Consider the following 72,089-nt stretch of genomic DNA (forward strand, 5'->3'; position numbering starts at 1 on the left):
TAGGCTGTGCTGATGGGTGCTGTGGAGGGTTCTCTCTCTTTCTCTCTCTCTCTCTCTCTCTCTCTCTCTCTCTCGTGGCTAGCTATACCAGGCTGTGGTGCTGTGGAGGGTTATAAAGTTTTGTGCGGGGGGCCCTTGGGGAGGTCCTGGACTCGAACCTTGCCAAGTTCTGATGAGGGCAGTAGCAATAGTAGCATGACATAGTACAACACTGTTCTTGGGCAAAGCTCGGTGTTGGCCTTGGAATCTTCGATCTCAGTGTTGAGCCATCAGGCTAACAATCGTGGTGGGTAGATGAGTGCCCAACAAAAACGGAGGTTTAGTGTAATCCATCCTACGCTCAATAATTTGAAGGTGGGAAAAACCTAGAACTTTTGGAAGCTTTTACTGTATTTGACGATGAGAGCGGCACAACCCCTGCCGTCGTGTGGGTCTCAGCCCCTGCCTCTGGCGTCACAACCCCCTCCGCCTATGCTGCAGCTTTATCCGCCCTCCTCGACCTCCTACCCGCCACCTTTTACATTCCTAAGGTCACCTTTGACACCTGCTCTGCCCAAGTGCCAGCGTCTCGACATCAGATGTTCATTTTAGCTTTTAATTTACTTCCGTTTATTTTTTAACCAGACATTGTGTATTCTCATCGGCCATTTTTGCCTTTTGAAGACGGTTAAGAATATCCACCAAGTTCGTATGTATTTGCTCTCATCAGTAATTTTGGCCTTTTGAAGACGTTAATATAACATTTCATTTCATTTCTCTCTCTATCTCTCTCTCTCTCTCTCTCTCTCTCTCACACACACACACACACACACACACAAAGACACACAAGTCCCTTTGTTTTTTTCGGTGACATTTGAATAGAGAGAGAGAGAGAGAGAGAGAGAGAGAGCAGCGTCCGATGCAGGTATCCTCGGTCATTGATGTTCATTTTAGCTTTTATTTTGCTTCATTTTATTATGTACTGAGACATTGTATTAGATCCACTAAGATTGTACCAGTTTGCTCTCACTGACCATTTTGGCCTTTTGAAGACAATTAAGATCCACCAAGCAAATTTGTATCAGTTTGCTCTCATCGATCATTTTGGCCTTTTGAAGACGTTTAATATAACATATCATTTCATCTCTCTCTCTCTCTCTCTCTCTCTCTCTCTCTCTCTCTCTTACACGCACACACACACACACACCCGCACACACATGTCTTGTGCAAAAGTGTGATGTCTTGGAAGTTGAAGCATTTCTTGATATGGATCTTTATAAGGCACATGTCATTTGGTTCTTGAAAGGTTGGATAGTATTTTCAATAGCATTGCCGTATGTCAACATTAAAAATCTTCAATGGGTGCTTCGTAACAATTAATCATCATGTGTATTGTTTGCGTGCATGCATGCATTCATATGTGTGTGTGGGTGTGTGTGTGTGTGAGAGAGAGAGAGAGTTCACGTGTAATTCTTAGGTCAAAGATCTTGTTTTGATTCTTAATGATATGTAAACTTACTAGGAAAATGCTTCGGTTTGCTTCTCTGAGTGAAGTCCATGACTTGGAGAACTTTGATTGTAAAATGTGCATGTCATCGCTATCGAAAGAAGCTAATGGGCTCACTCTCCCTCTCTCCCACAATCTTTCTCTCTCAAGTTGTAGCTCAAACTAGGCCTATGTTTTGCTCTATTTTTTCTTGTTTGATGTGGGGTCCACCTTGATATGGTGTTGCACCTCTTTGAATATAGCTCCTCATGGGTACGCCGCGAGATTTTATCACTTGTTTTGTTTTCTGTATAACTCACAGACGTGAGTGGAATTATATTAAAATGTCCAAAAATTACAGTCAAACTCCCTGCTCAACATGAACCAGGGCATCAAGCTACCAATCCCACAACAAACCCAAGATCACCATATCTAAATACAAAAAGTTCTTGCCAAAATAGGGGATGCCAACCTCGCTAAACATCAACCACAAGGATCACAAAGCAATCACAGGGGATGCCACCATGATGTACCTCTGTCACCGATAAAAAGCATGTCCTGAGCGACCACGAAGCAAATCCGCACGAGTCCATAATAACAAAAAGAAGCAAGCCACATCGAACAGAACAGAGGAGAGCCACCGGGGGGCCACCATGCACGATGGCCTACCACACCAAGACGCAAGCCCTCCGAACAAGTACCTTTGTCAAATAGCGAGATAGTAGCTTTGCATAAGGGGGAAGCCCATCTACTTCATCACCTTGAAGAGAGTCTTGCCACAAACATCCCGCATCAGCACCACAGAACTTGAGCCGTCGGACCATACCAATTGCATCAGGCTCTAAGGGAAAGCCCACCCTGCAATGAAATAACCGCCAATGCCACCATGACGAGCAGCCCTACCACTGCTACTTAGCTTGTCGGAGACCGCAGATCCATCACCCGCCAATAGCAGGTCGTCGCCTAATGAGAGACCGTCCATCGATTTCCTTTCCAGAGAGAGGAGGGAGGGGAGGACTCCACCCTTGTCCAAAAATATAACGTCGAGCATGGCCGCTTTGGGGAGAGAAGGGGAAGCGGCCAGGAGTCCCTCTCCGGGACAAACCCCCGCCTCCGAGTCCCCGTTATAGTTGCAGCTCCCAAGCCGACTGAGTGCCCACAACACTCGCATCGGAGCCTCCCTACTCAAGCGAGATACATACCTGCTCAACCCTCACAAGGGAGCTCTCGATACTACTCCAAAAAACTTGGTCTAATTCTTGAAAAACACCCAAGTGTAATGTTTTCAACGTTCTCATTGCCAGCACAAAGACATCTTGTGGCTAATGCAAGGTAATATTTGAGTATGGAGCTATAGAAACAGAAGCATGTAATGGTTCAACATTTCAAAACATACTAGTTTCATCCCTTGCCAAAGGATGAGTGCACTTTGAATTCTTGAATTTAAGAAATTTTAGGAACTAATTGGAGTTGCACCATACTTTGATAGCAGTGCTACGAAAAAACCAAAAATTTTGTGATTTACGTTTAAATTTTGAACTTGAAGCACAAAAAACCTACAGAAATGTCACGGTTTGACATATCTTTATGCTCAACCTGTTAGACATTGCTTTCTTCCTCCTCTTTTTCCAAAGCAAGAGGGCGTGGATCCTCAAAGGTTGTAGCCTCTACCACGTTCTAAATACTCCCTTACTCCGTTGGTATCCTTAAAACCTAGAGGTTGCTCGATATCCTTATAACCTAGAGGTTGTTCGATATCTAGAGGTTTTGACCATTGTTGTACTGACAATCCCAACCATAGGGCTGGCATGGCTGGGAAAATATGCAAGTGGATTCAAAGGACATGGCAAATTAAGTTCTTCAAGATTGATCTATTCTTTGGTAGTAACAGGTTGGGAAGTCCTGCTCTTCTTGTTTGCACTCAAATAATCAGGTACTACTTCTTTCACCATATTTGGCAAGCAAGGAACCGTCGCGTGTTTGAGGGGGACTTATGTTAGGATTTGGATCGTGCTAGCTATGGTGGATGAAAGAGAAACATGGTGCAAGTATGTGAGTGTGTGTAAGCAAAGTTATCACTCAAGTGAATTAGGTTCCAAGATAGATTAGCTTGGACTCATAAACACAATCTTGAGTATTGACTTAGCTTAGCACAAGCTCACCATAGACAAGCATGTAGTGCAAAATGAGTTGTTGTTTATTGATTCATGAAATGAGCTTTAAGTAGCTCTACAGCCTTGCTCCACAGCATGTGGGATAAATCCACTCTCCTCTCCTTGACTCACACCTTAGGACAAATCTCACACTTTACAATCCTCCCCTTGAGTTTTGGACTAAGACAAGATACTGAAGATGCATGATCCACACAGGCTAACAAAATCCACATAGGATGGTGATATCCACACAGGAAAATAAAGTCCACAAAGGATGGTGATATCCACACAGGATGGTAAAATCCACACAAGAAAGATCCACAAAGGATGGTGATGTCCACACAGGATGATAAGCTGGTATCCACACAAGAAAAAGTCCTCCCCTACAAGTAGAGAGTCTGCATCTTCAAAATGGGTCTTCCCAAACGCTACCTTCGTCTTCATCCTTCTTGTCTTCTACTATGTGAGCTGATCCTCTGTCAGGTCTCTTGCCTTCGTTGCTTCTGATGTTGCTTTCAACTGCTTCATGGATCCTCCCCTCGAACGAGTGCTTCTGTCTCCCTTTTTTCTGTGGTACAATTAGGCTTTATTCCATGCGTCATAATGACATGCAACAATATGCGAAAATATCCTATGAAAAGGTTTATGCAAAAATTAATGCTCTCTTCCATCTTGGTTATACTCCGAGAGCCCAAGCATGCGGTGTTTCTCATACAATTTGTCACAAAGTTTTCACACATGGAGGGATTTTATCAATTTGGAGACTCTCCAATGCCAATGTCTATCCCATTACAAAAGCACATAATGTCATCCATGTAGACAAATACAATTACATACATTGCAAGAAGTTGTTGTGCTTGGCTGCAAGATTCAAGTTTTAATGTCTTCTTAATAAAATGTGAAGTACCTCTTCACTTGAGGTGAAGTCACCCTTCACAGCCTTGAGTTCTTCTTTGATGATTGGAATCAACCCTTGGAATGGAGATCTCGTATTGCTTCAAGTTTTGAGATAGCCAAATAAAAGCTTTTTGAAGTTCTTCGGACAAGAATTGTTGAGATCAAATCCTTTGGTTGCTTTCGGAAGATGGTCTTGAGTGGTTGCTTGGTGATCTCTTGAGGTTGTGGGAATGGTTGCTTTTGTGGGGCACCAATTAATTCGAGGCTTGGGAGACCTGGCCACACAGTGGGAACAATGCCTTGTAACAAGCTTGGGGCTTTGAGCCTTTGGGAATTGCTGCTCCGTGGGACCACGGGCTTAAAAGGCCTTGAAAATTTACTTGCCTTGGAGCTTTGAGGCCGGGAGCAGCGCGGGAAGCAGGGCTAGTGCCAATGGGCAAGGCGGGCACGTCGGGCACCTACCGGGCACCTACCGGGCAAGTGCGGGCAGGTGTGGGCAGGTGGGCAGGAGAGCGGGCAGGCGGGGGCACTAGGGCAGCCAGTTCGGGCAGGCGGATGGGGGGGAGTCTTTACAAAAGTTTGATTTGAATGCCGTTTTCGGGTCCGCCCGTCTTGCCCAACTTGGATATGCCAATTTGAACCCCGGACCCCACAAGCCAAGAATGGCTTTACTAATTTGAGCTAGCCACCAAGCCCACAAGCTTGGTTGTGGAAAGGCTCCGGAAAATAAATTCTTAACCTCAATTCGGCAGGCACACACTCACACACACAAACCTATTTTTAGGAAATTTTGTGGATAGCTTTAATGGAGTTCTCGGGCTCTGTTTGCAGAGCTTGAAGGCTCCACTGAGAGCTTGCGTCGAGTACTTCGAGATGAGGTTAATGTTGTTAGGCAATTGCGAAAATGGAGAGATTAATTGGAGGTGCAAATCACTAAAAAATTGACACAAAAGTGACTTAAAAATTCAAAAAATTGGATTCTAATCTTCTCCCTAATCAAACCTATCTAACCATGGAAGGTAGTGGCCTCTTGGGTGTGCCAAGGACATGCCCACGTACAACTAGATTAAGGCCTAATTAGTGAGATGCAACTAGTCATGAAGAATGTTAATGGGCCGTGATAATGAAATGCTAATCCATCTAATGGAGATGCTAATGATTAACACACACTAATGCATAATGAAAATCCTAGCTAGCACACCATGGCTCTGATACCAAATGTTAGGATTTGGATAGTGCTAGCTATGGTGGATGAAAGAGAACATGGTGCAAGTGTGTGAGTGTGTGTAAACAAGGTTATCACTCAAGTGAATTAGGTTCCAAGATAGATTAACTTGGACTCATAAACACAATCTTGAGTATTGACTTAGCTTAGCACAAGCTCACCATAGACAAACATGTAGTGCAAAATGAGTTGTTGTTTATTGATTCATGAAATGAGCTTTAAGTAGCTCTACAGCCTTGCTCCACATCATGTGGGATAAATTCACTCTCCTCTCCTTGACTCACACCTTAGGACAAAGCTCACACTTTACAACCTGGCTGTGGTAAGCTTTTGTGAAATCATACAAGAGAGCATAGTGACGATCCACATGATCGGAGGCAAACAAGTCTTCGAGGACTCGTCTAGAACAATACATGTTATGATGACATCTTGTAATAAGTTAAGCCTAGGAGTAGTTGTGGTTTCTTTGTCAAGGAGAAACTTGTAATCCTTTGACTCTCAAGGTTAGGTTTGAGCTTGAGGTTGGTGTTTATTTTTTATGTTCTTAATACTATCCACTCACAATTGCGGGTTTTGAAAAAAAAAAAAGGTTTTCTCTTAGGCTAAGTGAAGCTGTGAGTGACCTTGAAAGGTTAAAAGTTGAAAGGTTTAGAGATTTCAACATTTCAAACTTCACAAAAGAAACGAGAGATTTTATAGGGTTTTGTCTTAAGTTAATTGAAGCAAAGAGTGACACATGGAGGGTCTCTCTTCCTTTGAAAATTTAAGATGCTTCATATATAGTATAGAAGTATAGATGTGTGTCTTGGAGCAAGTAGTCCAAAATCTTGTCGTCAAAGATGGATTATGAGACACATCGTTGTTTGCGTACGTCTTGTCTTGGATCCCTAAATTGTCCCCAAATAAAGAGATTATGCGCGCTTGTTCTATGTCAACCACTTTCAAAAGTCTCTCACTTTGGTTGCATGACCATGTTTAGTCTATAGCTGCCAAGTTGGGCCAGGTGCTCTTTATGTCGAGATGTGTGATAGATGATATTAGGTCTAGATTTTAAGGTGTGCATCCTGTGGAACATGGACAAACCCGTTCCGAAGTTTGTGAATTTGGATATGGGGTTCTTTGGAGCCTTTTCTCAAGAATTGGCATTTGTTTCGTTCCCCATGACATGCTACAAGGGTTGCAGAATTTGACACCTTGTTAGGAACTATTGCCTGGCATCCCATGAAAAGGTGAGTTAGGTCTTCACTAGCTATTCTGTACCCCGAGCAACAATCGGACCCGATTCCTCTTTCTTGTATCTTTACACCCGTCGACAGAGCACCCCACATCACTTTCCACAAAAATATCTCATATACTAAGGCCACCTTGGCTTCGAGATGTTCTCCATGACTCCCTCCCACCATTTTTTCGTTCAGTGCCTCGTCTATAATTTGTTGAGGAGGCTACACCAATTAGCCTCGTGCATTAATGCATGATAAATTCCTTTACAATGTGTTTCTAAAAGAGGCTACTCTCGGGCCATCTCCAAGCATCCCATTCAAAGTTGGATTCACAAATTGGCATCACCACCTTATCAAGCTCTTTCATGACTCTCTAGACTAATAAGATCTCAAAGCCATTCAATTGAAAACCTTATAAAATCTCTCATTTCTTTGAAGTTTGAAATGTTGGAATGTGTAAAACCTTTTCAACCTTTCAACTTTCAAAGTTTCAAGTAGTAAAAAAAAGGTTTGACTCTACTTTTTCAAACTTTCCTTTTTCTTTTGAAAGAAAAAGCCACTCTGTCATAAAATCTAATCTAACCAACCCAAATGATTTTCTCATATTATACACTATCGCAACAAAGAACTTATATGCCTTGACTGCTGCAAGACCTTATACGCCTTGACTGCTGCAAGACCTTATACGCTATCACTTGTAATCGAGGCCAGGCTTTATACACCTGGTGGCTCAACATTTTATGCATTGATCATGGCTCTGCATTGACCACCTACGCATGCCGGCCCTACACTTCATACGCCTCGTGGAAATCCTTATATGCGTTTACGGCAAGGAGCACCGACCTTGTAGGAGAACTCCTATAGCTGACCACACAATCACACATTGTTGAGTATTGAGATTCACATTGATGACACTAGACCAAAGACATTGAGTGCCTACAAGAAGGCCTAGTGAGTTAATTATTGATGAAATCAATAGCCTTATCTAGTTCTAGACTTGGTCTCGACTTCTAGATCCCTCAATCCAGATCTAATGGCATTCATAAGTGGACACTCTTGCAAGCCTCTGAGCAGAGTCAAATCAAAGTACACGATAGAAATTTGGCAATTAGACCACCACTTAGACTCAACCCAGGCACTGAATTTGACTGCTTAAGTTGACCTAGAGCTACACGAGTGCATGTGAGATTTTCATCATCGAAAAGCTGAAAATTGGAATCGGATTCGGTTTTAGGTCTTCTAATTGATTAGTAAGGGCTGCTAATTCTAGCAGATTGAAATTATAGATTGGGAAAACCACTGGTCACCCGCGGGACGGTGTAAAATCAAACCGGGGCCTAGTGTAAAATTGTAAGTTCATTGACAAAATTTGGTAGCAGTACGACCATACACAAGAACCCATGATTTTGCAACAACAGTCGCAAGTTTTGGAGAACTTTAAAACAAGGTTTTAGCTAGCAATTCAATGTAATTAGTGCACAAATTCTTGTGTGCTAGCTTGAGTCTAGTTCAGTTAAAAGTAAACTTGAGAGTCATCTCCGAGCTCAAGGCACAAGTGTGGCTGTCAACAGTCAATCAAAAACTGGGTAATCATTGTGAAAACGGTTGTCTGGCTAATAGATTTTTTGCAGATTGGGTGCTAAAGAAACAGAGGTTAGTACAACCCAAGAATCGCTACGAAGGGTCCAGTCGTTGCAGTATAGTGGTAAGTAGCATAACTTATCACAGTGCTCCAGAAAAATCAAGGCCTGCTACAAAACTCTAGGCAAGGTAAGCAGCCAGACAAGTTAGTTTCGGCTTTGGCAGGCAATTAAGCAAGGAAATTCAAGAGTATAGGCAAAGACCAATCCAAAAAGCTCAAGAATTAAAGTCATCCACAAAAACAGAGGAGATCGAGAGAAAAATACTGACACAGAGACACCAGCTCAACAAGGAGTCAAGATGGACGCAATGGAATCTAAGAGGAGTCAGCCTAGCAAAGATGAAGCTCCAAGTACAGCCGTAGAAGTTACCAGAGAGCAAATTTGGATCTATTTAATTGGTCATTACAGAGGATTGCCATGCTATGAGGATGTAAATCGGAATTTGTACATCAAGACAAAGAAAGATACGGAAGAAACTCAGACAAGTCAATATGCGGAGGTGGGAATGGCCAAAAATACACTGCACCCACATCTAGATTTGATGGAAGACTGTCTGGGATCAATATACATGAGGCACAGAAAAGACATCGACAATGAAATAGACATGTTGTACAAATATCAACTTACAGATTACTACACATATCCTCCAAGCGTTCTTCTATACAAAGCACAAGATGGGAAACGGAAAATTGGTACCCTCTATGTAGATGAGGATGGTCGCTACTACAGAGCTGTCACAAATCATGAAGTTCCTGCAGAGAATAACCAATACTTTGCAGCTAAAATATTTGGACCAAGAGGAGAAGACTACAAATCCAAAGGTGGTAATGTTTATCATCTAGTTATGGCTCTACCTCTTGCTACGAACAGGGAAGGGATAACACCTACAAATGTCATTGAACAAACAAGTAGCACACCACAAGGCATAACATGGCAAAGCACAACATAGGTCTTGTGCAATGCACTAGCACAGGACATAACACAAACACATCAAATTGCACAAACAGTAAATACATCGGAAGTATCAGCTATAGAGATAGCACAACTTCGGAAAGACCTAGCTCGGTCTGAAGAGCTACTTAACAGAGCACAAGAATTCATATAATCAGGCATTAAACAGATGCCACCATCAGGTATGGAACCCTCTTGGATGGGGGGAGTTCAAATTCAACAGAGAGACTATAGCTCTTTGAAAGTGGGATTAAGAAGTACAACTTTGCAAGAAATCGCGTCCTATTCAAAAGTCCCATTGAACTTTCAAGAAGCATTGAAGGATGCTGAGCCTGAAGAAGGCCCACCAGAAATTCACAATGCCCAATGGGAAAGGTCGAGCAAGCTATGCATGGTTGAATTGGATCAACAGGATGTGGGCTTATACAAGTTTCTTGATCTTGGGAAAGAAGTCACATACTACATATGCTTAGATCCCAGACCTGGAGAGTTAAGAAAAGAGAAAAGGTTATATTGGTTTATATCTGTGAACCCAACAAATCAAGACGTCATTGTGGTTGATAAATACGGTAGGTACTATGAAATAGCTGATGTGAAAAATATGAGTGAGTTTACCATCATGGGGTGCAGTGTAAGTCACATACTTGGACACCGTCCAAAAACACCATCCAAGGAAATGGAAAAGAAAGATTCGGGTCAATCTTCGCCCTCATTGCAAACCTTGACGAAATCAACTCGTCAACATAGCCCTAAGGCTATGCCAAAGCCCCAACTCAAAGACCATATGCTGATGGGAGAATTAGCATTACAACTGCTAGAAGGCACGGATAGTGAGTTGATCCTGTATGCAAGAAACAATGGAAGCTATTTTCAGCTTCTCAAGGACAAGACAATGGAGGATAAAGAGAAGAAACCAGGGGATACACCTAAATGAGTGGTAATCTACAGGTACATGCATGTAAAAGAGATGTCTTATCTATATCTAGAGACAATAGGAAACCATTATCAACAATATTATGGAGAGCTTCCTCGTCCAAATAATGCAACTGTTGAGCTAGAGGTATATTGCAACCAGTGTGCCATTGGTCATTTAGTGAAGGACTTCCCCGCAAAGCTCGACCTAGAAAAGAAGAAGCAGCAAGCTCAAAGCAAAGTGCATACAGTGATAACAGAAAAACAAAAGCAAGAGTCTCCACCGAGGTCTCCAGAAAAGAATCAGATCTTGTCGAAAAGCACAAAAGACAGGCTCAAGACACAATTGCTTGAAGTCAAGGGCATCAACAACATTATCATATAGAATCAAGCTCTCAAGAAATATCAACTGAATCAACAAATCCAAGATAGCTTAAAGAACCTCAATGAGAACACGTCAAAGCCACCAAAAGGTGATGAAGAAGAAGCTCGCAGTTCAGAGTTCATGAAGGAAAAAAGCCAAGATTCGGAAAATGGTAAGCCAACTCTAGAAGAGGTGATAGAGGTGACAACAAATCCTAGTGCCATGTCACAACTGGAAGATAAGCAGATAGAGTCGAAGTGTGAAGCTGAAATTCTACAAGAAAATTCCTCTACAAAGAACTCTTCAGTGGTGGTAGGAGAAATCAAGGAGAAAGATAAGCTACAAGAAAATGTGGATGAAGCCTTAGAACCTACAGAAGAAAGGGAAAATACCATCTCGAAGATTGACAACCAAGGACAAGCGATGCAGGATATGAGTGAATATTTTCTAGAAGAGAATCTACAACAACCCATGGAACAATGTGAACCAAAGGCCATGGCGACCATTGCATCCAAAGAAGAGAGTCAACCTCAACATCTTGCTACACAAGCTTCAGAAGATTTACATGAGGAATAGTCACCATTGAATGAACTACAAGAGCTAGAAAAGCGAGAAAAGGTAACTAGTGACAGAGAGCTTTCAAAATCAAGAATCGAGACGTCAAAGTCAACAACTAGCAATGAAGAACAACAAGAAGCTCGAGATATGGGCCTTATACAAGGCTCTAGAGAAGAAGCTAGAAAGCACTTGGAACAGACCTCAACTAGTCAAACGACAAAGAAGTTCGACGTACAACAGAATGACAAAGCTTCGAAGGCACACAGATCAAAGACTAATACAGGAAGCAAAGAGGACATCAGTTACCTGGGAGCCACCAACAAGAAGATTAATTTCTCATTGGAGACACATGAAAAACTAAAGTTCAAATTCACAGCAGAGATAGATTACATTGACACGATGAATGTCATGTCTTATGAGCTGTGGTTACTTCTAGATAAGTCGGAACTGTATGAAATTCAGGTACAGGTTTCCATATCACATGGAATTGAGGTCATAAGTTTAGGTATTGCAGAAGCTACCCTTAAACTATGGTCAAGGGTAATGAAAGACAAATTCCTAGTGGTGGATTCTTCAAAAATGAGTACACATTTAATTTTGTCCAAGCAATGGGCGAAAACATTGGCAGACGAACTTGAATCTTCAATTATGGTCATCACGACTAGCAATCACGAAAGCCATCTAATGACCGCTCGGAAATTATTGGCTCTGCTGACAAAGGAAAAGCTAAAGTCAGCATAGAAGTGTCCTACCAAAAGAAGTCTTCTCTTCAATTCAAGTCTTTAGTCCAACCCATTAAGATTCAAGATAAAGCTTCTACATCAACTACCGATACGTTTCCACATCCAAAGCCGACTCCGAAGAAGGTCTTTCAACCAAAATACCCTACACTGCGAGATCACCATCGACAAAAGTCTTCAAAGATCTACGTTAAAGCTGAAGAAATCAAAGTAAAGGACCCCATATGGATAGAGGATCCTAGACAACAGATGAAAGGTACACACATGGGATGGATAGCCTCCCAATACAGCTTGGCAGAGCAAGGCTATTATGAAGGTCAAAAGAAAATTTGGTTACCAAAACCAAAGATCTCAGCTTATGCAGAGGATATTGGATTCAAAAAGCAACCGCAAAGGCAACAAAGCTCATATTCATCTCGCCAAAGGAGACCAACCACCAAGTCCCGACAAAAGTACACAGGAAATTTCAAATCTAGTTGGCCTTCAAAACAACATAGGACTTCATCAACAAACAATCCCACTAATGGCACTCTTGTACATCTTAAAACGACAGCGCAAACAAGATGGGAAGTGCCATCTATAGTTCTTCAAGCACAAGGCTACTATAACGGAAATTGTAGAATCTGGTTACCAAAGATACCAATTCTAGATTCTTCAATCAAACTAATTTATCATGATGACAATTGCAATCGCAAGGAAGGCACACTCAAGGACAATGTTCAGTCAAGCCAAAGGATATCTGCAAAGATATGATAATTACAAGTTGCAGATACAAATGGGTGCCAAAAGAGCAACACATCCCGAAGAAGATTGCAGTCATCTCCAACTCTCAGGAAATATCAAGCCATGCTACACACAGTGTTACACAGAATGAAGCAAGCCAATCTTCTCAGCCAAAGGATCAACAAAAACAACAAAAGGAAATTTTGACAACTAAGGTCAACCAAATATGGCAATAGCAACCAATATTGCCAGTCTGGTCCTTTACAAATCCTCTCTTTGAGGATGGGAGTTTGGAATTTCAAGACCAATACTTGGTTGAAAGCTCCCAAGAGTAAGTCAAGTCGCCATAAAAAGCATGGCATAAGAGTCAAGAGTCGGGCACCTGCGCCACTAAATGAGCAAAGCATCAGACCCAAGCTTCATGTCCTAATATTTCTGTGGTATATGAGTCTAGATATTTAGACTATAGCTCAAGATGGAAGAGTTGAGCATATTCTAAGATAAAGTCTCTCATGCTGGATAGGTGAGCATAAGAGTCGAATTCTATTATTTTAATTGGTGTAGTGGCGGAGTAGTCCAAATAAAACACTCACGCACATATACATAGTAAGTAGAGTGAAAAAACCTCGAGCATCAAAAGCCCTTCTTGTGAGTAATCGCAGATCTTGAAGTCAAATTTAATTTTGCTTCTCTAGCTACATTCACTCTTGGAAGTACCCATTCAAACTCTTCTCGCACAACATATTGTTTACCATGCATATATATGTGCAAGCATATAGAATGTCCCATCATTGGACGTTTGCATTCGGCACGTTTTTTGCATTCCACCCATGCACTCACCTTACAGGTACCAGCAAGGACAACAACTTGCATCAACTGTGCGACAACAAAGACTCAACACTTGATGAAGTCTACTATTAATATTCACACACATTTCATTCAGTAGACTATATTATTAATGCACCTTACTTCACAGAAATGAAGCCACCCCGGGCCTAAGAACATTACTAATTTCTATTGCACGTATACCATTGGGAACTTTTTCCCACGTGGTTTTTCCCCATTGGAATTCAGGTATAAAGACCCTAATCTTGTGTAAATACATCCCTTATTTTACATTTACTTTCCTCTTACACTCAGCCAAAATTCAATTCACAGTTAAATCTCTAATTCCAAACACCATAAACCACATCCCACCTACCCACCCTTGAACCCAACAGAATAAACACTCACCTCCGACAACAACCGTCCCACTGTGCAGCCAACCAAGAGAGCACAGGGACGTGTGCTAAAATCGGATGGGGGGAGTGTTAACCTACGATGATTAACGGCACTTTACCATAAAGATCTATGCCATATTTACTGCTTTTAGTATGTGACGGTGATGCCAGGATGTGGATGTGATGCTAAAGATACAGATGAAGTAAAGATCATTGGAAGATGCGGAGAAGAGAAGGATCGGATACAACAGAAGGAGTTACGGTCATCAACAACGGCCACTTTTGTGTTATGTCATTTCCCGTCAAAAATCCGCAAGAGCAGATTGTAATTATGTATTGGGATCTGCGGGAGTTCCAACTGGTAATATTGGTGCTAATCATAGAAGCCTAGGCAATGTAGACATCAGATAAGTGAGTCTGGCCATTTGGGCGCCCGACCATTTCTAAAAATCCTAGGAAGTATATATGTCAAATGCACCAATGTGAAGGGGACTTTTTTAAAAAGTCACAACTAAGAGATCTACTTTGAAGAGAGAAAGCGCTTGGCTATGGAGTTGTGAAGAAGGAGATGGCTATGGAGTCAAGTTCTCTACACGCATGCCTTGGCGTATTCGGCGTCGGCAGTAGCTAGACTCTAACCCCTTCTCTCTCACCTACGCATTGATGTAATCCGTGCTTAATTATTACATGATTCATGGCTGATTTCGTGTGTTAATTACTCTCTTTTAATCAAGTTCCCTCTCTTGTTAAGCATGCTCATGCGTGTGTAGATCGGTGTAGTCCGTGTGTGTCCGTGTGCGGCTTGGCTATGCTTGTTTATGCGCATGTATGTGCTTGATTAGTGAAAGGTTAGTGATTGATTAGTGAGCTATGAGCATGATTAAGCTCTTGTGTGTGCGAGATTAGACTGAATGGTAGAGAAGTAGTGTGCTAGCTCGTAGTTCTCCTTGTCATTAGCTCTCTTATTAGTTGGATTTCTCATCCTAATCCTCTACGTGGCACGCACAAGCGTCTGTTGTGTGTTTCCATGCCCTAGCTGGGTCATACTCTTCTCGGTTTGACAAATTATGTTGGTGCAATCCACTATACTATGGCACACCCTAACATGACTTTAAAGATCAAATGTCCAAATTCAGGTTTATAAATTCCATCTTTACCTAATGCTTGCAATAATTTTGATATATTGTGTTAATTTTGACATATTATATGCCACTCACAAAAATATTGAAGAGAAGATGAGGGGAATAAACTGACACTTTGCACTCATGATGAAATCTAAGAGAAAATGCACTAGATAAAATACAAGAAATTTTCACAAACATGACAAACCTAATTAAATAGAGCAAGAAAAGAAACCCTTATATACATTGCAAGAAAGAGAGTAGAGGAAGGATGGAAGTAATGCACATGCAAAGTAATGGAGGGCCCCAATTTCAAGGGAAAAAATCAAACAAAATACATGATAGAATAGTTTAGAAGTTCCTTGCAATGAGAGAGAGAGAGAGAGAGAGAGAGAGAGAGAGAGAGAGAGAGAGAGAGAGAGACAAAAGGGCAGAGATAGAGATAGAGAGAGGCCATTGATACCCTTGATAAGTCCTACTACTTGGGTCTACATCTCTTTGCCTATGTCTATGCCAGCCAAATATGTAATGGAATATGGCTATAACATTGATTGTAGCAGAATCAAAGTAACAATAGTGAACATTTTTGAGAGAGAGATAGATAGAGAGAGAGAGAGAGATAAAAGGGTAGAGATAGAGATAGAGAGTGGCCATTGATACCCTTGATAAATCCTACTACTTGGGTCTACATCTCTTCACCTATGTCTATGCCAACTAAATATGTAATGGAATATGGCTATAACATTGATTGTAGCGGAATTAAAGTAGCAATAGTGAACATTTCGTTAAGATAATTCTTAAAGAGGATAAGGAGAGTACTTGATTAAAGGTAGCAAAATGAGCATTATACTTAGTTAGCTTGGCATGGAGCCAGTCCCCTCACTAAAAGGCTTTGGTATTATAGATTCTCCCATGAAGAGAGAATGAGAAAAAATGAGCCTCCCTCATCGCCTTGGTTCATCCCTCTCACTTCCTACACAAGTTTGCACCTCATTGGCCCTTGCCAAGCTTAGCCAATCATAAGCTTAGGTCATAAATACCAATAGAGGTATAATTTGGACAAGTTTCCTTCTTTTCCCGTTGAGAGAGAGGGCTTGAATAAATATTAAATTATTCTAAATTCTCATTGAACCTCTCTAAAGGTCATAATAATTACCAAGATCACTAACCAACTTAGTAGAAATATAACATTTTTCTAGCTTTGATAGCTCTATAGTTTTATCCTTTTTGGTGGTTACACGAAGTAAAACTAGAGTGGGTAGAAAAATCAATTAAGTTCGTGTCCTTAGAATGTCAAAGCCAAACCTGTTTCTCTCTGAAAGAAAACCTTACCCATTTTGTTACATCTATCATTATATCTTTAACCATGTTAAAAGTCACCTTCCATTATGATGCGGACATAAAGCTTTGCCAAAGAGGAACTACTATTGGATCCATAGTATAAAACGTCTATAGAAACCACAGTACAATCCATGGGATTAGGCTTCATTTTTGGTTGTTGAACTAGAGGAGATGATGATCTTTGTGTATTGTTAATGAAATCGTACATCCCCCTTGGTCTTGCCCTACTCCTTGCATCACGTCTCTCTTTGTGTATTGCTAATGAGGTCGTACATCCCCCTTGGTCTTGCCCTACTCTTTGCATCACCTCTCTCTTTCCCTTCCAAACCTTGCGGTTCCCCTTTTGCTCCTCCCTCCTCCCCTCCAGGGAGAGGGAAGGAAATTAAATTGCAACTCGCCTTATGTAATGGATTCACCATGATGTCCCTACTAGCCATATGCAGCCAAGAGATTTCTTTCTTCATGCTCCTGCTCCATCGCTAATCATGCCAAATCGCTTGATTCAGATCATCAATACTTCTACTCCTACCAGTTGTGGAATGTGTGCTCATCTGCATGTCACTACAATAGCAAGATCTACAACAATAGGGCATGGTTGGACGCAGAGGAGTGGACGGGGATTGCATGAGAGACACAAGATAATCCTGATAGATTTCAGTAGTAGAGAGATGCAGCCAGAGCATGTTTGGAGTCTGTTGGAGCATCACATCTTGGGAGTGGAGGCTACGATACGCTTCGACATGAGTTTGTAAGTATTATACATATGATTTAAATTATTGATATATATATATATTTATTTATTTATTTATTTAAATTTTTTTTTAATTTGAAGTTTTATCTAATGATTAAACCATAATTTTGCAGGAAGTTGCCATGAAGCGCCTTCCGATACGCCAAGAGGAGAAGTATGGGTACAAGCATGGACTTGTGGCCCTTTTGACCCAGTTGCAGGAGGAGGGAGAGGACGTTGATTGGGAGGCATTACCATGAGGGTCTTCTCACTTAGTGATTGTTTGCATATGTACAGTTTTGTAGTGCTTATGTTTATGGTTTACGGTTATGTTTATGGTATGGCACAGATGTTATGGTTAAGGTTTAACAGTCAACTTACGATTATGGTTTTGCTATGGTGATATGAAAATCATCTGATGGTTATGGTTATGGTTATGGTTGTGCAATGATGGTATGGCAATCAGGTGATGGTTATGGTTTTGCTATGATGGTATAGCAATCATGTGATGGTTATGGTTATCGTTATGGTTACGGTTGTGCAATGATGGTATGGATGTTATGGTTATGGTTATGGTATGACAAGCAAGGACGCATTGAGGTAAAAATTTCAAGAGTTTCCAAAAACTCATATTATTTACTTTTTTTTAATATTTTAGGCCAAATTAAGTTTTGACTTGACTCAGAGGCTTAACATAGCTCATGAAAAGGCTGCCCAGGGGAAACGTTAAAAAAAGTGTTCATTTTAGGCTTAAAGTAAATAATCATGATTATTTACTTTCGGCTCAAAAGTGACCAAGGTTGATACCAAAGACTCTATGTATGTGTGCAAACAACTTTTATAAAGGCCTACAAAATTTGGATCACCAAACTGACCAAAAACTGGATAAAATTTGAATTCTGTACTGACTTTTGTAAATTGGAAAAATTTTGTTCAAAACAAGTGAAACTTGACTTATAGTCTTATATTGATGTGATAAACATGTGTACATGCTCACAGTTGACCAAAATGATGCAAAAATTTTCCAGAAGTAAATAATCATGACTATTTAGTTTTGTCCCATTTTTCAACTTTTTTAACCAAACCAGCATACCGCTAGTTTTAGCATGGTATGAAGCCCACAAATCAAATTTGGTAAGGTTTGGATCATTGGATTGAAAATTGTGGCCAAATTTGCATATTTAGTCCACAGACACAAAAATGTTGACCATTTGAATAAAAATTATCCAAACTTGATGAAACTTGCTAGGTAGCTTAAGTTAAGCTTCTTAACATATTTGTGTCAAGATTGCGTCAAAAACGTGCAAAAAAATAGCAAAAGTAAATAATTGCGATTATTTACATCTGCTACTAAATTGGATATATTTTCACATTTGAGTATACGACAAGGTCAGCATATCAAGTAGACCACACAAATCAATTTTGATGAAATTTGGATCACAAAATTGAGACTTAAGCCAGATTCTTGAAAACTGAGTCTGTAGACACGAAACAATTTTGATAACTTGAACAAATTTTGTTCAAACTTAGTGAAACTTGTCCAGAGACCTTAACAAGTTGCATACTTGGCAAATCAAGACAAAAAGTGCAAAAAGCTGAGAAAAGTAAATATTTGCGATTATTTACTACTGATACACAAAGACAGAATTTTTGACTTTTGAACTTGTGTAGTGTTAGACCAACATAATACAAGACCACCGGGCAATTTTGGGTTCAATCGGATCCAAATTGGTACATGTTCACTCAGTTTCCAGGTTGCAGATTAGCCCTTTGGCTTTTTGAAAATGTAGAATCTAAAAGTCTCCAATACTGCACTTAACTCGATTTGAAGTAATATACATAGACCAGTCACAACAGTTAACAAGAAATTTTACAGTCTTTGTGAAAGAATAGCTAACTTGATTAAAACTAATATAGGAATCAGGTTGCAGACAAGGAAGTGACAGCCTGACCAAAGTTGCAATCAAGTCAAGTGGAAAAAGTTGACAACAAGTCAAGCCAACGGTAAGTACTCTATCGAGGGAATAAGATACCATTGGATGATCTTACCGCCTCTCAATACCTTGTCTTCATGTCGGAGAATGGGTTTCTGTGTTGTGACACCCCCTATCCCCCAATCAATAGTGCATTTGGTCGCTATCATCCACGTGTGTCCTAGGTTTATATTACCCTCCATAGTTCCAACACGCATGACCAAAAAGTCTTGAGCTACAACCCCATTGTCATAATTGATAGAAGTGTGCCAGATTCCAAAAACCGAAACTTAATGTGGGAGAATGAACGGGAACAAGTGTTAAGATATAGATATGTGCTTATAGATCTATCTTGACACGGGGCCAATGGTAAAGGGACCAAATGAGAGATGTTCTATCAAAGATCAAGGCTAACCAATGGAGCATAAGACCTTAGGGTTAGCTTCATTAAAGACCTCCAATAATGTGTGTAAAAGTCTTTTGACCTTAGGTAAGCTAGGGCTGAGCTTGAGGCGGGAACCCGGCCCAAGCTCGAGGTGCTTGTCCTGCTTGAGGTTCTTGTCGTGCTTGAGGTGCTTGATTAAGGTGCTTGAGGTACTTGATCTGCTACATGCTTGATTAAGGTGCTTGAGGTGCTTGATCTGCTACATGCTTTAGATGCTTAACTTGCTACATGATTAAGGTACTTAAGGTGCTTTGACAAGCTTGCGTGAGATGCTTGTGGGAACACCCCCTAGTCCAAGTGCTTAGTCATGCTTGATGACTAAGGTGCTTGAGCACCAAAAGTCAAAAGGATCTCTACACAGAGGGGGTCGAGCACTTTTCCTAGGGGCTAGAGAGAGAACACACACTCACACACACAAGGAAGGCCCAAGCTTGAAGAGGCAGCAGGGACACATGTCAGGCCCCTACCCATGTTACCTTCATGAGATGCTCGAATCCTATTGGCTAGGATTCAAAGGGGTCCAATGATAAATTACTTGAATTATCTAATTGTTTTTGCATTTATCAAGTCCTCTCTCTCAAAGGGGAAAGGGGGGCACTTGTCCCAAGACTACACCTATTGCTAGAAATGACCCAAGCTTGTGATTGGCTAGGCTTGGCATGAGCCAATGAGCTTCAATGATGAGCTAGAAGAGGGGGTCGACCTAGCAAGGAGGGGGGTTTCTTAGGGGGTATACTCATCCACACACACTCACAAACACTCTCATGGTGTGCAATGCAAAGTGCAAGAGCTCCCTCTCCTTCTCCAAGCAAGTAGAGGTTGAGAGCCTACACCAACACTCTTGGATATGGAGTGCAAATCCAACCAAGAGCCATGCTTCAATGCTTAAGCTTGCCATCTCCTTCTTCTTCATTACTATGTTATTATGTATGCTAGCAACAAGAGTTATGATAAGTGAGGAACTAATTCTTTCTCCTACGAAATGTTTCTTCTTCCTCTTCCCTACCCTCATTCCCTGCTAGCTCTCTCTACCTTCGAAGGTGTTTGAGGTCTTGGGACTGAGGCTTGGGATAGTTAAAGCTTTCTTCAAGTTTATGTTATGTTTGTGATGCATGAAGATTTCCATCTTCATTGCATCACCTAGGTCACAAGGAACACAAAGACTATATTGTAACAAGTCTCTCTTAATGGGAGAAATCATAATACAAATGTCTATTGGAGGGGGGACCGGCTCCACATAAATCCGGTCCTCAACTGTTGTCATGTTCTGTGAATTCTCTCTCTTGCAAAAGTATTGTTCATGCCAAGTTAACTAAATGTTATGATTATGTTGCTACCTTCAATTATGTTCACCCGCTATGCTCACAAAGTCATTTCTCAAAAGTACTCTCTTTAATTTCCGCTACTCTCAAATTAAATAGGCCAATTCCATTACATTGGTATCAGAGCATTTGGTTTCTCTTTTCTTGCTTAAGAAGAGAGGTCCTTAAGTAGCCTATAAATGGTTGATGTTGTGAATTATATTAGGGTAAGTGGAACTGGGATCTAATATCGGTTTTGTTGAGCCCACTATGTGGGGGATGGTGCACACCTCGGGATCTTTAGACTTAATAATGGTGTCTTTTTAGACTTGCCTACGGCTTTACCATTATTGAGCCATAAGAAGTCCAAAAGGAGCTAGCCCTTGACAACTTTGCTATGTTAGACCTACTCTACTCTCTATAATTAACCACTTCGAGGCGTGGGTGTAGATACTTAAGAGCTGATTTTCAAAGGCTAAGAGGAGTGGCAACTAAGGTTTTGAATTGCCAAAGCATACACTAAGTACATACATAAATTTTGTTAACATGGCTGACAATAATCAAGAGAGTAGAATGAACATTGATAGCTTTGATTTTGCACATGAAGGTGCTAATGATGATGCTCCCATGTTTGTGAATTATCTCGTCACTAGGTTACAACAAGCTATGGGCAACCCTGCTTTGCAATCCGAAGTTACTCAACAACTTCGTGCTTATGAAATTTCCCTTCCTCTCCAAGAGGAGAGAGAGCTTAGGAGGCCTCTTGAAGAGACCCCCAAAAGAAGACTCTCTCCCATTCGAGGGGAGTAATCCAATGAGAAAGAAAGCAATGAAAGTTTAAGTTCCTCTGGAGATGTGCCTCCACGAAGACGGAGGTCTAGACGATCGCCCACTCCTCCCAAGAGGAAAAGATCAACACATAGTCCTTCTCCTCATGATTCTGAAAGGCAAGAGAGGAAACAAAGGAAGAAAAGGGCTAGGAAGAGGTCACCCTCTTCTCCTTCTTCTTCACCTTCCTCCTCTTCTGAAGAAAGTTATGGTTGTTCTCCTAGAGAATACAAGAGGTGAGGACATCGCAAATCATTTCCTGCATGGCGAAGGTCACAAAAGCTAAAGAAGTTCAAAGAGGGAGAAAAGAGTATCTCTTTTGTCACCTATGATGGCACCTTCGGTGCCACCGACAAAGTGTTGGCCTTCATTCAACAATTTGATGCGGCCTTTGGAGATGAGGGCTTCACAGAGTCCTCCAAGCTATGCACTTCCAAAAATCAGCTCGTCAATGGTGGGCTAGCCTTCGTGGAAATGGTGAAGCCCCAAAGACATGGAAAACTCTACGAGTTTCCATCATGAAGCAGTTCCTTGCAAGTGATGCAAAGGACAAAGTTCTTACCGAATGGCGCAACTTGAAGCTTCTCTCTCATTCTATCCACAAGTATGTAGACAAGTTTTGGGATTTACATCTCAAAGCTACTATCTTTCAAAAGATAGACTTTGTTGAGAAAAGGCAGTAATTCTATGCGGGATTACCTGAAGAGATGGCTGAATACATCAACTCTCAGCGGCTTGGTACTATTAGCGAAGTAATCCATCACACCATGGTTGCTTCACGCATCAATTTCCATCAAGGGGCTAGACGTAATGTCAAGTCCATGGAAAACAAAGATAAAAATGATGCAAAGGGAAAATCCAATGCTCAAAATAATTCCCAAGGCACTTCCAACAACAACAATCGGTCCAAGGAGAAGGGAGTTTACAAAGGTAAAAACAAACTCTCTCCTGAAGAGCTTGAAGCTTTTCGCAAGGACCATAAGTGTTTCAAGTGTGGGGAGCAAGGACATGGCTATCGTTCTTGCCCCAAGAAGAATACTTGCAATGAGACTCCTAGGGCTTCCACCATCGAATCTCCAAAAGAGGATCATCACTTTCCTATGCTTGGGGAAGGGTAAGAGAGTATGATTCCTTCATCTTGTTTGACCCTGGCTCTACTCTCAACTTCATATCAATGGAGTTGGCCACCAAGTTGGGCATTCAAGCTTTTGAGATGGGAGATATAGTAGTGGCTGATGCAGCTTTCAAGGGACAACAAGCCTCCGTTACTCCTGTAAGGTCTCTGACCCGATCACAAGAGCACCCTTGTACCACGAAATGAATACAATGGAATAAGTTACTATTTTTAGCAGTTTTCCAGATTCTGTCAGTGCCATGATGTTTAGAATGTTATAAAGCTTCAAAATGTGAATTAAAATAATTTTTGTGAAAAATTTCCAAAAATAGTAAGTTTTTGGTCACCCTACCCGTCCAGTCTCGACCGGCTCGAAAATCTGCACCCGTACCCCGAATTTGAAAAAAATGCATTTTCGGACCCCGGGGGCTGCTAAATATGGCAGGTACTCAGGCCAGTACGCCTTATTTAGAGCTTTGTATGGCAATTTACGGCGTCAAAATCCGATTCGTATGACCCGTTTTAGCCTAAAACCAATTTTTCATAAAATTGTCCGGGAGGTACCGGGGGCCCGGGACTGTGTGGGAACAGGTCCCAGGCCACTCCAGATCAGCTTTAGCAGCTAGGGGGCGCCCTCTTGCTTTGTGGGAGTCTTGGGAAAGCTGCCAAGCCTGCAACTCAGTCTGAGAACCAGTTAACCAAGCCAACCTGACACTTGGTGGGCAGAGAACTGGACTTGCCATGCTTAACTGGAGAAGCTCCCAGATGCATTTAGCAACCCATATCGATTTTCAGCCTGTAGGAGCCTATTTAAAGACCTGCATACACACACACACACACACACTTATGATCACACATACACACAGTGCATACACACACACCCACACACATTGGGGAGGTGCTGCCGAATCACACACCTATTGAAGAGGAAGCTAGGAGGGAGGTGCTGCCGAATTTTCATCTCAAGAACCTCGATTAGATCAGAAAATCGAGAAGATTACCAGCTCTTAATCACGGTAATAACAGTTTAATTAATGCCATCTGTGAATCTTTTTCTCTACCATCTAAATTCCTTGTCTATTATGCCTATTCCTAGTCGAAAATCTCTATGACTACTCTCTAAATTCTCCTTATTCGTACTTTATTATGTAATCATCATTCCATAGCTGAATTATCAGCCATTCTTCATTCTCGATTAATGATTAGAGCATAATTATCAGAATCTTCTCTCTCTAGATAGTATAGTAATTAATCGTTAAGCTAGTATTTGTGCAGATTGAAGAGAATCACTATTGTAATCACTCATTAACATTGCAGCTTAATTGAATTCATTTTTCTTATGCATTAAGACGTAATTAAGGAGAAATTAATCCGTCATTAAGTCCCTAAGAATTGGTTTTTCCTCACACATATGCATAGGGTAAATCTGCATCATCTAATTGCTAGGAAATAGTTTAATCATACTTAATCCAATTCTCTGGTAATTCTGAAATCTTAATTATTCTTGATCATGCAAGCCGAATAATTATCTTAGAGCCGGTTCCCATAGGATTATGTGCCATCCTTAATGATTGCTTATGAAAGAAATCTAGACTCTCATATAGGAGGGATTAATTAATGTCACTAATCTACCCATTGGACTGTTCTGATGCTTGTGAACCTAGATCTTTCTCCAAGCTAATCATTTAAAGTAGTGAGAAATGGCCCCGGTTAAGAGGACGCGCTTCGGTGGTGCCCATGATCGCGAAGCAGGAACGAGCAATGTCAACGGAAAGGGAAAGGCTCCCATGGACGAGCAAATACCGGCCATCTCACGGGCCATCGATGAAGAAGTGGAAGAGGTAGATCATATTTTTATTCAAGTTGTTTAAATTAACATTGCATACGCTAGTTAGGAATGCTCATATCCCCAAACATGTTGGAGAAATCCGACGGAAACCTCGGCATTGAAATCATTGTACATTAAGTTCTAAAGTAGGAAGGTAATGTCTGATGGGTATGCTGTTTGCAAGAGGAAAGAATGTTTGCTAGGGAAAATTTAGTTCGACATGTTCATTTTATTTCCAATGTTGAATCAGTCCTGACCCCCCTACTGATCACAGGGGGCAGAGTTCCTCGTTAGGACTCTTGAATCCACGACATGCTTTCTATGCAGTGGATACCCACGACTTGCTTTCTATGCGGTGGGAACCCACGTCTTGCTTTCTATGCGGTGGGAGTGTCCATGACGTGCTTTCTATGCGGTGGACATACCTAGTTGTATGGGCAGCTAGGCGACAACGGGAGGAGTGAACTCTCGCTGGAAGGGGGATGTTGTACCTCCAGAACATTGGAATTTTTATGAATAAGTTTGAGTAAAATTTTTACTAGAATTCTGTCTTGGTGTTGTTTGCAATACTGGTTGAAGGGCTGTTTTAACGAACCATGTGATTCGGAATTAAACAAGGAATATTTATGTTGAACAACCTTTGTGGTAGTAATTAGGTCACACGATGAAGTGTGAGTGTGGGGGTGGAAAGTGGGGGCTTGGCTCAGGTTGCCAATGCCTACGAGATGGGTGGTCCCGATTGGTCGGGAACTCTCCGTCCCCATAGTGCTTACTCGATATTAGTAATGCTCATTGCCCCTAGAGCGGGGAATTCTCGAGAGTACGTGCCTCTGAAACATGGGGAAAAAGGCACTCGGGGTTTCTCTCCTCTTGGAAGGTGGGTCTTAGGATCGCTAGATAGTTAAGTACGCTTCCCCTGCGAGGTGGAGCTAGATCTCGTTGCTAGTAGGCTCGAACTCGACTCACTTTGTGATGAGAGATCGTCCGCTAGCTGAACCCTGAACCATTTTGTTTGCTTCCGCTATAGATCTAGTGGCCACCAGGTTTACCATCAGATCCGTTGTTTGATACGACGGGGTGGGGACCTCACAACTCCCTTGATTGGGAAGTTGAGGCTTCATGTCCAAATCTATGTTGACAAGGAAGACTTCTTCATCTCTCCTCTCCAACATGAGGATGTTATCCTAGGGGCACGACGCATGGCTGCCAACATGAAGTTCCCTGAAAGGAGAATATACTTCACCTACAGGGGAAAGAACATGTATATAGATGCTAGTGAGCATGGTCGCACTATTCCACTTGTAAATCCTCTTGCTTTTGATAAGTCAATGAAGAGCTCAGTTTCTGCGTACATGATTTTTGTCAAAGAGTCTCTAAAAGATACTAATGTTTCATCAAATGTAAATGGTAGGAATCAAGAAGAGTTAGACTTGTCTAATTTTCTAAAAGGATTCCAAGATGTGTTCATCAATGATATCCCTATGGAATTACCTCCAAAACGAGGGGATGATGACCATCGTATTGAGCTCCTTCCTGGAAGCTCACCACCTAACAAGCCTCCTTATCGAGTCTCACAAGCTCAACAAGAGGAGATCATGAGGCAAGTACAAGAGCTGGTAGACAAAGGGATGGTGAGGCCTAGTTCCTCTCCCTTTTGTTCTCCAGTCCTTTTAGTGCAAAAGAAAGATGGTACATACCGTATGTGTGTGGACTATCGAGCACTAAACCATATCACTATCAAAAACAAATTTCCCGTGCCTCGGGTAGAAGATCTGTTTGATAAGCTACAAGGCTCGACCTACTTCAGTAGGATTGACCTTAAGAGTGGCTATCATCAAATAAGGATAGTGGATGAAGATATCCTAAAGACCACGTTTGGCACAACGTTTGGTCTTTATGAATATCTAGTCATGCCTTTTGGCTTGACTAATGCACCAGCTACGTTCAATCATTTGATGGAGAAAATTTTTAGACCATACCGAAAATGCACTGGAGTGTTCTTTGATGATATCATCATCTACTCCAAGTCTTTGGAGAAACATAAGCAACATCTCCAAGTGATTTTTAAAGCATTGAGGGGGAACAAGCTTTTTCTCAACCAAAAGAAAAGAGAATTCTTCCTTCAAGAGATTCAATACTTAGGTCATATTATCTCTAAAGATGGTATCCAAATGGATCCATCAAAGTTAGAGGTAATAAAAGCATGGCCTAACCCAAGAAATCTACATGAGCTAAGAAGCTTTGTTGGTATGTGCGCATACTATAGGCGCTTCATAGCAAAATTCTCTCAAGTAGCAGGACCACTACACGACTTAACTAAGAAGAACGTTAAGTTTCTGTGGACTACTAAGGAGCAAAATGATTTTGAAAAGCTCAAAGAGAAGCTTACTTCCCAACCAGTCCTCCTGCTTCCGGATCTCTCAAAGCCATTTGAGGTCCAATGTGATGCTTGTGGTGATTGCCTTGGAGCAGTTTTGCTTCAAGAAGGGCATGCCATAGCATATGAGAGCCGAAGGCTCAATATTGATGAGCGAGTCTTGGGAATTTATGAGAAAGAGATTTTAGCTATTCTACATGCCCTAGACACATGGAAGCACTACCTATTGGGGACTCCATTTATCCTATGAACCGACCACCAAACTCTCAAGTATTTCATGACGCAAACCAAGCTTTTTGACAAACAAATGAGGTGGGCAAATTTTCTTTCGCAATTTAATTTCCATATTGCTCATATAGCTGGTAAGCACAATCAAGTGGCCGATGCACTTTCACGACGACCCAAAGTTAATGCGGTGTCTATAGCTACTCACAATGATCTATCCTCTATGATAGATGAGTATTCTACTGACCCTGACTTTAGAGACATAATGTCATCCCTTGCTTTGGGGAAGAAAGAGGAACCATTCACCTTGCAGGATGGTTATCTTCTCCATGACAATAGGCTATGTGTTACCCATTCCCTTCGTGAGAAAGTTATGTATGAATCCCATGCTCCTCCATATGTGGGGCATAGAGGTATTCAACCTACTCTCCGAGGAGTAGAGACGTACTTCTATTGGCCTACCATGAAAGTGGACATATAAGAGTATGTTTCAAAATGTGTAATATGCCAAAAGACCAAGTATGATAGAGGGAAGCAACCTAGATTACTCCAGCCATTGCCTATTCAAAATTCACCATGGGAGAGTATATCCATGTATTTCATCTTTGGATTACCCAAGTCTATCCATGGGAATACAGGAATATGGACAATAGTTGACAGGTTTAGCAAGCAAGCACATTTTATTCCTGTCAAAAAGACTATTAAGGCACATCAAATGGCAACTCTCTTAATATCTCAGATTTTCAAGCACCATGGATTACCCACATCCATCGTGTCAGATAGAGATCCTAGAATGACCAGTAATTTCTGGAAAGGTCTCTTTGAAAACCTAGGAACAAGATTAAATTTCTCTTCGGCCCATCACCCACAAATGGATGGCCAAAGTGAGATAGCCAATCTTACGATACTCGATCTACTCAAGACTTATGTTACTGAAGTAGATCAACGCTCACAATGGGAAAAGTACTTATCTCTTGTAGAGTATGCCTACAATAATACTGTACATACTTCTACGGGAAAAGCACCTTTTGAGGTCATTGAGGGAAGACCTAAAACTCCTTTGCTACTCAAAGTACATGGGAAGATCTTCGCCGCCGATGAGTATAGCAGTGACCTACAAGAATCTTTTCAAAAAATTAGGGTGGCTATATCCATCTCTCAACAAAGGCAAAAGGCTGTTGCTGATAAGCACAGAAGAGCCTTAATGTTCAAAGAAAATGATTGGGTTTTACTCAAGTTTCCTAAGGCTCGATTAAGGCAAATGACGGGCAAAAATCCTACGGGCCATCAAAAGTATTATGCTAAATTATCAAAAAGATACTATGGTCCTTTACAAATCTTGAAGCCTATCAATGAGACGGCTTATCAACTCAAGTTACCCAACCATTGTCTCATACACAATGCCTTTCATGTAAGCCTACTTAAGCCCTACAAAGGAGATCCACCAACTGAACCAATTATTGAAGACCCTCCAGAAGTTGAAGACCAAGACGAGGTGCTACAACCCGAAGCTGTCCTTCGGCATGAAGACAAGGTACTACAACATGGTAAGATTATCCGACGGTATCTTGTTAAGTTCAAAAATTATCCTTTTGAAGATGCTAGATGGATGCAAGGAGTACAGCTTAAGGATAGTATGAACCTTGTCAATGCTTACAATGCTACATTAGAGTAAGAAAATGTACAAATTTCTTTTAAATGACTCATATTTTGTCTTATAAGACTGGTCCTCTTTTTAATTGTGCACAAATTTAACTAGTATGCATGCTTAGAATCATGTTTGTGATGACGACGTCTCTCAAACACCAAGTAGAATTTGTCACTCTTCTTTGGGAGAATGAAATGGACTAAGAGCAGACATGCTTGCGGCAGCTATGTCTCCCAAGCACCAAATGGATTAGTCATCCATCTTGGAAAGATGTCGTAGGGTAAAAATGGATCCTCTACCTGCTAAGTAAAATTGACTAATGACTAAGGCTTTATCTCTTCTACCTCATAGTCGAGGACAACTATGACTTCAAGAGAGAGGTAATGTCATAAAATCTAATATCTAACCAACCCAAATGATTTTATCATATTAAATTGATCACTTAATGTGGGAGAATGATCGGGAGCAAGTGTTAAGATATAGATATGTGCTTATAGATCTATCTCGACACGAGGCAAATGGTAAAGGGGCCAAATGAGAGATGGTCTATCAAAGAGCAAGGCTAACCAATGGAGCATAAGACATTAGGGTTAGCCTCATTAAAGACCTCCAATAATGTGTGTAAAAGTACTTTGACCTTAGGTAAGCTAGGGCTCTGAGCTTGAGGTAGGAACCCGGCCCAAGCTCCAGGTGCTTGTCCTGCTTGAGGTGCTTGATCTGCTACATGCTTTAGATGCTTAACTTGCTACATGATTAAGGTACTTGAGGTGCTTTGACAAGCTTGCCTGAGATGCTTGTGGGAACACCCCCTAGTCCAAGTGCTTAGTCATGCTTGATGACTAAGGTGCTTGAGCACCAAAAGTCAAAAGGATCTCTACACAGAGGGGGGCGAGCCCTTTTCCTAGGGGCTAGAGAGAGAACACACACTCACACACACAAGGAAGGCCCAAGCTTGAAGAGGCAGCAGGGACACATGTCAGGCCCCTACCCATGTTACCTTCATGAGATGCTCGAATCCTATTGGCTAGGATTCAAAGGGTTCCAATGATAAATTACTTGAATTATCTAATTTTTTTTGCACTCATCAAGTCCTCTCTCTCAAAGGGGAAAGGGGGGCACTTGTCCCAAGACTACACCTATTGCTAGAAATGACCCAAGCTTGTGATTGGCTAGGCTTGGCATGAGCCAATGAGCTTCAATAATGAGCTAGAAGAGGGGGTCGACCTAGCAAGGAGGGGGGCTACTTAGGGGGTATACTCACCCACACACACTCACAAACACTCTCATGGTGTGCTATGCAAAGTGCAAGAGCTCCCTCTCCTTCTCCAAGCAAGTAGAGGTTGAGAGCCTACACCAACACTCTTGGCTATGGAGTGCAAATCCAACCAAGAGCCATGCTTCAATGCTTAAGCTTGCCATCTCCTTCTTCTTCATTACTATGTTATTATGTATGCTAGCAACAAGAGTTATGATAAGTGAGGAACTAATTCTTTCTCCTACGAAATGTTTCTTCTTCCTCTTCCCTACCCTCATTCCCTGCTAGCTCTCTCCACCTTCGAAGGTGTTTGAGGTCTTGGGACTGAGGCTTGGGATAGTTAAAGCTTTCTTCAAGTTTATGTTATGTTTGTGATGCATGAAGCTTTCCATCTTCATTGCATCACCTAGGTCACAAGGAACACAAAGACTGTATTGTAACAAGTCTCTCTTAATGGGAGAAATCATAATACAAATGCCCATTGGAGGGGGGACCGGCTACACATAAATCCGGTCCTCAATTGTTGTCATGTTCTCTAAATTCTCTCTCTTGCAAAAGTATTGTTCATGCCAAGTTAACTAATTGTTATGATTATGTTGCTACCTTCTATTATGTTCACCCGCTATGCTCACAAAGTCATTTCTCAAAAGTACTCTCTTTAATTTCCGCTACTCTCAAATTAAATAGGCCAATTCCATTACACACTTGAAGGTGGCTCAAGTTTTTTTTTGAAAAGCTCACGGTGGCCATAAAAGTTTAGAGCTTAAGAAATTATTCATATTTACGCCTCCAAACTTTTACCAATTTACTTCAAAACGATCCTGAAATCTGACTAAGATTTTACAATTAATACATTTAACACTGATTTTAATTGAACCGTGGTCTCGAATAGACCCAAAATAGAAAGGCATGTTAGAAAGGCATGTGTGTGTGTGTGTGTGTGTGAGAGAGAGAGAGAGAGAGAAAGAGAGAGAGAGAGAGAGTTCTCAAAGAGAGTGTCATAATATTTCTTTTTTATCGAAATAATTTTAAAGTAAATCTATACATATGTAATGGAGCTTAAATTTTTCAAGCAAGGAGAGGCCTCCCACATGTCATCCACTATAACTTGCACAACCATCCACATTTGGAACCCCATGAAATAACTACAGCTTGATGACCTCGGCGCTTGAAGGTATCATATCAATCTCGACCTGCAACAAATACTTGTATGTGTGTTCATGGCCATGTTGTGTGTGTGTGTGTGTGTGTGTGTGTGAGAGAGAGAGAGAGAGAGAGAGAGAGAGAGAGAGAGAGAGAGAGAGAGAGAGAGAGAGAGAGAGAGAAGCAACACAATTGGCCATTGGTTGTGTGTGAGACTCGAATCTCAACCTACAATGCGATCGTGAGAGAGTCCGATCTAGCTGAGCGAGCCTGTGTGCATACCCAAGGTTGTGTGTGTGTGTGTGTGTGTGTGTGTGTGTGAGAGAGAGAGAGAGAGAGAGAGAGATAGAGAGAGAGAGAGTAGTTGGTCCCATAGCTAATCACAAACAAAGGTGAGTGAGCCCTAGTTGACGAATCCAAGAGAAAATCTAGGATGGGTGCCGAGCAATTGCAAGTTAAAGGTTGAGTAAAGTGTTGATTTTGTTTAAAGGTTTTTGTGTTAAATTTCTTTGAACTTTGTAGACGTTCTCAATGTCAAATTAGAATTTAAAGGTAAACTTCAAAATTTGTAGGTGGGATTACACCAAACATAGAATTTTTTGAGCACTTGGATACATAGTGCTTTGCTATAAACTTCATGGGTTTTCTCACCTTCAAATCTAGAATTTAAAATTTGTAGGCGGGATTACACTAGACCTAGCGTTTTTCCTAGCACCGACACTCCGATATATAGTGCTCTTTTCCAAAAACTTGGAAAACCTACATATGAGAAAAGTATATTTGAAGGTCTATACGTAATTTTCCTAAAATTTGCTCTAAAATTTAGAGATTTGCCTTTAAATTTTGAAGGTTTTTACAAAATTTGGAGGTTGCCATCAAGGGCTCTTGGAGAATCCCACAAAAAAATTGAAATTTGAAAAACCTACGTATGATAAACTTTTAGAGACAAATTTACTAGAATTGAAGGATTTTATATTTGAGTTTCTTAGTTTGTGTGTATGATGATGATTGTATGCCTCCCCTTCAATCTGTAGTTCATCCTGCTAATTTCTATGAACTTTGTAGGTTTTTTCGCCTTCAAATCTAGAATTTAGAGATTAACATCAAAATTTGTGGATGGGATTACACTAGATTTTAGTTTTTTTTTCAAGCACTTGGATATATAGTTCTTTTTTTCAAATACTTGGAAAACCTCCATATGAGAAATTTTGGAGGAAAATGTACTATACTTGAAGATTTTTCTAAAATTTTCCTCTAAAAATTTGGAGAGTTGCATCTAAAATTTGAAGATTTTTACTAAATTTTAGAGGCAAATATACTATATTTGAAGGTTTTCAAGTTTGATTTTCTCAATTTTCATGTATGATGATGATTGAATGCCTCCTCTCGGATTTGTAATTCATCCAACTCCTCAAGCTCTCTACCTTGTGGATCTCTCTAGAGTGTGTTTTGTTGGTGTTAATCTTCAGGCTTTTGTTAGCGGGTCACCGCCAAACGTCTGCAACATAGCTTTTTTGTACTAACATAATGTCGATATACAAGGAAGCGACTCGAAATGGGACACAGAGACTTGATGAGAGTGTCAATCTCACCAAAGTGAACTCAGAGGGCTACTCATACTACGACAAAAGAAAATCAACCTCTTCCTAGTCAGAGAATCAGTCTGCGTCCAATTTCATCGCTCTAGGTCATCACGTCTTTTTGGCATCCAAACGAATCCGAAATGCAATGAAACTTAAGGAGAGGTATTAAAATGCTTAGGGAAACAATTCCACCAAGTTTTGCAACTATCTGGGAAGGTACATAAATCACGATCCATCACAAAAAATGTGCAAAAAGCTAAAACAGAACTATACGGAAAGGTCTCCCTTAAGCATAGAAACACTTATCCAAAGTCAAAACATCAAATTTAAGATCTCAAATCAATGCATTTAGCTCACAAACAATGCGTTGCAAACCACAACAGAATTGAGAATGATTACACTTAAATTTTAGAGCAAGAGACAAGAAACACAATGTGCTATCTGGAAATGAATTTTGATTACCAGTCCAGGAGAAAAATGGATTACAAATTGTAGCACAGCAAGAGGCTTCTCACAGTGCACGTTCAAACTCCTCCAAGCTAATGATTCTTTGTTTTCTCAAAACCAAGGGTTTTGACTTAAGAGCGAAGGGGACTTTCCCATGGCCTTTCGGCCACTTACAAGGAGTGTAGACTCAGAGAGGCTAATAGGGCATGACAAAATATATTACAATTACGAATCCTCATTAGTTGAATGACATCGCTTGTTTCAAAAAACTAAGTGAGTACTACAAGGTTTGGTGTACATCCGCTTTTTACATGTCAGTCCGCTGTGTCCACCAAACATTCCCTTTTTCCTATTCATTGCGCATCCTCATGCAATCTTTTTCTGAGTGTCTTCTACTGTATTTTCTCTAGCCTTGTAGTGAGGTGTCTGAACTTTTGTGCTCTTGTCTTGATCTCCACTTTTGTTGCTAGCTCTCTAAAAGGATTATTGCTGAAACTGCTTTGATATGCTACATGTCGGGCTGCCAGATCTTTGGTCATGGGATTGAATATGAAGGAGTCTACCTCAAAGAACCCGGTCATGAATGCCTCCTCGAACTTCTGCATGTAGTGGGAGGGTAGAAACATGACGCTTGCATAGAATCCCATGGTGACGTTTTTGCTTGGGATTTCCATCTTCATATTCCAACAGAGTCGTCTAGTGCCTTCCACAAAAATATGCTAGGAATGCTCCGCTGACTCTATATCATTGAAAGCCGTTATGTAGGTGATTATCATCTTGGAAATTTTCACAATCATTTGGCATGCAAAACGGGGATCTCCTTCGTCATGTTGATGACCCCTATGAGCGTCTAAACCATATACTTCTCTGACGGGAGTTGTTATTGATTGGATTTTCTATAACCAAGTTAGTTCAATACCGCCAGTCTTTTGCTTTTCCATGAGTAAAAAGTTTCCCATGATCGCCATATGTTGGTGGGAGAGTAAGTTGGGTCAATCCTGAGGTGTTGCGGAACATTCCTGTAGTATGTTTCGTATGTTGGTTGCTTTTTCTTCAAATTCCAAACATTTCAAATATCTATTGCAAATGTGTTGTTTCACACTTCCTTTCTAACTGTATCATCCATTGGACCTAAATAGTTTTGGGAATTCTTCATTGTTTTCAGTGTTATTGTAGCGGGGGTAATCGCAACATCAGTGGTAGCAATGATGACAACAATGATAATAACGTCAAGCGGGGTTGATTCTGTAGAATGCCCTACTGATTTTGTGTATCCTTATTGGTCAACATGCTTTTCCTCCGCAAAGTATTATGGCCAAGAGGTGTATGAACTTGGTGGTAAAACGAAAGGAAACCTTGCACCTGAGTGGGATGAGAGCAATTCCACTTGGAGCTAAATATCTATTTACACACTTGACTCTAGGGTACACGTTAGTGAAATGGACATGTTTTCATTTTGGGGTGTTTTTGACCAAAAAGAACAAGAACCCCATTAGGCTATGCTATACTAATTTTTCCTTGTTGTTCCACTGGATGAGAAAATGAAGGTTTGCAGTATCGCAATTCGACAATGTGTTGATAAAAAACATAGACACTGGAAGGTTTTTGGGCTGGAGACAAGAAGGCGAGGATGAACATTTCTTGGTGGAAGGAGACGGATTCACTTTCTTTAGGTTTTCCAGAGCTGAGGGTGTTCCATTGGCTTGTCCTAAGAGTGCAAGTGCAAGGTGCGAAGCATATTACATTGTTGATTTCCGTGACCCTTCTATGGGCTTCATAGCATACATTGAGGATAGGGTTACATACTTCAAACGGTCTAACATCTCCAATGCAACTCCTTTTTGGCCTGCCCAAAGGGCAAGGCTATAGCGATGCATTCTCTTTTTGCTGACTAAAATAGAAAAAAAATGAAGTTGTATTTTCAAGCATTTTTTTTATAGGTCAAAAATGTTGATTGATCGAAATAAGATAGTGGGCACTCATTTAGATGACTAGTGTGTATTTTTGGTCAACCCAAAGAAAAATATTCAATTTTTTGATTGGGTGATGCAAGACAATCAAATATATTTAGTATCTTTTGAATCATGGTTTGGACCTCTCCTTAGTCCTGCCTAAATGCGTGGACGGGGAGTCTGGAGTGAGTGGAGTTTGAAATGACCTCGAAAGTCTCTCTCTCTCTCTCTCTCTCTCTCTCTCTCTCTCTCTCTCTCTCTCTCTCTCTCTCTCTCTCTCTCTCTCTCTCTCTCTCTCTAAAGAAAAGATGACTCAAAAATTATCCACTCCTTCTGAAGGCGGGCCGCGGTGGGCGACGCATCTACAGTGCAGCCGCAAATGTGATGTGTCGTGCAAGTGAGTGCAGCAGCGGAACTGCCTCTCTGTCGCACAAGCGCGGAGTGCAAAGCGTCTCTCTCTCTCTCTCTCTCTCTCTCTCTCTCTCTCTCTCTCTCTCTCTCTCTCTCTCTCTCTCTCTCTCTCTCTCTCTCTCTCTCTCTCTCTCTCTCTCTCTCTCTCTCTCTCTCTCTCTCCCTCTCAGCAGTGTGCCATGTCGCCTGCACGAAGTGTTTTGGTTTGGGGGGGAGGAAGAAGGGGGAAGGAATGCTTAGTAGAGACGCATGCATGGAGGGAAAGTTGCGAGCCACTACTGTCTCTTTGACTGCGATGCTGCAGGTGAATGCTCAGGGTTGGAGGCGGTAGAGACGAATTGCAGATCTAAGAAAGGCTGACGAGCGTGACTATGCGGTGGTCTATCTAGAGGTCTCGAGGAGTGCTTGCGCTAGGATCAGAGTGGCCTACAAGCTGTGGTGTTGTCGAATGGGGGTTCTCTTGGTCCTACGTAAAGGTGATGCTATGGGGATGGAGCTCTCGGCTGTCCACTCCCTATTCGGTGGTGTTTGGGACTCAGATCTGGCATATTTTTGTGTTGGGGGCTTGGCGGCGGCCCTTCTTCTCATGGAAGAGAACCTGCTCACCTTGCCGTAGTTGGTTTGCTCATGGGGGTTTCATGGTTGACAGATTATGGACTTTTTGTGGTACCTTTGGTGATGGATGGTCGTGGTCATGTATTCTGTTGGTTTGGTTTTGCTGGTGGATCAATGCTGAAGACTTCGTTCATGTATGTTGGTCGTTCTGGTTTTGGCTCTCCTTTTTGGTGATGGTGGCCCCTTGGGGGTTGGGGTTGGAGGCTATCGGGCTCCACCCATTTCGCGATCTTTGTCCATGTTTCTCCTCGGTGGCGGGTTGGTTTGTGGAAAATGCCAGCTCTCCGGTGGCAGCCGAGTTGGTTGGCTTCGGATTCCCCTTCTTTGGCGGTATATCCTCTCTATCAATGGCTTGGTGGACAAAGGCGTTGATGCGATAGGTCTTCTCTCTTGGTGGCATCCGCAGGGTGCTTGTCCTTCCCTATGTTTGGGTGGCTCCCATGTCAGCAACTGTTATGTCTGTGTCAGGGTGGCTCCCTTCATCAGCTGATGTATGAGGTTAGCTGGTGATTTGGTGTCCGTTTGGTGCCATGGTTCGGTGTGAGCATGACCTTCACTGTATTTTTTTTTATTATTTTATACATTCTCACTCACAAAAAAAAAAGAGAGGCTTCAACAGTAGTCGCCCACTCTGTCTGGCATACAACGCAGGTGCATCCAGGTAGAGGCGGAAGGAGATGGAGGCAGAGGCGTGATACCCTTGGACTACAAGCTGTCGACATGGATTTCTAGAGAGAGAGCACAGGAAAGAATATCCGTAGGGAGTCCCATACTAGTGGGTTTTTAATTGGTTAGAGCTGTGTGCTGCCTGAAGAGTAATAATCCTTTCCTGGTCCTGCTCTTTTCTTTGGTTTACAACATACCTATGAAGGCTCTGTCATAGCCGAGGAAGGATATGAAGCTTTTATGTGATGTATGTGAAAGAACAGTGACCTGCACAGTTTGCTGTGCCGATGAGGCAGAGTTGTGTTCGACATGCGACTCGCAGGTGCATGCTACTAACAAGCCGGCCATCGAACATCATAGGTTTCCCCTCATTCTTGACACCTCAGAACCAACTATTTGCGACATTTTCCAGGTTTCTTTGTGATGTTCATGCATTTGGATTCATTACTGTTCTGACCATGTGATTTAGAGTGGTTTGTAACCTCTGCTCATCTGCTTGGCTCTCAGGATAAAACTGTCCTTTTTCTTCATGTTGAGGACCAAGCTCTTCGCTGTAGAAATTGCGATTTATCGGTGCATTCTTCCAATGCCCTCACAACCAAGCATAGAAGACTCCTCTTGGTAGCCATTACAGTTGGCATGAGCCGTATGGTCACCCTGCCCCCGGCCAAAGAGACAAGCTAAGCACTCAGCATATGCAAGCTACGTATACCAGCTCCCTCAAGGAGAACAACTTTGCCTTGGAGAATTTTGCTACCCACTATTTTGTTTTGGCTGTAGAGAGTCATAGGAAAGATAATGGTGGCATGGGTAGAAAGGGACTTGTGAACAAGCTCCCACCCTCACCTCAAACAGTGAGAAGTAAGATGTTATCTCTTGAGTTCTATACGCTCATCCCTTCTACGGGAATTAGAGGCCAACAGCAAGACAATAGTAGCAGACAACAATAATGACAACAACAGTCACAATGATAGTGTGATGATGGATGTGGATGCCCCTTCGGTTGAGGATTGCAGCATCTCTGATTATCTTAACTCTGATGCCTTTGGATGGAGGCTTGACGAGCTACTCTCTGATCTGGTTGGTGCTAGATTATGTGATAGCGACCGAACTGTTGCCTCCCAAGGTAGCTCTGCATTGTTGCTTGAATTCCGTTAAATTCATTGAGTCGATAGCAAGCTGCCAGTAAATGTATTTCATATGTCACAAAAGGAGCAACAACTTTGTTTTAGGATGTTTCTAACAAAGGAATCAACATTTATTTATCAGTCATGATTTGTGTCTCTGAGTCGATAACAAGGCCAGTAAATGTATTTCACATGTCACAAAAGGAACAAAAACTTTGTTTTAGGATGTTCCTAACGAAGGAATCAACATTTATTTATCTGTCATGATTTGTGTCTCCATAGTTGTGCAAGCACTATCTTCTAAAATACTGCAGATTTCACTACAAGAGGCTCTTCATATTAGCGACGCTCACACAGCGACGCTCAAAAAAAAATTTCCCGGCGTCGCTATAAGCGTCGCTATGAGCGTCGTAAATTTATTTGTAAATTTGCGACGCTCATAGCGACGCTTATAGCGACGCTCATAGCGACACCGGCTGGGGTAAAAAAAATAACCGAGCGCGCCCAAAAACTCAGATCTCAGATCTGAGTTTTTCGGCGCCCTCAAGCAAGGAGCAGGTAACGCTCTCCCTCACTCTCTCTCTCTCTTTTTCTTCTCCACACACACACACACACACACACACACACACACGAGGAGAGGAAGGAGAGCCAGGTATGCTCCTTCCCTCTCCTCATTCTCATGTTCCCTTCCCCTCTTTCTCTCTCCCTCTCTCTCTCTCTCACACACACACATACACACACACACATAGTGTTTTTGAGAGAGAGAGAGAGAGAGAGAGAGAGAGTACAAACAAAAACAAAAACGCGCACACACATACATAAACAAAGAATGCACACACACATTGAGAGAGAAAAAGAGAGAGAGAGCATGCATAAACAAAAAACGCACGCATTGAGAGAGGAAAAGAGAGAGAGAACATGCATAAACAAAAAACGCACACATTGAGAGAGGAAAAGAGAGAGAAAACATGCATACGATCCAAAAAAACGCACACACATTGAGAGAGAAAGAGAGAGAAACTAATTTAACGTCGTAGGAAACTAATTAAAATTAAAAGACCTAAAGATCTAGCCGACGAGGAGTTGAACTGAAGACCTATTATTCAAGAGGGAAATGGCATAATCAATCTATCATACTTGGCATGGGTGATAGAAAGGTTATACCATTTATCTCTTTTTATTGGCACACACATCCACACACGCGTACACACACAAGAAGAAGAGAGTTATAACGTCGTAGGAAACTATCTTAAAAGACGTTAAAGATTAGGTTATATGTAGACTTACATTAAATTAGATTTAGGTTTATTTTTAACTAGATTTACGTTTATTTAAGCTAGATTTAGATTTACGTTATATTAGATTAGATTTAGGTCTCCATAGATTGCGATGCCTGCATGAAGCGGGTGAAGAAAGCCCTCAATGGAATATAGGGTATTGCTGCCTTCACTCATGGTGGGCTCCGTCGATCCAAAAGTACTGGTGAAATGTCTTCAGAAGATAGGGAAGAAGGTGGATCTTCAGGGCGGCAAGAGTCACTACATCCCCGACACAATGACCATCTAGACAACCTCTAGTCATTAGACTTACGTTAAATTAGATTTAGCTTTATTTTTAGTTAGATTTACGTTTATTTAGATTTACGCTTATTTACGTTAGATCGAGTCCACGCAAGAATTACTTACGGTTTAGGGTTTAGAGTTAGACGAACAGTGAAAAGATCTACTGTGAAAAGATGTTAAGATGAAGTGAAGTGCTACAGCTAGAGAAGAGGCAAAGGGATTTTGTCCACTACATGCAGTATCATGTAGACGTGGGTGTGTAGATTTCTTGTACCCACAAATATAGGTATTGACCAATAAAGACGAGATTATAACCCGGTGGTTCTGATCTCCGTGCACCTCTAGACCGAGGTGTGCGGGGATTGGACATGACTAGAGAATGTGAGGTAAAGAGAGAGAGAGAGAGAGAGAGAGAGAGAGAGAGAGAGAGAGATAGATAGAGAGAGAGAGAGAGAGATAAGACGAAGAATGCCAATAGAATATTAAATTTGTTGTCCAGGTTATAAGTTTTTTATCCTCATTATGAGTAGCGACGAGGATGTGGGACCGTCCAACCGAAACACCTATCTCTCAACGAGGGTCTTATGTCCTTGTAATCAATGCAAGCATACTGTGCGATGGACAAGACGTGTTTCTTTGCAGCACGTTCGCGAATTTGGCGAGTTCGATCCATCTATTATAGATCGAGTTGTTGCCAATTATAACTCGTCGGACTCTGACGCTGGCCAACAAGCAGCAATCTTGCAACCCAATAGACGTGTTCACAGGCGCTTTGGTCAAGCAGCATATGTGAGGCCACAAGATGTAGCCTCTGACAACTCGGGGGATGATCATGCAGAGCACATTCCCAACGAGGCAATGTTTGAGCCCGAGATTGATGAAATGATCGAGACGATCATGGATTCAGAAAGGCTTATCTATGATGATATGAAAAGTGAAGCCGATACGTCATTGTATAATGGAGCACGTATGTCTAGATTGAAAGCACTCCTGGTTCTTCTCAACATGCAGGCAAAGTTTGGATGGAGTGACACTAGCGTCACAGCGCTTTTCAGGTGATCTATTACAATTAGTTTACTTTAATAGAACTCTAAATGTATAATGATCTGATAGATTTTTACACGATTGTATCATATTTTTATGTTGTGTAGATTGCTGAAAGAGCACATACTACCAGCTGACAATGTGATGCCAGATTCCCGAGATGAAGCAAGAAAGATTTTGCGAAACTTGGGGATGGATTACAATTCTATCCACGCTTGTCCTAATGACTGCATTCTTTTCAGAGGGGAATACACAGACATGGAGAAGTGTCCGAAATGTGATTCCGAAAGATATCGAGTAGATCTCCACGGGACAAAAATTCCACAAAAGGTTTTGCGACATTTTCCTTTGCTTCCTCGCATCAAGCATTTCTTCGAATGTAAGTCCATGGCCGCCCTAGCATCATGGCATGAGGAGAATAAATCTTCGGATGGTGTGCTACGAATTCCTGCAGATTGCGCAGCCTGGAAACATATAGATGGAACATGGTCGGATTTTGCCAGGGAAGCTCGAAATTTGCGCTTAGGCCGGGCTATGGATGGCGTAAATCCATTTGGTCAAAGATCAATATCTTACAGTGTATGGCCCGTTGTCATCGTCAACTACAACATTCCCCCGTGGTTGACTACGAAGAAGGGGCACCTATGGCTAAGCTTGATTGTGCCAGGGCGATATAAAGTGGGGAATATGGATGTGTATCTTCGTCCACTATTGGAAGAGCTACAACAATTGTGGATTGGCATAGAGGTGGTGGATATGAGCCGACACACAGGACGACGAAATGCTTTGATCAGAGGTATTCTAATGTGGACCATGCATGACTATCCCGGGCTAACAGAATGCTCAGGTGATCTATTGACACTCCTCACTCAGACACTGTAAATCTTGTTTTTTCCCATAGTTGATCTATTATCATGTGTATACATGCAGGGCTTCAAACAAGCGGATACAGAGCATGTGTCACATGTGGACCTAGACTGAATGCACGTAGGGCACCCTCACTGAAGAAGCAAATCTACGAAGGTCATCAAGCGTATCTTCCAGAGAATCATGTGTTACGCGACGGCTTTTTGGGAAGAGAGCCACCAAGGATGTCTGCACAAGCATGGTTAGAGCAGAAGGAGATGTGTGATGACGGATTGCCTCCAGGGATGAAGAGACTATCTCTATGGTACGAGTTACCATACTGGCCCCGACTCGTGATCAATCACTTGCTCGATCCAATGCACATATTCAAGAATGTGGGTAATCTACTATGGGACCATTTGACCGGCAAGAAAGATACTTTGGGAGCCAGAGTTGACCTTAGAAATGTGGATCGTATGGAGCAATATTGGCCGCAAACAGCCTCTGTATACATGCAGGGCTTCAAACAAGCGGATACAGAGCATGTGTCACATGTGGACCTAGACTGAATGCACGTAGGGCACCCTCACTGAAGAAGCAAATCTACGAAGGTCATCAAGCGTATCTTCCAGAGAATCATGTGTTACGCGACGGCTTTTTGGGAAGAGAGCCACCAAGGATGTCTGCACAAGCATGGTTAGAGCAGAAGGAGATGTGTGATGACGGATTGCCTCCAGGGATGAAGAGACTATCTCTATGGTACGAGTTACCATACTGGCCCCGACTCGTGATCAATCACTTGCTCGATCCAATGCACATATTCAAGAATGTGGGTAATCTACTATGGGACCATTTGACCGGCAAGAAAGATACTTTGGGAGCCAGAGTTGACCTTAGAAATGTGGATCGTATGGAGCAATATTGGCCGCAAACAGCCTCTGATGGATCGATAAAACTCCCTAAAGCACCATGGATTTTCACAGGAGCCCAAGAACGCAAAGTAAAAGAGGCCATTCGATCTTTGCGGACCCCCACTAGCGTAATGCACTCGCTCCGAACGTGTTTTACTAAAGAAGGAAAGCTTACCGGTTTGAAGTCACACGATTGGCATAAAATGTGTCAGGTACGTTCATAGTGGACTTTAATATCATTGCATAAAATGTGGACTTTAATATCATTGCTACACATACTTTACAGTTTATTTTACCGGTTGCCATTGAGGGATGTTTGTCTCTCGACATCCGTAACACAATCTACAAACTTGCAAAGCTGGTGCAATGGATCTCACAAAACGAGATCGACGTAGACTCCATACCATTCGCCAAAGTAAATGCTGCGGAGCTTGTGTGCATGTTTGAGAAACATTTTCCTACTACAATGCTAACCATTCAGGTGCATCTTCTTGTTCACATAGTTGATGAGGTGGAAATAGCTGGCACAGTTCATTCCAGATGGATGTTCTTCTTAGAGCGTTTCATGAAAACGCTTAAGGGATATGTGCGTCAAAAGGCACGTCCGGAGGGTAGCATGGCAGAAGGTTGGTTGGTATCAGAGTCCCTAGTGTACATTGGAGAGTGGCTAGACGGATTTGATAAATCCCGGGACATGCTATGGCGAACCATAGATGATGAGCGCATATCTGGGATTGTCATGTGCAATCTCGGTGTTGAGAAGAAGATGACGGAAGATCTAGAGGCTAAAATCAACCGATTTTGCATGCTTCACAATCCAGTGATGCAAAAGTGGATTTCACAATATGAGGATGCAAAGCAAGAGCGACAAAGGGCACGAATCGAGTGGAGACGGGGAAGACGACCACCGATGCACTATCCAGCGGTTCTAGAGAGCCTACCAACCTTCATGAGCTTAAGATGGTTGCACAACCAATTGAAAAGCGCACAACAATGCGGTGACGAAGTGACTGAAGAAGAGTGGGAGTACTCTCGGGGTTGCGCGACCAAGGTAAGTTTGCAATGTACGACTAGCAAGTGACTTTATTTATAAACGTTTGAACGGCCACTCATAATCTTTGTTCGTTGTAGTATAAGTCATACACAACAGCATGGTGTAAAGGTCGACATTTTAGGGTGGAACGAATCGACAAAAAGCGTTTTACTCAAGATTGTGGAATCATGGCAAAATTTGAACAGTCTAGCCGACGACGTTCCTCTGATGCAGATCCTGTGGTGGCGGAACTCACTTACTTCGGCACGCTGCAAGAGATTTTGAGGATCGATTACAGAGGATTTTTTGTCGACTTGTTCGACGTGCAATGGTTCAAGATAATCATGGAGGGTCGCAACGCTACTGTGCGTAGAGGAGAGTCTGGTTTTCTTGAGGTGGATTCTACTAAGAAATGGACTGACCTAAGAGACACTTTCGTACTACCCGAGCATTGTGAACAAGTAAGTATATAAATAGTTAACATCCCCCTTTTACAAGTTATGTGCTTGAAAGCTCTCATGTAAGTTATGTGGCTCTGGCAGTAGTATTTCATCCTACAAAGTCTACATCAAACTGGTGGTACGTCATAGAGGTAGCCCCTCGTAGTGCAAGGACGTATGAAGGCTACCATGTGCCAATCACAACGACATCAATGGAGGAGATCAGAGAAGATGCTCAATCAGAAGCCGCTGCGGTGGTGCCAGACGAGCATCAAGATGCTACTACTCTATATGGGGTGCATGCAGAGGAGCTACAAAATGAAACAGAGGATATGTGTTTAAACGGAGAGCTCTATATAGATATAGGAAGTTATGCTGAGTTATGCGAGGATGAGAGAGAGATCTCTTAAAGCCACAAATATTGTATTTGAACAATTTTGCTCCGTGTTGTAAAAGCTCTGGCTCTCTAAGTACCTTCCATGGTGTATAACGCTCTTTTCTACTCGCGCTCACATCTTTTGATTGAAAATTCTGAGTTTTCGACTTGCCTCTTCTATCACTCGATTCATTGCGTCATTGTATTTATATGCGTCATTACGTCATTGTATTTAATGGTCTTTGCGTCATTGTCTACTCTATTCATTCAATATTAAGTTTAAATATTCGTGTGTTTAATGCAGGTATGGATGATGAGGAGTTTCTTTCTTCTTTGTCACCGCAGCAGAGACAGTGGTACGTGGAGCGTCATCGCTCTGGCGCATCATCGCGCGTTCCTACACCATCCGCATCTCCCTCTCTTTCGGAGCATTCGGCGCGCTCCGAAGCTTCGGCGTCGACGAGACGAGCGTCACACTCGTCTAGACACCGGCGCTCTAGTGGTGGCGGTGGCGGTTGTTGTGGGGATTCCGCCACCGATGCCTCCACACCGCCTCGTGTTCGACGAGGCTCTTTACCCTCCCCTTCTTTGCCCTCCCCCACACCAGCCACAGCATCCCCATCTACGCCAGGTTTTGCACGGCTGACTGTTCCTAGAAGCTACACACCTCTACCTACTCCGCCAGGAGCCACCCCACTCGACACTCCTCGCTTCGGGGCCCAGACGCCGGTGGAGACACCTGACGTCTGTACCCCCATCGACACGCCGCTAGAGACCCCTGCCGGGACACCCAGGTTCACGCGTCACCGGCCAGAGGGGTTGCCTTACTCCGTCGACATCAGCGGCGGCATCATCATGGATGATGACGGCAAGAAGGTGATCTCGCGCATGCGTGGTCTTTGCTCTCAGCTGTTTAGACACTATATACTAAACAAATGGAGTGAAGTACCAAGTGATTTAAAAAACAGAGTCATCAGCATACTTCATGATGAGTTTCTCGTTCCAACACGGGATCAGCGCTTCAATGAAGACCTGATGAAGATTCGAATGCGCGAATACTGCAAACACAAGCGTTCCGAAGTGCAAAAAGCAATCAAGAATGGGTGGAATAGGCCAGATTGGCTGGCCAAAGAAGATTGGAAGAATGCGAAGAAAGCAGCGCGCGAGAATCCCGACAAGTGGAAGCAACAAAAGGATGCAGCCAGAGCGCGAGTAGAGGCAGGGAGCTCGCACCACTTGGGGAGCGGTGGATGGGCATCATTTGAGGCCGATTTTGTAAGTCTTTTCACATTGCTCTTTATGCATGTTCGATAGTTTAGGGTTTATGAGTTTTTTAGTTCTAACATAATGAAATCTTTGTATGTTTTGACAGTGGTCGATGACAGGACGTGATCCCACACCGTACGAGCGCGAGTACGCAGGCAGGAAGGGCTTAAACGCCCTGATGGACATTCTCAGTTCTCGCGGCGGCATGGTTAGTATTAGGGTTTACTCTTTTTTATTTTTTGTATTGTTTTATAAATGTCGTTATATGTTTATATTTACTGAAAACTGTCTTATTGTCTTTTTTTGCAGAATCCGACAGATACGCCGCTTGGACGCGATGAGACGTCTGACTAGACGACGTCAGTTTAGCCGTAGCTAGATAGCATTAGTTTAGGGTTTCTCATAGCTTATGTATCATGAGACGGATTTTATACGTCTTTTTGAACCATGTATATTATTACATTTGTCACCGCAGTTCCTTTTGCCAATCAATTCTTTATGCCTATGATGTTGTACAATTGTCATTATTACATTTGCCAATCAATTCATTTTGCCTATGATGTGTACAATTGTCAATTTTGCAAACAATGCGTCTTGTGGGTGACTATTTTGGGTCTATTATCTGCCTTTGCACTTTTTTTAAAAACTGAATCAAGTACAATATGGTTGATGGGTGGCAGGGCATTCAATGCCCTGCCACCAAAAAAATATTCTCTCGGGCGTCGCTATTTATGGCTCTGTAGTGTCGCTATGAGCGTTGCTATAGTCTTCTGTGAGAGCGTCGCTATATGCGTCGCTATATAGCGACGCTGATAGCGACGCATATAGCGACGCCTATAGCGACGCTCTCGTAGCGACGGTTTTAGCGACGCCGGGGGTTATAAAAACCCAATGTATTTCCGTCGCTAACAGCGTCACAAGAGCACACAACCTCTTGTAGTGTTTGTGATGTATTTTGTTGATTTGATTATTGAGCTTTGCTCGTGTTTGCCTTTTGTTGATTTTATTATTGAGCATTACTCGTGTTTGCCTTTTGGTTCTCCTCTAGGAAAGCAACATAGTGGGCTTTGGCCTTCATGAAGAGAACTCTTGCTTTGCAGAGCTAGACTTCCTAGAGGAGCATGAGCTCAGCCCTTCTCAGGAGGAGAGTGTGGCATTGGGTCCACAAATGCCTTCCCCTCCGACACATTCTGGCCTTGGTGCGTCTCGAGGGCTTGGGAAGATGACATGTCCAGCTGTGCTGATGAGCCTTGGGAATTTGCTACCTGTTTATTGGTCCAGATCATAACATCAATGATTTCTCTGTTGTTCTGGATGTCTTCAAGCTAATGTGATTACCTGCTTCCACCTATTTGGTTGTAGGTGGAAGGTGCACACTCGTCTTTTGGATACACAGAGTTTTGTATAGGTGGTTTGAGAGCATGAGTAACGTTTGTGTGTGCCATGTTTGTGTGGGAGATAGCTCTCTCTCTCTCTCTCTCTCTCTCTCTCTCTCAAAGTAGCTTTATGACACCGAAGATTAAACATGAGTAACGTTTGTGCCTACCATGTTTGTGTGGGGGTGTGTGGTCATGAGGTCAATTAGGATCTAGAGCCCAAATCGACACGAGAAGACTTGAGAGTGTTTTAGAGAAAAATTTTGTGGAGAGATCATTGTTCTAATGAGCAATGAAAGAGAAAGGGAAGAGGAGAAAATTTGTTGCTTCATAGCAGCTAGATTCTCAAGGTTTTGGGTCTCTAGACCCCCCTATATGCATACACTTCTCACTCGCACAATGTAGAAGATTGTACATACACATGAATGCAAGAGGTTGCTAGATGTATGGAGGGTTTGAATCTCTTTGGGTTTCCTGTTCATTGGTAGATTGGGCCATCATGATGGCTAGGAAAGTATGCAAAGCACAGAGATAAGGTAGCAAGGAGAGAGAAGAGGATAAAGTTGCCAAAGAGGCCACAAGTCTACCGATAGTAGTGTTACCATAAGGGAAGGGAAGGTCCAAAGTCCAAAACTCCAACTCTTTGGTTTGATCACATGATTCACACCCCATCAAATATGATGGGTGTGGATGCCATCTAAAGTCAAGCCTTCTTGGTGCATAGAGACCCCATATCAATTCAAATTTTCATCGATGTGCCCATGCTTGGAAATGAGCATACTATTTTGCATGATTGAAATTCTGAGGACTTATGGCCATAGCCAGTGTAGTTTCAATCCTATTTGCAGGCCTTGTGATTTTATCACTTGTTTGCTCTTGCGTAGCGATGTAACTACCACCTTCTCCTCTACACAAGCCATTGAAACGTCCACCATCTAATGGACCATCTAATTTCCGATTGCGTACTTGCAAAGTTGTAAAACTCCTAATAATCCATCCATGCTTTGCTTTCTTGTAATGTCCATGTGACTTGCAATTGAGCTATGTACTTAGAATCCACAAGGTTCTCTTTCATCCAAGAATGTCTAGTAGTATGCATTAGCTTGTTTTTTCTCGATTGATATGCAATTGTGTGCGTGTGTGTGTGTGTGTGTGTGTGTGTGTGTGTGTGTGTGTGAGAGAGAGAGAGAGAGAGAGAGAGAGAGAGAGAGAGAGAGAGAAGAAGAAGGGGGGCCGGGGGGCAAGAGATTAGGCGCTCGTGTGTGCTAGCTTTGACCAATGGACATGTGACTTGCCCTACTTCCTTTTTGGCCTGCCCAAAGGGCTAAGGCCATAATGACGTGTTCCCTTTTTGTTAGTGAAAAAGGGAGAATAAAAAAAAAATAAATATTTTTTTAAATTATTATCAACGTGGGGAAGGAAGTAGGGAGAAACTATACACATATCATGTATTTACAACTGATTACTGCACATTACACCCTCGAGGGGCAACATTTTGATTAGCCAAGCATACAAAGGATACTCATTCCAAAGACAAGGGTTAATCATGAAAAGGCATCATAGTTATACGCACATGCCGACTCCCTTTCATTAGCCCGTTTGGCATTACCCTTCCTCTTCCTTGTGGCCAACGTGGCAGTGGCAGGTAGAGGTCAGTGTGCACCAAATGCAAGCAAGCTTCCCCTCGAGCTGCGGGTAATATGCATCGACATCAAGCCTGCAATACCTGCAATTCAAGAGCTCAAGTTGAGACCTCAAGTGCTGCAGCCTCGAGCTGCGGATATACACCTCTAGTTGTCGGCACTCTTAAGTTTACAGCCTCCCACAGTCCTCCTACGTTTCTCGCGCACCTCAGTCCAAGATGATCTACCACTACGTATCTTGCGCACCTCAGTCCAAGCAGATCTGCCTATATGTATATATTGAACGAGCCTTCAACTCCTCGCTATATATAGCTTAAGGATCCAATAACTTAGCTAGCAGCACACCCCTGCAACCCAAGCAAACTAAATCTGCAGCCCATAGCTCGAGAGATATGTAGCACCGCTTGATTCCACCTCACCGCTTGAGTCCACCTCACTTGCGCCCTGGGGTGTCTGAGGCGACGATCGTCACAACCTTTACATGAGCACGCTGGCAGCAGAAGATCATGCCATACAAAGGTTTTCTCACTTCATGAATATTAACATGGTTGGGAGTTGAAGGAATGCGAACATGGCCGGGAGGTTGAGCAGGCAAGCGAGATGAAGAGGAGAGTGATGAAGCCGAGGGCCACAGAGAATGTAGGTGATTAATGGGCTGGAAAACCCCTCTCCAAGCTCATGCGCGCTCTCTCTCTCTCTCTCTCTCTCTCTCTCTCCACCCTGCGGCTAGCTGTACGAGGTTGTGCTGATGGGCGCTGTGGAGGGTTACAAAGTTTTGTGGGTGGGGGGGGGGGGGCTGGGGAGGTCCTGAACTCGAGCCTTGCCAAGTTCTGATGAGGGCAGTAGCAATAGCAGCATGACACAGTACAACACTGTTCTCAGGCAAAGCTCCGTGCCGGCCCTGGGATCTCCGATCTCAGTGTTGAGCCATCAAGCTAACAATCGTGGAGGGTAGATTAGTGCCCAAAAAAACGGAGGTTTAGTGTAATCTATCCTACTCTCAATAATTTGAAGGTGAAAAAAACCAAGAACTTTTGGAAGCTTTTAGTGTATTTGACGATGAGAGCAGCACAACCCCTGCCATCGTGTGGGTCTCAGCCTTTGCCTCTGGCATTCCAACCTCTTCCGCCTGTGCCGCAGCTTTCTCCGCCCTCCTCGACCTCCTACACGCCACCTTTTACATTCCTAAGGTCACCTTTGACACCTGCTCTGCCCAGACGCCAACGTCTCGACATCATATGTTCATTTTAGCTTTTAATTTACTTCCGTTTATTTTTTTTACCAGACATTGTGTATTCTCATTGGCCATTTTGGCCTTTTGAAGACGGTTAAGAATATCCACCAAGTTCGTATCTATTTGCTCTCATCAGTCATTTTGGCCTTTTGAAGACGTTAATATAACATTTCATTTCATTTCTCTCTCTCTCTCTCTCTCTCTCTCTCTCTCTCTCACACACACACACACACACACACACACACACACATAGAGTTTTACCGAACCTCGAGTAAGTTTTTCCGAGTAGAGCAAAAGTCGAGCAGATCCCATGAAAAGAAATAATGAAAACCAAATAAATTACATGCTCGGGGGACTCACTCTATATACAAGAGAGGACGCCACCTGCGAGCGGACCACTTTGATAAAACCCCTATATACGACCCATATTAGGGAGTATGACTCCCCTTTCTACACTTATACAAAAATCGATGAGAAAAACTATCATACCCCTATCTTACATATAAAAGTTAGGTCTCACATGATCTAATATAGTAAAACTAGTCAAAGAGCATGTAGCATAGTGAATGGCAATGTACTATGGAGCCACTTCTATTAAATAATAACTAGATGTACCCTCAATGTGTTTTAGTTTGACTTTCAAACTATGTACCCAATTAGCCTGTACTCTGGCTACTCTCCAATTCTGACCCATCCAAAGCTGGTGTAAATCAACCCTTGACCTGCTCAAAATTAGCCCTTATCTATGATTGGCTTGATGCAAAATTTGATGTGTGACCTGATAAAAAAATTTCCTAATGCATGCGAGTTCTAGTGCACATCAGTGACCAATCATTACAAGTAATCAACCCAGGCTAGGTCCCCCCCTCATAAATATGATACCCCCCCTTCCTTATTTTAGCTTGGGAGATAAATTATTGAGGGCCTCCCCCTAGATTATACGCTTACGTAACTTATAAAAAACCCCCCCTCCCCTGCACTTACGTGGTGTGGTAAGTTTTTCATGGTGAATCCACCGAGATTACATGAAACATTTTAAATAAATAGCTCTCAGAATCTATTTTGAATATAGGTTGGCCTTTATGAAATTGCAAACTACTTAAGCATAATTTAACTCAAGTAAACATTTCACCAGTTGAAGTAATTTCTTGTAGGTTACTTTCACTTATATATGAATCTTCTAAAGTGTGTATATGAGAAAACGTTCACGGATTTAATCAACCATCAATAGTTACATTGCATCCTATGGTGTAGCTTCAAAGTCGACATGGCTTGTGAGCACAATGGAAGGTGCTACATGAAGCTCAACCAACATTTACATATAAACAACACCCACAATTACGATGTTACAATATTTGAACTCTTTTAAAAATACACATGTATATGTAATGCAAGTCGCTTAGACTATGTCGGCTAGTAGGCTAGTTTTAGCCCCATGCAAAAAGGTATTGTGTGCTCTATCTTACTGGTGCATTATATGTGAGTAAATATTTAAAATTGTTTAACTCTAGGATTTATCATTACATTCTCCAATTGCAAAATATGAAACTAAAAATTTGACCATGAAAGGTGGCTTACGATGTTAAAGAGGGGGAGGAGAATGATGTTGAAAATACCTTGATTTAGATCAATGCCAAGATAGGTGTAAAGATAAATTATGCATGTATGAAACCTATAGAGAGGCAACGATGCCTCTCTAAGAGATGCAACATGAGCAATCCTCACAAGGGCTTCTCTTGATGATCATTCCTCGCTCACCACACTGAATGCTATAGGTTGATGCTCAAGCTAGGTTTAGACAACTCGACGTTTAAGAAGCACAAAGGGGAATGCATCCCTTGTGGCGCATGCTCATTGAAATAAGATGATTTTGCAAATTTCCGAACCCTCCAAACTTTGGGCAAGACCCCCCACCTCCCGAAGAAAACTCTTCCATGCAATTTATCAATGTAGTTTGCAAGAATCAGAGTTTGAACCCCAGCTCACAGGACGAGGATGAAGTGTCAGATAGCAGGCATTATCCCAATTGGATGTTGAAGAGACCCAACTTTTTTATTGAAGACTGCGTTCCGTCCGAACATAGTAGCTGGCGGAAAAAGTAAAAGTGAAACTTCTCTCACGTGAATCCAACCTCATTGAAAATATCTAAATAGACTACATCAAGGTGCCACGTTTTAGAATGCCCAAATAATGATCATCTCTCTCCCTCTCTCCCTCTCTCTCTCTCTCTCTCTTCTTCTACTTCTTCTTCTTCTTCTTCTTCTTCTTCTTCTACTCGTGCTCCGCCTGGCATGGTCAGCGTGTGTGAGGCCCCCCGACCCCCACCCTCCATCTCTCTCGTACAACAGATGAGCTGCTGAGCTGGAGCTCCCAGTGCACGCCAGTCGGTCAAGCTCTCTCTCTCTCTCTCTCTCATTGACAGAGTTTGGGGGGGGGGGGGGGATCTAGAGGCAATGATGCTGCTCTAATTTTCTCACATGTACAGCACGTGACTCCTCCCACCCTATCCTTCCTCAGAAAGAGCCATGGAAACGATCGAGAGGTGCGGCTCACCCATGTCCTTTGTAGAAGGTCATGATCTGCAACCACGTCATCATGCTCCTCAGCCGGTAGTGCAATCATAAGTCGTAGCCATATGTGGGAATGATAATCCACATCAGCATCCTAATAGACACAACTGCCCACTCCCATGAAGTTTTAATCCTCACATGAATCTTGTAACTCGTGCCCTGTAACTGCCATACGTCCTGACTCTTGTATATAAGTGCGTCGTCCTTAATCATTAATTATCGCATTCTGGCGTATTGCCTACTCGCCTAGGCCTCTGCGTGTTCTCTCTCTCTCTCTCTCTCTCTCTCTCTCTCTCTCTCTCTCTCTCTCTCTCTCTCTCTCTCTCTCTCTCTCTCTCTCTCTCTCTCTCTCTCTCTCTCTATCACAGTGACCTGCGGTTAAATTTCGAGCGCTAGTGCCCTACGTGGCACTAGCAGGCACCGTCGATTTAAAAAAGGTTGAGCTTTTTAATGGCAATGGCTGTTGCCACATAGGCAGCAGCGCTCAAATTTATCATCGCCCCTCACAGTGAGCTCTCTCCTTCTCACATGGTATCATCGTAGCTAGGCTTTGATCTTGCTCCCACTACTCATGCTCAACCTTGCGTGCTGCCAATCCAGCACTCATGCCTCTTGCACTGCAGGTCTGCTGGAGTCCAACACTTGCTGCACCTGATTTGCATCGTTGGGATGAGCTCCTCTCCTTGTTCGACAACTTCTACACACCCCCAGCCGACATCCTGCAAGGTCTAGCGTCGCGCCCTCCTCCATGCAAGGGCACCATGCTGCAAGCATCTTGGCGCCAGCCCTTGCCTCATCATGGGACGCCGCCCTCTTAATCCCTGGCCTTGGGCCTCCTGCCGTCCTGCCTAGCCCACGCTGCACGCACCGCTCTACCCCTATGCCTTCCTTCAAGAAGAGCCTACTCCTCTGTCGAGCCGCACACACAACTGACAAAGCAGCTGATCTGAAACTCCTCGAAATCAAGGTGCGGCGCCGCGGACTGATTTGGAGTCCTTTAGAAGTTCAAAACTTCAAACCTCATGCATAAGCCGACACCCATTTGCTCTAATTTTGAAACCCCTCGAAATCAAGACACGGCGCCGCGGACTGATTTGGGGTCCTTCAGAAGTTCAGACCTCATGCATGAGAGAGATAAAGAGAGAGACACGTGGTGTAACGTGTTTTCAAGGTCAAGAAAAGATCAAAATTGAGCTGATATTATAGTCGATGGAGATGCACAAGAAAGCTCAGATGATATTAAAGCAGACTGTGATATATTGAGAGGAAGGTGATCATGATCTGTAACCATGTCATCATGCTCCTCAGTCGGTAGTGCTACAAACAATTCCATAAGTCATAGCCACATCTAGTCCCACTTTACATCCTCACTCGAGCCACCACCACCTCCTTGACCTCCTCCTCCACCTCATCCTCATCGCCCATCAATTAAACTCGATCTCTTTGACTTCCTATCCTTAGATGCCTTGCCTATGCGTTCACCCTCAACCACCTTCCCTTTTTACTTCTGCAAGCTTCCCTATCGAGAGCTTGCAACATTACAATCATGGCTACTAACAACGAGTTCCTTAGACTTGCTCCTACTTGATCACGATCACTTGGGGCGCCTGAGAAAATAATAGCTTTGCATTTGCGGCTCGTATATGCTTTGCACTTGTTTATAAGAGAGAGTCATTGGCTCTCTTGAACGAGCACTACATTTTATATCGAGAAGAAGTTGGAAAAGAAAACTAGTTTTTTACGTCGAAGGAACAATCCCAAGAGAGCTCAAAGATTTATTCACAAGATTGAGAGAGAGAGAGAGAGAGAGAGAGAGAGTTTTTATATCGAGAAGAAGTCGGAAAAGAAAACTAGTTTTTTACGTCAAAGGAACAATCCTAAGAGAGCTCAAAGATTTATTCCGAGAGAGAGAGAGAGAGAGAGAGAGAGAGAGAGAGAGAGAGAGAGAGAGAACCACCATTTTGCAATTGAAGCTCTAAGGCTGGATTTATTTAGGGGTGGTAGCAGAGTATGTGAGCGATGTGTGTTCACATCCCCTTAGCCCTTAGTTTAGTTTAGATGGAGGCACTTACCCATTGTTCCATGCTAAATGTGATGTCATAATTGGTCAAGAGTCACCTCGTGCAAGCTACCTTTGCAACTCACATTGTATATCACACAGAAGGAAGGCCTTTTTGTGTGTTTTGGGGGGGCGGGGGGCTCATTTCAATATGGGTTGGGAAGCAAGTGTTGTGCTATTTGGAAAATTAGCTTCTTCCAAATTCAAGTCATGCCTTTTCTCTCTTATCTGTGTCACTGCCTCGCCTAAAGCCAATCTAAATAGAATTGCCCCATTGACACCTTATGCATGTGATGATGGACGTATTTGACAACTTTACTTGCAAGCATAAAATCATGCCTCTCCTTTTACATGATAGACTAGTATTTTTTGTGCTACATCATCAATTCACTACTCAATCCAGATCCATCACCATTTAGCTTAAAGTAGGGTGTGTGGTCCTAAAGCAACACTTTAGATAATATAAAATCTTTCTATCAAGGTCATGTGCATCCATTACTCTGACCAACCACCATCATCAACCTTTTTAGAGTTTGGTAATGTCTATGATCATGGCAAATAAGGATACACTTTTATTTGTTGGTTTCCTTAAGTATGTCAATTCAAACTATCATGTAAGAGCAAATGTTCAAAGTGACATTGTATGTGTTGTGTTGTGTGCGTGTGTATGTGTGTGTGTGTGTCTATATATATATATATATATATATAGAGAGAGAGAGAGAGAGAGAGAGAGAGAGAGAGAGAGAGAGAGAGAGAATCATCTATTGTGCAAAGATATATGAAAAAACAAATTTTCTCGTATATATGGAGATGTCTCTAGAATTATACAAACATTTAGATGAAAAATTTAAAGATATTTGCTACATTTAGAATTGTCACTGTGACATTAAGTGTCACCAAGATGTGTACAAAGTTGCCAATGGTACGTAATTTGTTTTCTTTGAAAGGTTGGTTTTGTTCGCTTTATGGTTTGCTCGAGAAATCTTGCTCGGGCTTTGGGATTCCTCCACACATACACACACACACACACACACACACACACACACAAAGACACACAAGTCCCTTTGTTTTTTCTCAGTGACACACACACACACACACACACACACACACACACACACACACAGGTCCCTTTGTTTTTTCTCAGTGACATTTGAATTTCTCTCTCTCTCTCTCTCTCTCTCTCTCTCTAGCAGCATCTGATGCAGGTATCCTCAGTCCTTGATGTTCATTTTAGCTTTTATTTTGCTTCATTTTATTTTGTACCCAGACATTGTATTAGATCCACTGAGATTGTACCAGTTTGCTCTCACCGACCATTTTGGCCTTTTGAAGACAATTAAGATCCACCAAGCAAATTTGTATCAGTTTGCTTTCATCGATCATTTTGGCCTTTTGAAGACGTTTGCCATTTAATATAACATATCATTTCATCTCTCTCTCTCTCTCTCATACACGCACACACATGGCTTGTGCAAAAGTGTGATGTCTTGGAAGTTGAAGCATTTCTTGATATGGATCTTTACAAGGCACGTGCCATTTGGTTCTTGGGTGGTACAATCTGAATTGATGGTATTTTCAATAATATTGCCATACGTTAACATTAAAAATCTTCAAGGCGTGCTTCGTAACAATTAATCATCATGTGTATTGTTTATGTGCATGCATGCGCGCACGCGCGTGTGTGTGTGTGTGTGTGTGTGTGTGAGAGAGAGAGAGAGAGAGAGAGAGAGAGAGTTCGCGTGTAATTCTTAGGTCAAGGATCTTGTTTTGATTCTTACAATATGTAAACTTACTAGGAAAATGTTTTGGTTTGCTTCTCGGAGTGAAGTCCATGACTTGGAGAACTTTGATTGTAAAATGTGCACATCATGATTGTAAAATGTGCACATCATCGCTATCGAAAGAAGCTAATGGGCTCACTCTCTCTCTCCCACAACCTTTCTCTCTCAAGTTGTAGCTCGAACTAGGCCTATGTTTTGCTCTATTATTTCTTGTTTGATGTGGGGTCCACCTTTATATGGTGTTGCACCTCTTTGAATATAGCTCCTCATGGGTACGCCGCGAGATTTTATCACTTGTTTTGTTTTCTGTATAACTCACAGACGTGAGTGGAATTATATTAAAATGTCCAAAAAAATTACAGTCAAACTCCCTGCTCAACATGAACCAGGGCATCAAGCTACCAATCCACAACAAACCCAAGATCACCATATGTAAATACAAAAAGTTCTTGCCAAAATAGGGGATGCCAACCCCGCTAAACATCAACCACAAGGATCACAAACCAATCACAGGGGATGCCACCATGATGTACCTCTGCCACCGATAAAAAGCATGTCTGAGTGACCACAAAGCAAATCCGCACCAGTCCATAATCACAAAAAGAAGCAAGCCACATCGAACAGAACAGAGGAGAGCCACCGGGGGGCCACCATGCAGGAAGGCCTACCACACCATGCACGCAAGCCCTCCGAACAAGTACCTTTGTCAAATAGCGAGATAGTAGCTTCGCATAAGGGGGGAGCCCATCTACTCCATCACCTTGAAGAGACTCTCGCCTCAGAAATCCTGCATTAGCACCACAGAACTTGAGCCGTCGGACCATACGAACTGCATCAAGCTTTAAGGGAAAGCCCACCCTGCAATGAAATAACCTCCAATTCCACCATGACAAGCAACCCTACCACTGCTACCCGGCATGTCGGAGACCGCAGATCCATCACCTGCCAATAGCAGGTCATTGCACAATGAGAGACCGTCCATCGATTTCCTTTCAAGCGAGAGGAGGGAGGGGAGGACTCCACCCTTGTCCAAAAATCTAAGGTCGAGCATGGCAGCTTTGGGGAGAGAAGGGGAAGCAGCCAAGAGTCCCTCTCTAGGACAAACCCCCGCCTCCATGGTCCCCGCTAGTAGTAGCTCCCAAGCCGACTGAGTGCCCACAACGCTCACATTGGAGCCTCCCTACTCAAGCGAGATACATACCCGCTCAACCCTGACAAAAGAGCTCTTGACATTACTCCAAAAAACTTGGTCTAATTCTTGAAAAACACCCAAGTGTAATCCTTTCAACCTACTTATTGCCAGCACAAAGACATCTTGTGGCTAATGCAAGGTACTAATTGAGCATGTAATTGTTCAACACGACAAAACTTACTAGTTTCATCCCTTGCCAAAGGATGAGATCTGTGCTTTGAATTCTTGAATTTAAGAAATTTTAGGAGCTACTTGGAGTTGCACCATACTTTGATAGCAGTGCTAAAAGAAAACTAAAAATTTTGTGATTTACCTTTAAATTTTGAACTTCAAGCACAAAAACCTACAGAAATGTCACGGTTCGACATATCTTTATGCTCAACCTGGTAGACATTGCTTTCTTCCTCCTGTTTTTCCAAAGCAAGAGGGCGTGCATCCTCAAATGTTGTAGCCTCTACCACGTTCTCGATACTCCCTTACTCCGTTGGTATGCTTAAAAGCTAGAGGTTGCTGGATATCTTTGTCACCTTGCTTGCATGTGGTTTTGACCATTGCTGTATTGACAATCCCAACCATAGGATAGTTCCTAACAAGGTGTCAAATTCTGCAACCCTTGTAGCATGTCGTGGGGAACGAAACAAATGCCAGTTCTTGAGAAAAGGCTCCAAAGAACCCCATATCCAAATTCACAAAATGCGGAATGGGTTTGTCCATGTTCCACAGGATGAACACCATAAAATCTAGACCTAATCTCATATGTCACAACTCGACATAAAGAGCACCTGGCCCAACTTGGCAGCTATAGACTAAACATGGTCATGCAACCAAAGTGAGATACTTTTGAAAGTGGCTAACATAGAACAAGCGCGCTTAATCTCTTTATTTGGGGGGAACTTAGGGATCTAGAACATGACATACGCGAACAACGATGTGTCCCATAATCCTCCTTTGACGACAAAATCTTGGACTTCTTGCTCCAAGGCACACATATATACTATATATGAAGCAACTTAAATTTTTCAAGGAAGGAGAGACCCTCCATGTGTCACTCACTGCTTCACTTAGCCTAAGAGAAAACCTAATAAAATCTCTCATTTTTTGAAGTTTGAAATGTTGGAATCTCCAAAATCTTTCAAAATTAGTTTTTTCACGAGACTGACCTATTCCTTGGAGGTAAGAATTCAGGCAGTATTGCACTCCTTGTCAGCACTCAGATCCACAGACACTTCTTCTTGCATAATGTATGGTAGACAAGGAACTACCGTGTTTTTGAAGGAGGTTTTGAGGTGGCAAGCTTCGCAGAAATTATACAAGAAAGCAAAGTGCTAATATGGACACTTGGGCGCAAGCAACACTCGGAGGATTGGTCTAGGACTAGTTGTGCCTTGGTGTCAACAGACGAAATTCCTAGGTTGGGGACAAATCTTGGCCATCGGTAAATAAAAGATCTCAGAATGACAAGATTATGGACCTTGTGTATCAAGGATGGGGGGGTGGGTTGATAGGGGTGGCTGCCCTGATAGCCGTTGTAATTATGGTCCCTGGATGTTTTCATGGCTTAACATGAGCATGACAAGACCTTGTAATTTTTTGGGTTGTTCAATATAATTCACTCACAATTGTGAGTTTTGCTATTTAAAAAGAAAAAAAAAAGTAAGTCATTCCGTGCTTCACTTAGCCTAAGAGAAAACTCTATAAAATCTCTCGTTTTTTTGAAGTTTGAAATGTTGGAATCTCTAAAACCTTTCAACTTTTAACCTTTCAAGTAAGGTCACTCACTGCTTCACTTAGCCTAAGAGAAAACCTTTTTTTTTTTTTGGTGTAAAACTCACAATCGTGAGTGGATAATATTAAGAACATCAAAATTAAACACCAACCAGCTCAGATCGAGCCTTGAGGGTCAAAGGATTACAAGTTTTTTGCTTGACGAGGAAACCACAACTACTCCTAAGCTTTACTTATTACAAGATGTCATCATGACATATATTGTTCTAGACCAGTCCTCTCAGGCTTGTTTGCCTCTGATCATGTGGATCGTCACTCTGCTCTCTTGTATGATTTCACAAAAGCTTTCCATAGCCAGATCCCTCTCAAACACGCGGTGGTTCCTTGCTTGCAAAATATGGTGAAAGACGTAGTACCTGATTATTTGAGTGCAGACAAGAAGAGCAGGACTTTCCAACCTGTTACTACCAAAGAACAACTCAATCTTGAAGAACTTAATTTTCCATGTCCTTTGAATCCAATTGCATATTTTCCCAGCCATGCCACTAATTGCCTGGCATCCCATAATAAGGTGGGCTAGGTCTTCACTAGCTATTTTGCACCCCGAGCAACGATCGGACCCAATTCCTCTTTCTTGTATCTTCACGCCCGTCGGTAGAGCACCCCACATCACTTTCCACACAAATATCTTCATATAATGAGGCCACCTTGGCTTCTAGATGTTCTCCATGACTCCCTCCCACTGTTCTCTCCAGTGTCTCATCCATAATTTGTTGAGGGGGCTACACCAATTAGCCTCGTGCATTAATGTATGATAAATACCTTTAGAATGTGGTTTCCAAAAGAGACTACTCCTGAGCCATCTCCAAGTGTTCCATTGAAAGTTGGATCCACAAACTAGCATCACCACCTTATCAAGCTCTTTTATCGCTCTGTAGACTAGTAAGGTCTCAAAGCCATTCACTTGAAAACCTTATAAAATCTCTCATTTCTTTCAAGTTTGAAATGTTGGAAGGTCTAAAACCTTTTCCACCTTTCAACTTTTAAAGTTTCAAATAATAAAAAAAGGTTTGACTCTAACTTTTTAAGCCTTTCAGCTTGCTTTTGAAAGCCAATTGAAGGGTGGCTGAAGTTTGTTTCTAAAAAGCCAATGGCCATAAAAGTTTAGAACTTAAGAAATTGTTCATGTTTACTCAAGTTAAAGGTTGAGCAAAGTGTTGATTTTGTTTAAAGGTTTTTGTGCTAAATTTCTTTGAACTTTGTAGGTGTTCTTAAAGTCAACTTAGAATTTTAAGGTAAACTTCAAAATTTGTAGGTGGGATTAGACTAAACCGAGGTTTTTCCATACTAACTTGATAGGCATTCTCACTTTCAAATTAGAACTTAAAGGTAAATCTCAAAATTTGTAGGTTGGATTACACCAAATATAGAGTTTTTTGAGAACTTGAACACATAGTGCTTTTCTATAAACTTCATGGATTTTCTCACCTTCAAATCTAGAATTTAAAATTTATAGGTGTGATTACACTAAACCTAGCCTTTTTCCTAGCTCCAACACTCCGATATATAGTGCGTTTTTCTCAAAAACTTGGAAAACCTACATATGATAAAAGTATATTTGAAGGTCTTTACGTGATTTTCCTAAAATTTGGCTCTAAAATTTGGATATTTGTCTTTAAATTTTGAAGGTTTTTACAAAATTTGGAGGTTGCCATCAAGAGCTCTTGGAGACTCCCACAAAAATTTTGAAATTTGAAAAACCTACATATGATAAACTTTCAGAGACAAATTTACTAGAATTGAAGGATTTTATATTTGAGTTTCTTATCCAATCCTTGGAAAACCTCCATATGATAAATTTTAGACCCAAATGTACTATATTTGAAGATTTTCCTAAAATTTTCCTCTAAAAGTTTGGAGATTTGCATCCAAAATTTGAAGATTTTTATGAACTTTTAGAGGCAAATATACTATATTTGAAGGTTTTCAAGTTTGATTTTCTCAATTTTCATGTATGATGATGATTGAATGCCTCCTCTCTAATTTGTAATTCATCCCTTCTAATTGGTCCCAAAGTCATCAAAACTTGCAATTCCTCAAGCTCTCTACCTTGTGGATCCCGCTAGAGTGCATTTGTTGGTGTCAATCTTCGGGCTTTTGTTAGCGGGTCACCGCCAAACGTCTGCAGCATAGCTTTTTTGTACTAACATAATGTCAATATACCACGAAGCGACTCGGGATGGGACATAGAGAAAGAAAATTAACCTCTCCCTAGTTAGAGAATCAGTCTATGTCCAATCTCATCGCTCTAGGTCATCACGTCTTTTTGGCATCCAAATGAATCCAAAATGCAACGAAACTTAAGGAGAGGTATTAAAATGCCTAGGGGAACAATTCTACCAAGTTTTGCAACTATCTGGGAAGGTGCATAAATCACGATCCATCACAAAAAATGTGCAAAAAACTAAAACAGAACTATATGGAAAGGCCCCCCTTAAGCATAGAAACACTTATCCAAGGTCAAAACATAAAAAAACAACCATTTAAGATCTCAAATCAATGCAATTAGCTCACAAACAATGCGTCGCAAACCACAACAGAATTGATAATGGTTACACTTAAGTTGTACAGTAAGAGACAAGGAGCACAATGTGCTATTCGGAAATGAATTCTGATTACCAATCCAGGAGAAAAGTGGATTACAAATTGTAGTAGCAAGAGGCTTCTCAAAGTGAACGTTCAAACTCCTGCAAGCTAATGATTCTTTGTTTTCTCAAAACCAAGGGTTTTGACTTAAGAACTAAGGGGACTTTTCCACAGCCATTCGGCCACTTACAAGGAGTATAGACTCAGAGAGGCTAAGAGGGCATGACAAAATATATTACAATTACGAACCCTCATTAGTTGAATCACATCGCTTGTTTAAAAAAAATAAGTGAGTACTCCAAGGTTTGGTGTACATCCGCTTTTTACATGTCAGTCCGCTATGTCCACCAAACATTCCCTTGTTCCTATTCATTGCGCATCCTCGTGCAATCTGTTTCTGAGTGTCTTCTACCGTCTTTTCTCTAGCGTTGCAATGAGGTGTCTGAACTTCTGTGCTTTTACCTTGATCTCCACTTTTGTTGCCTGAAAGGATTATTGCTGAGAGTGCTTTGATATGCTACATGTGGGGCTGACAGATCTTTGGTCATGGGATTGAATATGGAGGAGTCTACCTCAAAGAACTCGGTCATAAACGCCTCCTCGAATGTTTGCATGTAGTGGGAGGGTAGGAACATGACCCTTGAGTATAATCCCATGGTGACATTTTTGCTTGGGATTTTCATCTCCATATTCCAACAGAGCCCTCTTGTGCCTTCCACAAAAATCTGCTAGGAATGCTCCGCTGCCTCTATATCATTGCAACCTGTTATGCAGGTGATTATCATCTTGGCAATTTTCACAAGCATATCCTTCATCATGTTGATGACCCCTCTGAGCGTCTAAACCATATACTTCTCTGACAGGGGTTGTTATTGATTGACTTTGTTATAACCAGGTAGTTCAATACCGCTGGTCTTTTGCTTTGCAAAGAGTAAAAACTGTCTGATGATTGCCGTTTGTTGATGGGATAGTAAGTTGGGTCGATTCTAAGGTGTTGCGGAGCATTCCTGTAGTATGTTTCGTCTATTGGTTGCTGCTCAAACCACTTCTTTTGCCAGAGGGGTTGATTGTCAATGATAGTATGAATTTGTATTATTGTGACAAGAATATCTTTGTAATCCCCTCTGCTGTTTGGTTCAAGGTTAGGTAGCATTCTTTGTTTCCATAATCTAGCCTCCTGGCGCATCAGTGGGGTGGCTGGGCGATCATCTCATGCCCAAGGTTTTTTAGCACCTCATCTGGAGTTATCGTGAGCAAGGAAACCGATTCCAGTACTTTGAATTCATACTACAGATATTCTTTGTGCGAGGGGTCTTTGAATTTTGAGATCCAGTGCTAAATTTCTTCCTTGGCCGAATCCAAGATGGATGTCGTGGCTGGATCTTCAAATTCTTGCGTTACTTTCCTTGTGCGTGTTCCTGGCACATTTGTTTGGTGAGCTTCAAAAGTGGAATGCTCAAATTCTCCTGTTTGCTCAAATACCGCTAGGGTTGTTTGTCCAGGCTTTGCTTGTGATGAGTGCTCTATGTCTTGCTGCAATGATTTGTCTGTCATACTTTTCATGGGCAAGGAACTCTTTTAGATGTCGGACCTCTTTGTTCAGCGAGGTTGATTTAGCTGTTATGGTTGAGGAGATCGGAGTTTCTTGTAGGGATAAAATCTCGGTCAGAGTCTTGCTGACCACCATGTAAGAATCTTGCAGCTTTCTGCTCTGCTTTTTTCTCTACTTTCTTTCTCTGGTTAGCTCCTTCTCTAGTCATTGCTGCTCAATTTGCAGAGTAGAGTTGGCCTCATTAAATTGCTGGAATTCTTTGTAGTAATAGGCCGCATTTTCCTCTTCTCCTTCCAACCCTGCTTGGAGTTGTAGCTGAGCTTTTTGCAGCATCTCTATTTTGTCTTTTAACTGTGAGAGGCGGAAGTGAAAAATAGACCCGGTGGCCTCTACACCAAGACTATGCACAATGGCCTCATCATGGGGGATACACAATAGGGGCACCACCTAGCAAGATATGCGGCTAGGACGCATACATATACACAATGAAGCATGCCATGGAAAACAATTTCAAGATCCACACCCAAATGTGGAATGGGGTGGTCGGAGAATAAGGTGAGAGGAGTGGTGAATGAGTGAGAATGGGCTTGCTACTCGTGCATGTTAGTAAGGAAGATAATGAGGTAGGGGAAACTTGCGAGTATGCTCACTTATCATACAAGTGGTGGAGAATCCGCACACCTCAAGATGGAAGTAGCAAGATGATAGGAATATGAGAGGGAGAGAGAGAGAGTGTGTGTATGGTGGCGAATCCGCACACCTTTACATAAGCAGAAAAAAAAAGTCAAGGAAAAAGCATATACCATACTCACAATGAGATGTATCCAAAGCGACACAAAGTATGGCACCAAGATGGAGTGTGCTGATTGCTTGCAAAAGATGAATACAATAGGTAGCGTATGGCAGGAAAATGAGAAGGGGACAAGATCGTAGGAGGCATAATGGAGAGATGGGAGTTGATGATGAGGAATATCATGAGTGTGTCCACCCTTCTTCTTCTTGAAATTGTGCCTTCAACCCTTAATTACAAGTGGTGTGGAGGTGTGGTACTCATCTTTTGTGCATGGTGATGGTGTTGTGATTATGTGATTACGGTTCATGCTACAAGCATGTAGCACAAGAGTGTGTATGGATAGGTGTGTGTGTGTGTGTGTGTTTTTGAGCTCTCGTGGCCTCCTTATATAGGGAAGGAAGGGAGGATTTAGCAATATTTCTATTTGATGTGAGTGTCCCACTTTGGTGACTAGGAAAATGGGGTGCATGTGACTGTGGCTCCCATCTTGTCTCCTCATTATTTAAAATACCAGAGTCAATAGAGAGAGAAGATGAGAGAATGTGGGTTGGATATAGAGGATAGGAGATATTTACAATAGTCTAGCTTTGGCTAGACATAAGCTTATTAGGGAGAGAAGAGAGAGGTAAGAAATTTACAAGAGAGATTGTCAAAGGTGGATAGTTGTTGATGAGGACGGATCCTCCAAAAATGGTGATAGAATCACTCTAGACTTTCCAAGACCTCATTAAAAGAGCTTTGTCTCTTGTAATCATGCTTGAAGACTTGTAGAACCATAGTCATTCTAAAGGGACGAAAATTGGGGATGGCGTGTGTCACCATTACAGGAGAAAACTGGAGTCCACTACAAAAATCATATGTCCGTGTTCATAACTCCAAAAATTCTGAAAAAAAATTGAGCTAAAAGTTGAGATCACGAGCTACATCTTTCATGTTAAACTCTCCTTCAGATTTGGGGTTCTTCTCTACTTAAAAAATTCATCCAAATAATGTATTATTTGTGGCTGCAAAGGTCTTTTGGTGGTCCCCTTTGAGTGGACTTCTCTCTTGCCTTCAAGTGTAAGCTCCTTCATGTGTATGAAAAGATGACCTAGAGTTTTGAAAAGATTGGCAATCATCTAGATGGAGGTATTATTGAAATTTGAAAGTGGGGTTGAGGTTTGAAAATGAAAACTAGTGAATACAATATTTGGTAGGGTGGAATAATATATATACATGAAAAATATATTAGAAAATACTAAACTATATAATGTAATTGAGAATATATATATTTAATATTTAAGGTCAAAAGAGAGATCAACAAAGAAAGCTTACTTATTTATGCTACATCGTGATTGATTAGCATAAGTTTTATTTATTTAATAAAGGCTAAAACGTTTGTGAAAAGGGAAGAAAAAATCAAAAGTAACTTATATAATAGGAAATATTTTGGTAAAAGGGCAAAAATATATGGGGGGTTCCCATGCATGGAAAAGCTTGCCTCATTAGCCCTTCCCCTAAGGCTAGAGGTATTCATGCCTCTAGCACTGACTTGATCCTTCTTCAATTGAGGTGGAGGAGTCTCCCTCCTCAGGAATTTCCATCATAGGTGCTTGATCAAACCTCAAAAATTACTGCTTCAACCTCCATCCATTGACACGTGTTTTGTGGAGCCTACCATCTGCATCCATCAATCGGTAACTGCCATTGGCGTAGTGCTTTCTAATGACAAATGGCCCCTCCCATCTTGGTGAAAACTTTTTATCCTTCCTAGTGTCAAACCCGTTATCATATCGTAGGACCAGCATACCTTTCTTGAGACCTTTTGCCCTAAGTTCCTTGTTGAAGGTAAGTCGACGTTGCTCTGCCTGTGCTGCATAATAGTTGATAGCATCTTCTCTGTCTAGTTGAAGCCTCTCTAGATCAAGAATGTGGTTGTGGAGATGAGCATTAGGACGTTCCACCTGCCCAGCTAGCACCCTGAGACTAGCCAATTGTACTTCAATGGGTAAAATGGCTTCCTTACCAAACACCAAGTGATATGGTGTGAACCTAAGGGATGTGCGAAATGAAGTGCAATAAGCCCAAAGTGCAGCCATAAGATGCTTGTCCCAATCACTTTTGTGATTGTTTACATATTTAGTGATGATATTGAAGATCATACCATTTACCTTTTCCACCAAACCATTGCATTGTGGGTAGTAGGGAGTTGAGTGTCGTCGTGAGATACCTAACTTCTCCATTAGCTCTCCTACAAGGTCTCCTCTAAAACCTGGTCCCCTGTCAGAAATTATTTCAAGAGGAGTGCCAAAACGGAAACAAATGTTTTCAAATACGAACTTAGCCACTTCCTTAGCTGTAATCCGGGTGGTGGAAACTGCTTCAGCCCACCTGGTCATGTAGTCCACACCCATGATGATATAAAATTTACCTGATTGGCTTCTTGGCAAAGGCCCAATAGCATCAATCCCCCATTTCTCAAATGGTCCATATGAGATTATAGGAGTTTGTGGCTCATATGTGAGTCTCCTATCCCCTGCCTTTTGACATTACTTGCATGTTTTACACCAATGATGCACATCCCTATGTAGACTAGGCCATACAAACCCGGCTTGTAGGATCTTTTTACTAGTGATGTCAAGTGCAAAGTGTCCTCGGCAAACACCATCATGGCAACTTGAAATGATTTCAGTGATCTCTCTAGAGAGAGGTACACGCCTAAGAATTTGATCCTTACCCTTGCAGTAGAGGCCGTCATTGATAAGGAGGTATTTTGTTGCCTTGCGCACAAGCCACTACTTTTGGCCCTTAGTAAGATCCTTAGGACACTCTCCTATGTCCAAGAAACTCATGATGTCAGGCATAGCATCGCTACCTTGGAAGAGAGGCAACTTCAACTTGATAGCACCCACCACTGAAACATCTTGGAGCTTCTCTCTAGCTAGAGCATCTGCTTCTTGATTTTCTGCTCGAGGGACATGATGTAATTGTACAACTTGAAATTTCCCTAAAAGTTCCTTGACTTTGCGCAAATGGCCTAGCAAGCTATGATTTTTACAAGCCCAAGTTCCTTGTATTTGTTTTATTAAAAGCATGGCATCACCAAATACATTTAACCGTTGAATGCCCTGTGTCACACACCACTCTAATCCAAGAGTTAAGACTGTATATTCTGCCTCATTGTTAGAGTGAGAATCCAAGAGATTCCCAATGGAGAAAACTTTATCCCCTTGCTCGTTGAAGATGACAATGCCTGCTGCAGCTTTGTCCACTTTCCTCTTGTAGGCTCCATCAAAGAAAAGAGAGTGAGCCTCCTCTACCTTAGGGACTTCCAGTACGGGTGTAATATCTTGATCATTTGGCTTTATCTTTAGCTTCTTTTCATAGTGGCGATGAGTGAGAATACCTCCTAGAATGGCCCTTGTGGAGTTCTCCACTTGCATTGTGTAGTCAAACTCTTGCAGCCTTGTGAGCCATTTGGAAATCCTAGAAGAAACATCCATGTGCTGCATTACATAAGGAAATACTTCTTCCATTGTTAAGATTATGAATGGTCTAGACAATAAATAAGAGCGAAATTTGGTGGTAGCAAACATTAATGCAAGCACGATGTGCTCCACTGCCGTGTATCCCTTTTCTGATGGAGTCATCATTCGACTAGAGAAGTAGATAGGACTCATGAAAGAAGTTTGAGGATCCTTTTGCATCAATACAACCCCAAGTGTGTCATTGCCCACACTAGGGTTTACAAAAAATGGCTCGTCCCACTTTGGAGATGCTATGGTGGGAAGTGAAGCTAGAATTTGTTTTACCTCATTGAATTGTTGTTCATTTTCTTCACTCCAAGTGAAGATCTCTTGATGGGTAACTTGTTGTAAAGGGAGAACCACTTGGGAGAGCAAGTGAATGAACCTACTCAAATACCTCACCTTTTGAAGAAAAGAGACCAACTGCTTTGTTGTGGTGGAAGAGGTCAAAGCCAGCAAGGCTTGAACCTTGCTTGGGTCAGCTTCAATGCCATTGGCCGAGATCACATGGCCAAGAAGAGTAACCTTGCTTTCACCAATGTGGCATTTCTCCACATTGAGTTGGCCCCCCAAATCTTGTAGCCTAGCTAGACCTTCATAAACTTTCTCCAAATGAAGAGAGCGAGAGCTATAGATACAAAAGTCATCAATAAAAACACGGATTGATTTTCCAAAGAACGGCTGAAAAACAAATGTTACATATCACTGAAAAGTGGCTGGAGCATTAGTGAGACCAAAAGGCATAACTCTGTAAGAAAAACATCCCCATGGTGTGATGAAGGTTGTCTTCTTTTGATCTTCTTCAGCGATGCTAATTTGAAAGTAGCCTAAGTAGCCATCACATACCGTGTAGCGCTCATGTCCTGCTACCTCATTGAGTATTTCGTCTTGAAAAGGAAGAGGAAAATGGTCCCTCTTTGTGGTTGCATTAAGAGGCTTGTAATCAACACAAACCCTCCACTTACCATTCTTCTTTGGTGTGACTACCACTGGAGAAACCCACTCTAAGTCTTCAACAGGATAGATAAACCCGGCTTCTAGCAACTTCCTCACCTCTTTGAGCAGGGCATCTTGTTGAATTACTCCTAGCCGCCTGAGCTTCTGCACTACATGTTTACTTCCCTCCTTGAGCTTAATGTGATGTTGAACTACTGTGATGCCAGTGATTTTATCATATTCATCAATGAACAATGTGGTAAAATTACTTAGCATCAAAATATAATCTTCACGCTCCTTCCCACACAACTCACTAGAGAGCATTTGATGTAGCTTATGTGCTTCTACTAGAGGTTGTATACCTGGTGTCTCCCCTTGGTTTGATGATGAGGCATCAGGTTGCTCCATCTTCTTAGGGTCCTTTAGAATGATCCCCATCACCTTAATGCTACTGTCACTTTCTTCACTCACTGCTGACTCCTCCTCTGAAGTGGTTGAAGAGTCACCACTAGAAAACTCATCCATAGAGGTTTCTAGATCCATGTCGCATCGTCGAACTTTCTTCATGTCGTAAAGTATTGGCCTCCCTTTTGCATCCTTCATCTGGATTATGCCGGTGTCCCAGTCCTGCTTAGCTCTCATAGCCATAGGCCAAGGCCTCCCTAGAATGATAGGATAGCCCTCCCCTTTGTGTGGCATGGCAAAGATGTCCACATCTACCTCGTTGATGAATGCCTTTATCCTAACTGCATTTATGACACCAACACATTGAACTTTTAAATTATTTGCCATTTTGGCTCGGCATGGTGCCGGCCGACTCACCTCTTAACCCAAACGGTGCATCATTTTTTCACTCATGACGCATATTTGTGTGCCACCATCGATGTAGATATTGGATATGTGTTGCCCTTTTATGTAAGCATCCATCACTGGTAGTATGTCATCTAGATTCCTCCCAGAGATAGCCCCAGCTATCTTTGGCTTTGGTCGTCTCGTGCTAACCATCTTTGTCCATTGTCTCCTCACCCTAGGTGCTAGGTGGAGTAACTGGGGCCAGGTGATTTTTGGGCCCTGCATAGAAACATCTTGAACCAAATCATATGGTTTAGAACATTCACCCAAAGAGAAATCTACAATGTCAATTTTACGTCGTGACTTGGACGGCTTTTTGCTAGATTCTCTTTTAGTCTTCATATTTTCTTCCTTTTGGGAAGATTCACCATGCCTAGCACGTTTTACCCCTATGGCATCTACTCCTTTAACCTTGGTCTTATCCTCCTCCACTTTCTCCTTTCCTTTACCTTCAAGACTGATGAAGCTTACTGTTTGATTGCCAACTGGTGGTGGGGGTAAGGGTGGAATGAGAGGTTGTGGTGGTGGTGGTGGTTGTGGTTGAATGGGTGGTTGTAGGATTTGCATGGGTGGTGCTTGTTGTGGTGCCCTCGGTGGTGGTGGTCTTGCTCTCGGTGGTGAAAACTGGTTTTGCCTGGCTCCTCTGTTGAAATTCTGCCTCCTTGGGTGAGGACAGTAGTACATGCCATGACCATCCTCCCCACAATTGTAGCAGTGGTATTCTTGGTTTTGCCTTCGTTGTCCTCTTCCTTGCTCTTGGTTGCGATTGTGTACATGCCCTTGTTGTATCAAATGGACTGAAAGATTCTCAAGTGGATTGGTGATTCGATTGAGCAGGTCTTGCTGATCTTCAATTGGTTCTTGTGGTTGAATCCTCTGGGCGGATGTTGTAGGTGGTGCTAGAGGTGGTCGGGTCCTAACGGCTTCCTCTTCATCGATATTCCTGGCTTATAGGCGCAACTTCTTGTCTTTAAGGTGGGCCACTTCAACTGCTAGCTCATACGTAGCAGTAAACCTTCCCTTCACCTTCTCTTTAAGAGTTGGCCATAACCCAGCCACAAACTGATCCTTCTTTAGGAAATCAGGTGCCCCCTCATCCTCTCTTAGCGAGGCAACCCATAGCCCCCATAAATCTACAAACTTTGACTCATATGATGCGTATTCCAGCATACTGCCCTGCTTCAACTCTGTCAACAATTGCCATAGCTTCTCTGATGTTGTGCTCTCTCCAAAACGGTTGACAAAGTCTGCTCTTAATAAGTCCCACCGTTCCTTGGTTGCTTGTGCCAAGGCATTGTACCATGATCTTGCCTCCACCTTCATTAGAAGTGGGAAGATGCGCAAGTGCGAAGCATCATCATCTCTTGCAGAGATGACACATGCTATTTCCAAGTTGTCTAGAAAGTCTGCAGCATCCTCACCCACCTTACCAGTAAATGTTGGAAATGCTACACTTGCCATTGTGAGAGTGAGAAAATTAACTCGTCTTAGATTTTCTTTTTTTTTTAATTATAGAGATTCCATACTTGGGTGCTCGGTGGATGGAAAACATACTATACAAGGATGAAAATAACTACATCAAAAGACACTTCATGATTAATCATAGGGAGGACAAAGGGTAGAGAAGAGGTGTTTATCTCTTGTAGTCGTTCTCTACCAAACATGGTTGTAATGATCTGTTGATAAAACATCTTGCGGTCCAAGATTACTTTGATTGATTGAATTTGTTGTGGTGCATAAGTTTGGTTCCTTGCAAAAGGCTGATGTGCTGGGTCCATCACATGATAATTCGGAAAGGCTCTCTCCTTCGTGGTGGAAGGTTATAGTCGGAGGTGTAGAGCTCTTGGTAGTCGAGGTCAAATTTATAGTACCACAGGACAAGGTTGTCTTCGTCTTCTAGCTCTAGGACTGTCCCTCTAGCAAGCTCTTGGAAAAGCTTGAACTCTCTCTCTTTGAGCAACTTCACTTTCCTGCAAGATAGAGTGCCATCTAGTGTATACACAGGTGTGATGAGGTAGGTGGTTAGTCTTACCACTTGTATTAATCCAAGTTGGATGGATACATAGCAAGCTGTAAAGTCATCATCATAGCCTTGATCCACAAGCAACAACCCTTGGAGGTGGAGGGTCTTGTCTTTCCGCCATGCAAAACCAGTGTCAAAGACCTTGTCGATGACAAGATCCGCCACTTCACTCGATAGACGACGTAGAATCCATGCTGATGTTTCTAGTTCCTGGCTCATGAGATGAGAGTGAGGTATAGAAAGACTTTGGAGGATTTACCCTTTTGTTTTGGAGACGGGGTGATTGTCGGTGCTGGAAAACCCTTGAATCTTTTGGTGCAAGGGAGAGGGAGGGACCACGCGTTCGTAGTAGCTTCCTCAAGTTGTGAAGGCTTGTTGTGGGTGTAGGTGGAATAGGTGGAAAAGATGTGGACGTAGATGTAGAAAAGCCTGGTGCTACTTGAAAGCCTGCTGATGTGAGAACGCCTGTGCGGATGTCGAGGGAGAAAATGATGGCCGTTTCTTCACTTTGGGTTGCACTCA

At 42.2% G+C, this 72,089-nt stretch overlaps 3 pseudogenes; all 3 read left to right on the top strand.

Annotated features, from left to right (window-relative positions):
• The first annotated feature begins 11,535 nt into the window (after positions 1 to 11,535).
• LOC147418809 (uncharacterized) lies at positions 11,536 to 48,006 on the top strand (annotated as a pseudogene).
• Positions 36,284 to 36,788, top strand: LOC147418810 (uncharacterized; annotated as a pseudogene).
• On the top strand, positions 37,304 to 47,013 carry LOC147418811 (uncharacterized; annotated as a pseudogene).
• Positions 48,007 to 72,089: the final 24,083 nt, after the last annotated feature.

Source organism: Adiantum capillus-veneris, chromosome 29 (assembly GCF_014529385.1).
Source record: "Adiantum capillus-veneris isolate H3 chromosome 29, ASM1452938v2, whole genome shotgun sequence".
Lineage (NCBI taxonomy): Eukaryota > Viridiplantae > Streptophyta > Polypodiopsida > Polypodiales > Pteridaceae > Adiantum > Adiantum capillus-veneris.